The sequence below is a fragment of the Melanerpes formicivorus genome, unplaced genomic scaffold (genome assembly GCF_026170545.1).
Source record: "Melanerpes formicivorus ecotype bairdi unplaced genomic scaffold, bMelFor1.0.p_v2 SCAF_32, whole genome shotgun sequence".
Lineage (NCBI taxonomy): Eukaryota > Metazoa > Chordata > Aves > Piciformes > Picidae > Melanerpes > Melanerpes formicivorus.
Window position 1 is genome coordinate 7448282 of NW_027142384.1, and position 72089 is coordinate 7520370.

Sequence of the window (72089 nt, forward strand, 5' to 3'; positions counted from 1 at the left end):
CTGATGCCCTTACCAATGTGGAGATTAGATCTCAAGAAAGAGGTGATCCCAGAGCAAGAGTGGGACAAGGAGACTTACCTCTGAGCAGGAAGGGAGAAGAATGTGTCCCTGTCCACTGAAGGCAGCTGGCACCAGAGGAAAAGACTGGATAAAATACCTCTCAGTGCTTTGAAAGAGAAAACCAATAGCTTGCAAGGGAGTGAGCGATTCAGTGAAGAAAGGTGAACAAAAGCATATGTATTTCAGGGGCTGTATACTTGTCCTAGACTAGGCAGAGTCATTGAGATCATCAGCTTGCCCCAGAAATCCTGCATGGTGGAAAACAGAGGCATGGCTGTGTCCCAGTCTGATCCAGTTAAATTATTTCAACACAACTAGGCTGAAATAAGAGGGAAAGTTCCCTGCAAAATACTCAGGACAGAAGCACCCAAAAGGGAATTTTTTGCCTGGGTCTGTATATTAGGTGTCTCCCCACCTACAACAAGAGGAAGTAATATAATCCTTAACCTTAGGAAGTAGACTTTCAGTGTGGGTGCTGCTGCTACCAATGCATTTTTGCAGGCATGCAAGCTACAACAAAGCTTTTGTCCTCTGTCGGTGCTTTCCCTCAGTTTCTCCTTGTGAAGAGATAAAAAGTTGGTGGGTGTGTTGGTCTTTTGCTGGAATGACTTTTCTCAGTCCTCTCAAATACTTATTTCCTTGTCCAAGCTGACCAGAAAAACTGCAGGTTCTCTCCTTTCCTCTGTGATCTTAAAATACTGTTGGACTATTTTCCCTGTCATCCTCTCAGCAGTATCAGTGGTGCATTCCCCTCTTCAGAACTCAATCTTTATGTTTTATCTCCTTTTATTAGTTAAGGTAGATGAAGTGTTTGGGATTTATTTCTAAGGTTCAAAAGCTTTTAGGTAAAACATCTGTTTTCCTAGAGTAGCACACACTGCCCTTAGTGTTTGGGAATGAAGGGAATATTGGGCTACAGAAAACTCTATAAAGGGGAAGCAGTCATTCCTCTGAGGTCACAGTTCAGAGAGTCTGGACTTTGTTCCTTCTCTCCCACCTGCAAAGAAGAAATCAGGAAACATAAACACCTACAAGATAAAAGTGAAACCTAACCCTAGAGAAACAAGCAGCCTTGATCTAACTGTGGATTAGATCCATGCAACTCAAACTGGGGTCTACCAGCAGCTACTGCTGTTCATGCTACCATGGATGAAGGTACCTATGGTGTTAGGAACTGCCTTTGGAGCAGAAAGCCTAAAAACCAGGCACGAAAGCAGACACAAGTAAGGATACAGAACAACAAAACTGTTATTTTACTGTGAGAAGAACAGGAATCTTTATTTGAGGGGGTTTACTGAAGAATATCAGGCATGTACATAAAATGAAAGGTTGTTGCAACAAACCTAGAATATTTTGCTAATCTTTGCTGAGAAATCAGCATGAAAAATTCACCATTCGAAAGTCAGCTCGTCCATTGGAAAATCAGCTGGTCCTGTTGTGTCTGTTGCTCAATCTACTTGACCTAGTCCACAGTAAAAGGATGCCATTTTCTGACAGACTTACCCTTGAGAACTATTTGTCAGAGAGGGAAGGTCTGGGTGAGCATAGGGTTTGTGGAGGTCTGCAGTGAGGTGCAAAAAAGTAGCAGAGACATCTACATTTCACCCATCTGCAGGTTTCCCTCTGCCTTTGTTCTCTTCCTCACCCATTGCTTTGTAGGTCCAATTTGTTGGGGGTTTAGCCCCATTCACTCAAAGCTCTTGAGGGATTTGGCTCAGCATAAACCTGGTCATTGTAATTTTGGCTGCTCCAGCTTCTGAGAGCATCAATCTCACTGAGTCTAGATACTGAGTAGCTCTATAAACCTTAATTTTCTTTTCCATCTCTTTAGGTGTTTAAAGAAAAACCTCATCCAGACTGGAATAGGAGAGAAAAAATCTGGCAGAATGGAACTTAAAAACCAAAGAGGGACCAAGGGATGGGTTTTGAGCACTGAAGATGAGTCTTGAGTAATGATCACACTCTACCTGCTCTTCAGAATAGAGTTTGTGTGAGTCTATGACATCACACTGCAGCCTCTTCTGCTCCATGAGTCATCTGTCAGATCCTGGCTAGCCTGGGTCCAAGAAGGAAAGATGCTGTAGCATGAGTTGCAGCTGCATAACATTTTACTTCTCATGGGGACCAGTCCTCAAAGCCATGTTCCTCTGCTGCACCCAGTGCCAGGCTCCTCACCTAGACATATGCCAGATGTGCAGTCTACTTTGGGACTTAGACATGCTAGGACCAGGTAAGTTTGAGAAGTCAGAGTACAGAATAAGCATTAGGGACAATAGGTAAGATCCTTTCATAGACATCATTTGATGGAGAGGAGAATGATTTCTTCTGCTTTCAGACAAAGCAGCTGGAATCAAGCCCAGAAATTTCCTGCAGCTATCATAACTCAGCCACACTGCACAGAACCCTGAAGATGTAAAAATGACAGAGTATTAAAATTAACAAGTTGCCCATAGAGGTGGTGGTTCTCCTCCTGTGGAGACTTTCAAAACCCACCTGGATGTGCTCCTATGCAACCTGATCTCAGCAAACATGCTTCAGCAGGGTGGTTGGACCAGATGGTCTCTGGAGGCCCCTTCCAACTCTTATCATTCTGTGCTTCTGTGAAGGAAGTGCAGCAGTTTGAGTTAAAATTGCACAGGGATTTTTAATTTCACATTTCTTAGCTATGTTTATGCTTCAGCTCACAGCCACAATGTATTGACAGTGGCTTTCCACTGATAAGATTGTTAGAAAGGGTTCAGCAGATTGGTAATATAGACAAGGCCTCTCTCCAACAGTAAGATCTGTAGTCTGTCCTTGGAAAAGTATGTGCTTCCCACTGGATTTATGGAGAGCTTTTCTTTTGGATTCATAGTCAGCATGTAGCTCTCAGGCCTTCAGATGGTCATTCTAACAGTGATTTGTATTTTTTTATGTGATGCAGAATCACTGTATCTTAAGTCCTTATGTTGTCTGCTGTCTTAAGGAGATGCTGTCTGCCTTCTCCAAGCAGATGTATTTTAATGGCAAGAGAATAGATCCTAACACAAAGGCAAGGGAAACTCTACCATGCTATGCTTGTCTGTAACCAGCTGAACTCCTGCAAGGTTGGAATGGAAGGCTGCCACATCCTAGTGGTTGTCTTTCATGCCCTTATTATATTAATTATTACAGCAGTTACAAGGCAATGAAGCCATCAGACGTACATATACATATCAACTTAGAGTTGTGTGTCTAGTCCAACAACCAGTTTAACACTAGCTTGTGCATATGCATTTGATTAAGAGTTCAAACATATCCATTGAAAGGAAGAAGCATTTTCTGTTACAACTCACAGTGATTCTGTTCACTGCAGTGGTGCTAGGTAAATTTGCATAGAGACTAACTGACAGGGAGCTGTTGGCTAGCAGTGTAGTATGAAATAGTTATATTGATGTTATCTCTCCAACAATATTTTAGAGACAAAAGACAAAAGGGCAGAGAGTCTTTAAGGAGATGCTTAATCAGCATAGTATCAGACTATTGCAATCTTCAACAGGGGTACAAGAATATGCTTGGTAAGCAGGTTTTTTTGCCTTTTTAGGGTGGTCAAAGATCATTTGCTCCTTGCAGTAACTTACTCAAAGGAATCTAGAAGTGCAGAATACTAAATTATCAGTATAATACCAGGTTATGTATTATTTACAAGCACAGTGTGAGCTGTCAGGTCAGTTAAATCAATTATTCACCATTTGTTCAATTTAGCTTTGTATAAATCTTCATTTTCTCACTCAGCAAATTCCAAATTTACTACAAAGCCTTATGCCATTCTGTAATGAGAACAGACTGAAAAGTATAAAAAGGCAGACAGCTTGCTAAATTTATAAGCAATTGCTTGAAAAAAAAAAAAAGATCAATGTCTACAGTTTGCTTTATTATATCTCAAGTGCGATTTTTGCAAATAAATCATACATGATATATATATAAATTTACATTTTGAGATAGAAAGATTCAATTCCATCCTTTTCTTGACTGTAACATACAGTAAGAGATTAAGGCAGTCCTGTAAAGGCTGAGTGACTTAGTAGAGGAGGGATTGACAGACTTCTAAGGCTAGCAGAGAACATCACAAACTGTGACCTCTTGGATCAAATACATCTGCAATAAACCCATGTCTGCTGACTGGACTAGACCATATCAGAAGAAGCTTTTCTCCCTAATTTGGCCATAACTTGCTGCTTCAGATCAGTTGAAATACGTATATAGATCAAAAAAGAAAAGGAAAAAAAAAAAAAAAGAAAAGGAAAAAAAAATTAAATATTTGCTTACTTTTGTAGGCAAAAAATGAGAGACAGAATTAACTGCTCATCTGAGAGGTTTTCTTGGGCAAGGTTGAAGTGCATAAATGAGTTTCCATCCTTCCATCCTCCTTGAATGATAGAGTGAAAAGATAGGATAGAATAAACCAAGTTGGAAGAGACCTTCAAGATCATCATGTCCAACCTATCATCCAACACTATCTAATCAACTAAACCATGGCACCAAGAGCCCCATCAAGTCTCCTCCTATACACCACCGGGCATCCACCACCTCCCTGGGCAGTCCATTCCAATGGGCAATCACTCTCTCTACGAAGAATTTCTTCCTAACATCCAGTCTAAACTCCCCCTGGCACAGCTTGGGACTGTGTCCTCTTGTTCTGGTGCTGGTTGCCTGGGAGAAGAGACCAGCCCCTGCCTGTCTACAACCTCCCTTCAGGAAGTTTTAGGGAGCAATAAGGTCTCCCCTGAGCCTCCTCTTCTCCAGGCTAAGCAACCCCAGCTCCCTCAGCCTCTCCTCATAGGGCTTGTGCTCCAAACCCCTCACAACTTTGTTGCCCTTCTCTGGACATGTCCCAGCAACTCAACATCTTTCCTAAACTGAGGGGCCCAAAACTGGACACAGGACACAAGGTGTGGCCTAACCAGTGCTGAGTACAGGGGCACAATGACCTCCCTGCTCCTGCTGGCCACACTGTTCCTAATATTGACCAGGATGCCATTGGCCTTCTTGGCCACCTGGACACAGTGCTGGCTTATGTTCAGCCTACTATCAACCAGTACCCCCAGGCACCTTTCTGCCTGGCTGCTCGCCAGCCACTCTGACCCCAGCCTGTAGCACTGCATAGGGTTAAACACTACTGGGGTTATATACTACACTTAAATGTCTAATACAAATAACTTTTCATAGCAATGCATCCCAGTTTGCACATCACAAAACAGATCAGGCTTTGGATCTAGCCTGACTCTCTAGTGTACCAAATGAGAATTCCTCTCTATTTTCTTTGAACTCCTCTCCTGAACACATAATTCAGTCTTGAGAAAATATTAAATCATGCCTTCCTTTTTCCTATGTCCCAAATTGAAGCTGAACAGAATTCCTCAAAGAGCTAATCATAAAAGATCCAGATTCTGCATTCATTTACTGTGTTGAAGGATATTGTTCTACTTCCATCTTCTTCAGACAAAAAGTTTGTGATTCTGTGCACACTCAATTAGGTTTAAGTGGCTGAATTGTCTTTATTGGCACAGCTGTCCTCAGGAACTGTCACTGTTAATAATGTTTTGAAAGTGAGTTGTGTTGCTTTGAGTAGGAAATGGAAGCAAATCTACTATTGAGTAGAAGAATTATGATACATGGATGATGTCCCCAGAACATCAGGAAGAAAGATAGCTGAAAACTGCAGGGTGTGAATTTTTGTATTTCATTCATATTTCACTCTATTAAACCCAAGAGAGAGAGTAAGACAAGAAAGCTATGCAATCTCCTTGGTCATCTGGGTTTAAAGATGCAGTGTAGAGGTGTCATGGGCTAGGGCTGGGCCAGCCACTAGGCAAGTAACAGATGCTCTCTATTAACCCTTCTCCCTTCCTCAGGAATAGAGACTTATGGATTGGAAAACTAAAACAGCTTTAATGAAAACAGTAACACTAAACTTAAATATATACAAATATATAAAAAAGCAATATCAAACCCAAACACCCTGATGGCAAATATGCTGTGGGCAGGCACAGGGAAAGTCCCAGATCATACTAAAGTGTAGATGAAAACTGGATTCAGGAACACATGGATCAGGGTCAAAGGTAGAATAGACAGAGTCCTCCTCAGATGCTGGCCATTGAAGAACAGAGCTTGGCCTCTAGGGTCCCTCAGCTTTATACTGATTATGAGGTATATGGAATGTAATCCCTTCTTGGTCTGTTTAGGGTCACCAGTCCTGTCGTCCCCACAAGTGCAGCCTTTTACTTTTTGCACCCCAACATGGTACACAAGACTTAGAAGAAACCTTGGTCTCCATAGGAGCAAGTGCAAGCAAGAGCCTTTCTGCATACCAATCCTTGGTAGTAACTACAAGCATCAAGTGTTATCACTTCCAGAAACAGACATTGTCTTAAAAAATATGATGTTACCTTCAGGAAGTGCAGTCACTTAGAAGGGACTGAGCTGAAGAGTAACTCTTCACTTGTATGCTGATGTAACTTTGATAGTGTCGAAAAAATGGTCTTGGTCTGACCATTAGCCTCAAGAGAGGCTTTCCAAGCAAAAGTTTGACAAGCAGACATTTAAGACCTTCAGTCCTCACACTTTGAAAGATGGAATATCTCTGAGAGGGATGATTTTAAAAAAGAAATTAAAAATAAAACATTTTTTTTAAATATCAGAGCTATAGAACAATGAAAAAGATGAAAGCCCTCAACCCTGAAACATCAGGCAAAAAAACCCAAAACCCAACCAACTAACAAACCAACCAAACAAAAAGAATACCATAAACTCCCCCACCCCCCAAAAACTAAACAAAACAAAAACCCCCCAAATTACTTTTACTATGGGTGGTCACTGCTGAACATTTACAGCACAGTGTAGGAAACAGACCACTGTCTAACACACCACATCCTGTCCTGAGCTGTACATTTTGAACTCTCCTGGTTAGTTTTCTTGCTCTGAGCCCTCTGTGATCTCTGTTAAAGCAAACTCCTGTTCTGCAGGATGAGATATTTTTCCATGAGCCATCTCTCTCTTCTAAAGGATCCTCTCAGGGCATCTGTAACTCATCTTGCAAAGGCTGAATGTATAAGCTCTGATGTCAGAGTATATTCACAGCAGTGTTTAGCAACATAAAATTATCTGAAGATGCTATACAAGAATAATAAGTTGGTGATAATAGTTTCCAAATAAAACTGTTTAGGACAAAAAAAAATAGCTTTCTTTCTCCCTCTCTCTCTCTCTTTTTTTTTTAATAATGTCAAATTAAAGGATGAACATTGTATCAGCAGACTTTCACAACACATTAAAAATCCCAGAGAAACAATATATCATACATGAGGAGCTTCCTAGCAGATTCATGCTGCTAATGAAATTCTACACAACTTCTTCCAGGCAAATAGCTTGTGTACTCTGAAGCTATATCCAGGATTTTAACAAACTGTTCTGCATGATTCATTCAGAGCTTGGTAGATTTGAATTCACATTAATTCATGTTAAAAAAAAAATAGAATGAAACACAACAGCTGGGGCTACTTATCCTGTGAATAAAGGCTGAGAGAGTTTGGGGTTGTTCAGCCTGGAGAGAAAGAGGCTCCAGGGTGACCTTCTTGTGAACTTTCAGTCCTTTAAGACTCAGAACTCAGAATAGTCTTAGAATCAACAAGGTTGGAAAAGACTTCAGAGATCATCGAGTCCAACCTGTTACCTAATACCTCCTGACAACTAAACCATGGCTCCAAGTGAATAAAAAAGAATTAACCAGGTTGGAAAAGACCTTTGAGATCATTGAGTCCAACCTATCATCCAACACCATCGAATCAACTAAACCATGGCACCAAGAACCCCATCCAGTCTCTTCCTAAACACCTCCGGTGATGATGACTCCACCACCTCCCTGGGCAGCACATTCCAATGGCCAATGACTCTCTCTATGAAGAACTTCTTCCTAACATCTATCATAAACCTCCCCTGGCACAGCTTGAAACTGTGTCCTCTTGTTCTGGTGCTGCTTGCCTGGGAGAAGAGACCAGCCCCCACCTGTCTACAACCTCCCTTCAGGTAGTTATAGACAGCAAGAAGGTCTCCCCTGAGCCTTCTCTTCTCCAGGCTAAAAGTGTAAGCTATTTTTTTTTTTGTCCTACAGGCTAAAGCCTGTAAGAGAGATGGGGACAAACTTTGCAGCAGGACCTGTTGTGATAAGACAAGCAGCAATGGTTTTAAACTAAAAGAGGATAGATTTAAACTAGATATAAGGAAGATTTTTGACAGCAATGGTGGTAAAACATTGGTACAGGTTGAACAGAGAGATGGTAGATGCCCCATCACCAGAAACATTCATGGTTAGGTTGGACACGGCTCTGAGGAGCTACCTCATGTCGTAGAAGGTGCCCATGATCATGACAGCAGCGCTGGATTAGATGACCTTCAAAGTTCCCTTCCCACCCAAACTGTTCTATGATTCTGTGATCACTCAAGTACAGGACATCCACTGTCAAAGCCAAGAGACAGTCATGCTGCAATTACCAGACTGGGTCAATGGTGAAGTAGAAAGAGGGTACTATCATAACATCAACTCCTTGGATTATCTGTGACCAGAAAAATAATATCAGAGAAATCTGGGATGTATAGCAAGTAGCAATGGCTCAGGCCTGTGTAGAAGGTATTGCTACATCAAGGACCAGCATTTCATCCTGTAAAATACCACTACATGGAAAAGGGTAAATTGGACCAGCCTCACCCCACACAGTTAAATGAATGGCCCATGTTGCAAGTGCTACACATGGAGAAATCCAACAGAGATTAGGGAGCACAAGTTTCTCTGCTTTAAATTTCCTCTGGTTTGTCCTCGAATGGTGGTGCACAGCTCTGCACTTCCTCTGTGTTTCCCCAGGGCCAGGCAGAGGAACAGAAGCAGAGGAAATATAAAACCATGAGGTATATGATTATAGAAGGACTCTATGTCCTTCTATAGGAAGAGCAAGGGCTTGAGATATACATATGCCATATAATATTGACTTCACATTACAAGAAGGAGTGAGACTACAGCTCTGGCAGTTAAAGGCTCTTTTATTCATGTTAGCTCAGCCCCCATGGCAGAAGTCTCAAGTGCAGGCTAGAAACTGTAGCGTACATCAAGAGGAGTCAGGGGAATGTTGTGACTAGTGCAGCATCTGGCTTGTTTGAACTTTCTTACTCTGCAAGTCCAGTAACAGTTGGAGAGAAGAAGAAAGTGACCTTTGGCAGGAGTGCTGCAAGACAAACTCAGAGTTTCCATTTCACAGCAAGACACCTTCACTACTCAGCACCCCACCCCTGGCAAGTGCACACTCATTCTTTGTTTTGATAAGCAAATCAGTGCGTGCTTTAATGTATTATACCTGGGGGAATTTAACTCAGTATGCTGTTCTGAGGTTCCAAGAGGATGTAGTTATTTTTGACGCCAGTTATTTGGTTTTTGTTTCTTTTCCAAATAGGACAAAAAAACCCCAAAGCTGGATTTTTGCCTGGTTTCCATTCTAAATCACCATTTATACCCTTGCTCAGCTGACATCAGAACATCAGAAAATCTTCCTCTTTCAAACAATTACAAAAAAATACAGATACACATAAAACAACACCAACTGAAAAAGACACAGCAATCACTACTCAGCCTTTTTTCTCATCCTTGTCACTGCACTCTGCAGTGCTCAAACCTTTTCCATCAAGAATGGCAAATAGTCCTGCGTCACGACCACCAAAAGATGCACATGCCTGGATCCTACCTAGGAATCCAGCTTACAGGTTACAGTTCACACCCTCTGCTCAGCTATTATCATAGTATCATAGTATCAGTCAGGGTTGGAAGGGACCACAAGGATCATCTAGTTCCAACCCCCCTGCCATGGGCAGGGACACCCCACACTAGATCAGGCTGGCCAGAGCCTCATCCAGCCTGCTCTTAAACACCTCCAGGGATGGTGCCTCAACCACCTCCCTGCACAACCCATTCCAGGGCTTCACCATTCTCATGGTGAAGAACTTCCTCCTCATGTCCAGTTATCCACCTGGAAGCATCTAAAACTCTATCCATGCCTCAATTTTGACCTTGGAAGTCACCTAAAATCTGCCTTTGAGCATATAGAAATGCATTTTTCTTCCAAGTGGGGTGTTATAACCCAAACTTAAATGCTTCAGAAATAAGTTGATTCTCACTTAACTGAACACAGAGTTGTACTCAGAAATCTGGACTGTGCTTAGAATGAAGTAATGGCCACACATTCTTGTAAGACTCACTCCTGTGGGATGCTGAATTTTGGTGTTGGTGAATGTGAAGGGGAGATAAAAGAAGCTGGGTGACACTGTAAGCAGTTTAATATGCTCAAGCTGAAATAGTGTAATAGTGAAATAGTTCGAGTCAGTAGTTATCAGTCATATATAAACACCCAGACCCATTTTCCTCCATCTCAGACTCTTTCTTCCAATGCTTCTTAACTTACCTGCTGATACAGGCTCGAGGCAACTCCCAGCTCTGATTTCCAGTTATCCCCCTAAGAATACAATGCCAAAAATGGGAGACTTTAGCAGGCTGTTTCGCTCAAAGTTTTAAAAATTTTGACAAAAAAGAAAATTTGGTGGCACAGATGTCAAATAATTTCTGTTACACCATTCTTGGAGAGCTATTTTTAATGCTTGGAGAGCTATTTTTAATGCTTGGAGAGCTATTTTTAATGCAACCAACTTAATTGGCATGAGTAGGGCAGAGCTGAAGAAGGGAAAGGATCCATTTAGCGCTGAGCCTGTCACTTTATAAAGCCATGGCAGGTCACAAAAGAGGGAGAGGAAGCCCCCACAAATAGTAAATGTCTCACAGCTTAGAAATCGTGACAAGTCGTTCATTTGAAACGACTGCAAGGAGGGTGCGGAGAGGACTGAAACTTTGAATATCCCTTGTTCAGCAAGCTTCCTTGTTGGGCTAGGAACATGTTGGAGCTTGCAGTCTTGACGTCTAACATGCTCCCTCTGTTCATCTGTTCACTGTTCATGATTTTATAGCTGGTTTACATAACGAGCTTGCAGGCACCTTACTACAGTGCCGAGTGTGTGCCATAGTAAGATTCTAGCTGCCACTCCACACTGCAGCTGGTGTTTTTTAAAAAGCTGCAACATTTTCCTTTCAGTTTTCACTATCCCTTGAGGCTACTTCTGGCATTTCAGGGACAAAATAAACTGCAGAGCACCCAGATGAAGCACATTTGAGTGCTCTCACATTTTTACAGGAGAAGAGTGCTTGAACTGCACCCAGTAAGATTTTCACTAGTGCCAAGCACTGTCCTCAGCTATGTCGTATTTAGGCAGCATACAACTCCTCTTCAAGATCTGCCAAGATTCGTGTGCCACGTGTGAGACTGACACAGCCAAATCCTCCTCCTCCAGATGCTGCTACCTCCTGGCATCTCTGCGCCTACTGTGTTTACAGCACGGCCCCTCTCTTCTTCCACTCCCTCTCTGCTGCTTCTGGGCATGATTAGTCCAGTTTGTGGAGTACTTGCTCTGCTTCATCTCGTTGATAGGCCCCACTCTTCAAGTGCATCTGCTGCAGTGATTTATTTCTTTTTTCCCACTGAGTAGTCACTGACTCATCATTGAGCCATTCCCTGTGATGTGACAACAGATAGCACTGCCTTGTGCGTCAAAGGTGGTGTCTGCATTTGGTTGCTGAAGATAGCATGATGGCAGAAGATGGCTTTTTGCATGTGTGCTGTTACTAAACTCATTTCATTCAGGTCAGTATTTGGCCAATTTATTCAACCTCAGCTCTCCTAGTATGAGACACAGGCCTTACGGGTGAAGCTAAGGTGTACAAGGGTCTCAGAATTCCTTTGAGTCTCATATCTTAAACCACTGTGCAGATTTAAGGCCAGAGGGATCGCTCTGGCTATCAGATCTGATGAATCAGAATGATGCAAGACATAATAGAAATTCATGTGGGCATTTCCTCATTCAGCACTGTCACGAGTCATCTGCCTGTGCAAGAAGTAAAAAGGGAACCCTATATATCAGATGATTTGACCATGAAGAGGTATCAACACAGCAAACGGAGTACTCCGATCCACTGCTTCCAAACCTCCAGCTTTTTCCCTCTTGAGACTGCAGCTAATTAGGTTTAATGTCCTTCAGTCTAAGCAGCTGCTCTAAGACACATCCCCCCAGCCCCGGGAGTTCAGAGGGGAATTAGGGATGGCTCCTGTGTGATCCTGGTTTTGGCATCCAGTTCTGTTACTCTGGAGGGCAGCAGCAGATGAGGAAGCAAGGGGCAGGCTGGACTACTGCCCAGGGGCAAAGAAGTGCATTCCTTCATGTTGTTATAAGTACAAATGATAATTACAGGATAATTTCAACTGGCTTTCAAACTGCACTAAAGTCCCTTTCTACAGCTTTGGCAACATGAGATGACCTGACTGAAGGGATAGAAAACAGTTTGAAAGAAGGTGGCTGTGGCAAGGACATGGGCTAAAAAGAATACACTGACCCTTTCAATGCTTGTCTGAAGGGCAGGGTCAGGACAAATATATCCAGGTCCTGCTGGCTGCTGCTACCTCCGTGCAGCAAAACAGGTTTGCTGTGTGCTTTGGGGTGACAGGTTGAGTTGTGGTCACTGACAAGTGAAAAATGATGGTGGCAGGTAGAAGGGAATAAGGGGAGCAAATGTGTGCCAGTACAGGTCCTGCCTATCGTGGTGCTTCTAACCTCTTTTGCAGAGTGCAGCGTGACCCCAGACAGAGTTGATGTTGGGCAGTTTTGCTCCTAGCCACAGTTTGGCTGGGAAAGCCTGGAGGCAGGCTGGGGGTGGAGGAAGCTGCAGCTGCTTCTCAGAGGGCTCTGGCTAATCTCTTCACAAAGCTGCTGTAAGATCTGGACAGCCCCAGGCTGCCTAAGAGCAAGGAGAAGAGGAAAGGTTATAGAAAGGCCTGTATGTCCTTTTCCTTCTTCCTTGCCCTAAGAATAGAAAAGCAGATTCAGGCCTGCTGAGCTCCCACAAGCAAGGCGTAGGTTTTTTAGGAGAAACCCTGTCTTTCAGCTTCATAGCCCACATCTTAGGAGAAAATCCATCCTTTTTCACATCTGCTTGCTCACAGCAGAGGGGTCTTTGTGTCAGGATCCCCTCACCCAACACAAGGTCAGGGGCTTTGAGGGATAGGCACATAACCACAGGAGACCTAAACTGCTGCTTTGAAGGAGACAGTGTCCAAACTTCTTGTACATGTGCCCTTCTCTTTGTTTCCTGACATTTAACACTGAATGCTTAAAAAAAAATATATATATATATAAATAAATCTAGAACAATTATATTTTAACTCTGCTGTTAAGGAGGACTTTGGCAGAAGAAAGCAGTAACTTTTGCCTTTTTGATTGTTTCCCTCTCCTTCCCGCTTGTCTGGCTGCTGGTAGGAAGGAGGGCGGATGTCCCGGCGGGTCCCTCGGCGGGGACATGCTGCCATCCAGCGGCAGTGGCGGCAGCCTCAGGGAAAAGGATGGGAACAGGGATGGAGACAGGGGTATGCCACTGCCCCCGAAGCTCCGCGCTCTGCTTGGGCAGCCTTCCGGGGACGGAGGCTTCTCGGGAGGAAGAAAGAGGAGCAAATCTGCCGGCGGAGGCTGCGGAGAAGTGTCTGCCGCCTGCCCCGCAGCAGCGACCCGAAACGGGGGCACTGGGGTACATGGTCCCCCATTGGCTTAACCGGCACCTCTGCCGCACAGGTCTGCAGCCCTTGACGCTGTGCTCAGCTCCCTCATGCCAAATTAACCTCCCAGCCAGCTTCAGTACAGCAAAGGGGTTCACAGAGGGAAAGGGGAGCATCCTTTTCCTGCTTACACCTCTTTTCTGTTCCTTCCCCCCACCCCACTCTGCCCCAGCTTGACAAAGCTGGACAAAGACATGATTTTTCAATATTTTCAAGATTTCTTGAAGATCTTTAAGTAATGTCACCTGAGGGACCCAACTTCATCCCTCCTTTTCAAAGCTGCTGATCCCCCAGAATCAATGAGGCTTTAGCAGTTGTGGAGGTCACACCCAAGGCAAGCTCCTGCATTTAAATAAAATACATGAAAAATCACAGCCTTGAACTTTATGTCTCTTATACACAATGAAGGTCACTATGCAGGACAAGCCTGGCAGTACCTGACACCATGATATCATATCCATCTCAACACAGGAGCTAGTGATACTGACTCAGGTATTCCTGCCCTATCCTGCCCTCTACTACTATATCCAGCTTTTTCTGCTTTCCTGCCTTCAGCTTGACCCTTGGGTGTGTCAATCTGTTTTATTTTCAAACAGGTTTCTTCCTGAATTCAAGTCACCAGGTAACTGCACTGCAAGCAATACCAACTGGACTGAAGAGACCAATAGATGTATCAGGGAAGAAACCAAACCATACCCTGAGACACATGGTGTCAGGGAGGTATGTGGTACGTGGGAGCTTATTGTGAGGTATAGGGTGGTGTCCTACAACAGGGCTCTTCAGTACAAGGACCTTCAAAGTTGCAGACATCTAGCAGCAGCTCACTACCTTAAGCTATCTCACATAATGTCAGCTCAACCTGTACTGTAACTGCAACTGCAACTGTACACACACAAGAAAACATTAATTCCTGATTGGCCAAGATCTCAAACAAAGTTCAGGCAGTTGAAGTCAGGGGTTTTCTATGACTAATTAAGAAAGCAAAGTTTGTTTGTTTGTTTTACTTCATCTGTGAACTCTGAGAAATTTTCTGAGCAAGAATGCACCTGGAGAGAATGACAAACCATAACAGCAAACTTCATCTGATATGATGGCAGATACCAACCTGCAAATCTCTGTGTGTGTGTGTGTACGTCAGGAAGAAAAACAGAGTGCGCCTAACTCAGACCAGCCAATCCTCCAACTAATAAACCCAATGCAACACAAAGGGAAGGAAGCCTCCACTGAGGGAAGTAAGAGTGAATGAAAGAAGGGCATTTGGGGCCACTGGTTGTGCTGTGGGGCCCACTAGTATTTCATGGAGTGAAATTTGCCAGAGGCAAGCTGTACTCATTTTGAATTCCAGATGTGTATTGTGTAGCCCTACACAGGAGGAATTCTCCCCACTGCAGGAAATTGTTCCTTATTTTTCAAACTCTTCATCAGGAAGGAGCCTTGACTGCCTCCTCTGAAGGACTCCATTGTCCAAACATTGGGTTTCTCTGCATTAAAAGACTCATTGAGCTGCAGTCTGAGAGCCTTTATGGTCTGCGTTTTCTTTTGCTTGTCAGTGTGTGGTCATGAGTGGCTTTGAGGTCTAAGGCTGAGGACTTGCAGGCACTTCAAAATGCAGTACAAATTTTTACCTTTTCTTTTGTGTGTGAGACAGAGAGAGAACCCTCAAAACTACTTCCCTTGCTCCGCACTGTCTCTGCAAATACAGTGTGGTCTGTTATCATTTAGGACCCTCAGCTGAGTGGAGAAGATTGAGGCCTCGGGAAGACCGTGTTCACAGTAACTAAATTAGACTCATTCTCCTACAGCAATTGTCCTGTGTGCATTGTCCTCCCACTTTGGGCAGAGCAGGACTTTCAGGGAGAAGAGGTCCTTTCCAACCTAAGTTATACTGTGATACTGTGATACTGTGAAAGTAGGGAATGCCTTGAAGCAAGCAGGGATCTGATGGGATCATATCTCTCCACAGACTGTGTTGATAGAAATGAAGGAACCAAGGATCTCAATGTCTCCTCACCATCTAATCCAATCTGATCCCTGGAGACAATCACACAGGAATGTTTGGAAACCTCTAATCCTATTGAATTCAAGAGCAAGAGTTGAGGGCTGTGGGATTTCAGTAGCTTACAGACGTGTGACTGTCTTTTAGTTTTTTCTCATACCCAAATGCATCTATATAAAAATCTGCGGATCCCAGTTCTACCAATTTTCTCTCTGAAGAATAACACTTGCATTTGGGAACAGGAGACTTCAAAAGGGGAATGGAGAGGGCTGTTTCACCACCATTTTTTTCTCCTCCATCCAGTTTAACTAGGGTGCTGATGGGCCTGGTGATCAAACAAGAAGTTAATTCTCTGGATTTATGTCAGAAATCACCTCCCCCTACTGCATCCCTCCTTCTGCCTCTTCCCACCCCTTCTTTGGCTCTGAATCCATTTGCAAGCCCTTTCCACCCCACTTAATCCCCCCTCCTCTTCTCACGGTAAAATCAACCCTCCACACGAGGTTTCAGCTGTTTTTCAGAGCTTGTCTGTTCACATCACTGAGCAAGGGATGAAGTAATGAAAATGACAAGCTGTGGAAATTTGATCTCTCTATTCTGTAATTACTGCTCTCTGAAATCTGAGAATATATATTTACTTTAATATTCTTGCAGAGGAGGGGAAGTATCCCCAAGGCATAAAGCAAAGAGACAGAGAGCTAGGAAGAAGAAATAGCATGAATCCATTTGTACTTGATTAAATGTTGTATACATTGGTGAGTGGATCTTGCCTTTAAGGTTGACACAAAATCACAGCATTCAACTTGTCTTGGTGTTTAGAAGCAGTTAACACTTCATCTTTGCAATGTACATTTATATATAGCAATTTGAAGGTGGAGTCCTCATCATCTTCTGCTTTCCCAACACATAATTGCCAGTGTTTACCATTTCATGATGATATATTGCATTTTGCTTAATAACATAGATTCTGAAGTCTTGGGAACAGAGGAGAAATAGTAAGAATTGTAGCTGTCATTGCTGAAGTAAAGTGAACGAAACTCAATTTATTGCTCTTGAAATTATCACAAAAAGCTGGAAAACATGAATGGAAATAAACCCTAAAGGGTCAAAATCTGAAATAAACTAAAACATCTGCTAAAGTTTGTCTTAAACTTGCTTAGAACTTCTAAAAATGCCATGATTTGGGGAAGGCAAGTTGGTACATGGTATATTAGTATTACTATTGATGCTACAGTAGTTTCTAAAAAGGTCCATACCTGGCTGATCTCGTAGACGTTCCCCACAGCAAACTGCTGGCCAAGCTGTCAGGTCATGGCTTGGACAGCAGCACTCTGTGCTGGGTTAGGAACTGGCTGGAGGGCTGAGCCCAGAGAGTGGTGTTGAACAATGCCACATCCAGCTTGCGGCCAGTCACTAGTGGTGTCCCCCAGGGATCAGTTCTGGGTCCCATCCTCTTTAATATCTTCATTGATAATCTGGATGAGGGGATTGAGTCAGTCATCACCAAATTTGCAGATGACACGAATTTGGGAGCAGATGTTGATCTATAAGAGGGTGGAAGGGCTCTGCAGAGGGACCTCAACTGACTGGACAGATGGGCAGAGTCCAACAAGATGACATTTAACAAATCCAAGTGTCGGGTGCTGCACTTTGGCCACAGCAACCCCATGCAGAGCTACAGGCTGGGGTTGGAGTGGCTGGAGAGCTGCCAAACAGAAAGGGACCTGGGGGTGTTGATTGACAGCTGCCTGAACATGAGCCAGCAGTGTGCCCAAGTGGCCAAGAATGTCAACAGCATTCTGGCATGCATCAAGAATAGTGTGGCCAACAGAAGCAGAGAAGTCATTGTGCCCCTGTACTCTTTGTGCTATGAAAGAGAGGGATCTGAACAGATTCTGTTTCATAGAATCATAGAATCATAGAATCAATAAGGTTGGAGGAGACCTCAAAGATCATCAAGTCCAACCTGTCACCACAGACCTCATGACTACTAGACCATGGCACCAAATGCCACATCCAATCCCCTCTTGAATACCTCCAGGGGTGGTGACTCCACCACCTCCCTGGGCAGCACATTCCAATGGCTAACCGCTCTCTCTGTGAAGAACTTTCTCCTCACCTCAAGCCTAAACTTCTCCTGGCATAGCTTGAGACTGTGTCCTCTTGTTCTGGTACTAGTTGCCTGGGAGAAGAGACCAACCCCTTCCTGGCTACAACCTCCCTTCAGGTAGTTGTAGAGAGCAGTAAGATCTCCCCTGAGCCTCCTCTTCTCCTACGTGTCCTAGTTTGTCCTACGTCACACCCTCATTATTTTCCTAAGTGCTGGGAAGATTTCATGAAGAAGTCTTTATGAAGAAAATATCTCTGATTTTTTTCCCCCCACAGATAATTAATAACATAAAAGAAGAAACAGTTATCTATTTCCCACCATCCTTTTGCCATTGTACTCAGCTCATTGGTGGACCCAGTAAAGTAATTAATACATGCAGTTGATTTAATTTTGTATTTGTTTGCTGCCTGAAACAAATTTACCCCTGTAGGCAATGGGCCATCCCTAGAGGATACATCTTTTGCTCTTTTAAACTTTTGTTACTGTTGAGAAGAAAGAATTTCTAAGCTTTTAAGTAAAGTTTTACAGACCAAAAACTAAGTCTAAGCAATCTTTGAAGCATTCTGCCTCACTTATGTTGTGTCCCCCAAACTGATGCAGGGAATTTGAACTACTCAGCCTAAACTATCAACAGAAGTAAACTTTGGAAACTTTTTGTTATCTAGACAAGGAAGCTGTAAGAAATTCACAATTTTCCAATATTCTGCCTTGCTTATGCTTGAAAGTTATATATTTTTATATTCTTATGCTTAAATATTTTTCTTGTGCCTCATCCCACCTTCTTCCACCCCAGAATGGGAAGCAAATTATTTTAAATGCAGTATGCTTCTATCCAGGTGTGGGAGCATCTCTTCACTTTGAGTTACTGAAATCTATCATTCACTTTTTAATGAAGACTAAAAGTCAAGTGTCTAATCTATCTCTGTCATCAGTGCAGAGAAAACAAACACCCCCAGAGAGTGGTTCTTGTCACCAGCTATAGCTACATATGCCAGAGGGTCTGCAGAAAGTCTAAATGATGAATAAATTAGATCTTTAGCATGTAGATGTCTTAAATCAGGCGAGATAAGTCGTATCACAAGAGCTTCCAAGAGTCTTTATGGCTCACGGTTAACAGTTCAAATAACTGGTCCTGTTAGGATTGATACAAAAACCTGTTCATAACTATATGCAGCTAACATTTTTCTTCAGCTCTGGATGGTGGAAACAAAACAATTTGTGCCATTTCATAGAGCTTTCTGGAGTTTTGCAGGTGTGCACAACATCAGTAAATTAATGAAATGCAGAGCACCCCAAAGGCCCTAAGAATTCTGCTTTCACAGATTGTTCCATGGTTAGACTAAAGCAATACAGTGAAGATTGCATATGTTATAAATGGCTTACTACATCCTCCTGCCATTCCAGTGACAACCCATATCCGAGATGAATGTGAGAGATGGAAGGACAAAATAGCCACAGGTCACTTCTTCACCTCCTAGCTTCAGTCTTGTTTCATACTGGTTAGGTGACAATGCAAGTTAAAGGCAATGCCACTTCAAGTTCCTTCCCTGCTTTAGGGAACCAGATATGCTTCTCTTGCAGCTGCTCTGGTCCATCAGAGCAGGGCAGAACAATTAGAGTCTGTATCTGATGTATGGATCCCTGTGTAAGGAAAGTCACTGTTAATAGAATCCTTTTTTGCACATAAGACTCAATAGTTTCTTCTGACCTTATTTATCTTGGTCCAACAACTGTTACTGTTTGTATCTTCAGTGCATCTACAATTGCTTTTAATCCATACTTGTGATATCATAAAGGATCTCATAGTCATTTAAATTGGACACAAAAACACAAAGTAAATCACTTTCCTGATTAACCAGAATTACACTTTACTATATATTCTAGTGCTCAGTCTGAATGCCTCTCCTCCATGAAGACCTAGTGTATATTAAAAATTCAAGAGAAGTCATTACAATCAATTGGATCAGTGACACACCAACTATTAAGTAGATTCCAAATACAATAAACTATGGCAAGTAGGAAAGGAGTTGTTTGATTTTATTGATACTTTGATTTGTGAACTACACTTTCCCTAGTTATCTTCTGTAATAGATTCTAACAGCTATTTTAGAGACTTTGCAAAGCTCTTGTGGGTCAGTGATCTAAATAAGCATCTCTAAGCTGTAACCTTGAAAGAATATCCTTTAGTCACACAGCCACAGCAAAAAAAGGTGTACTTAGTGGACTACCTTCAGTTGCAGTTGTTACTTTTCCTGGGTTTACAGGTGCTTCAGCTGAATAGGCTACTGCCTTTTCTTCATATTGAATATTATTCAAAAACCTTCAATATTTTTTAATCATCCTTCTTCATGAGATCTAATACCTTAAAGCTGGATATCTCATCAAAGTTAATTGTCAACTTCAGGCTGTGAGTCATTGTCCTGTTACTGCCTTCAAGTGCATATTACGGTGTTATCTAATCTTTAGAGATGCCTTCTAGCTTGGTATGCTGTCCTTCTTTCTCCTTTGCAGTAAATGCAATGAACACAATACTTCATACTCAGAAAACCAGATTCCATAACATTTGCTGAGTCACATAGTATATACATTATATAACCACAGATCTATTTCCTTAGCTAGCAACTCCATGCATCTAACAAGGGATCTATCTCATCTGCATGGTCAGAATGGATTTTGCAAGATGGCTTACACACTTCCATGGATGATACACCACAGCTGCTTGAAATGCACACAATTCTGCTTGGGTGTTAAAGTCAAAAGAGTGAAAGTGGAAGACCTATATTTTGTCACAGTTTCACAGGCAAGTGAGAGAAAGGCTGAGCAGGGAATTCTGGAATTATATTTGTCTTTCTTCTCCTCTGGCTTTTCCAACAAACACCAGGCCTATCTCTTGCTTGCAGCTGATGGCACATTCCCATAGGTGGATAATACATGGACATGTTAAAGCAATAACATGGTGTGCATTCAGGAACAGACCTACATTTATTAGTTAGTTGGCACCACAGCAATGAGAAGGAGATGACATAGTTAAATGCAAGAGGAATGCTCACCCATTGCTTGTGCTGACATGTGTTGCAGGAAATAAGCAACCAGGCCTTTTAGAAGTCCACCTTATGGGAACTGATGACCTTTAAAAAAATTATTTGTTGCTTATATCACACCATGATGATTTTCATAGCAGTTGTTTTTCATCCTGAATTGTATAGGGCATTCAGAAGGAAGGTATCAAAGACCAACAGGAAGGGAAACTTGCATGGTTGGGAACACCACAAAGGTTTTCTACAGTTTACACTTTGTGACTCTATGATGATAAATCCTCATTTTATATAAAACATGGACGATGATAATATCCTCAGATGAATATCCAGCCATAGAATATTCCATTGCCTTTGCCAAAAAGGAACAAAACTTTTCTAGTCACTTGGCTATTTTGCCAATCCCCTGAGAAAAAGCATGTGCTTTCTGATAAAGGACCCTGCAACACAACTCAGATCTAAATATCCAGTAACTGCCAGCATCCTACTACTTCCCAGATAGTGTGTCCCTCTCTGAAGGAAATGATACATAAGATTAGAAAGAGAGTTAAATAAAGTAAGCCGGAGAAAAAGAGGCGTATCCCTAGACACATGATTCAAGACTGAACTTCCCCTCATCTGTGATAACTGAAAATCAAAAAATATAGACAAACTACAGCAAACCACTACAAACTGTAATAAATTCACTTCACTGAAGTTATTTTAGACTTACTTTTGTACATACAAGACCCAGAGTATCCCTGCAGACTTCACAAGATTAAGAGGGTCTTAGTGTAAGCCTTATCCTCATTCCTTCTCCTCTGCTCACCAGTTGGAGGACAGTATTATATATGCATAGGTATACAACTCTCTCTGAAGAATGATTGAGGCAGGAAGGGGGTTAATCTGGTGGCAGAGGGACATTTTATCAGGTGTATCAAGAAAACTTGTCCAAACAGTTAGTATTTAGCTTCTGCGCCTCAAATTCAGGTTAGAAATAGAAATGCAGCAACTGATAATATCCACAGGGAGAAAAAAAATTAGGTAGCTGAACAACTCATACTCATGTAGCTACTACTATTAAATATATCTAATTCAGAGAGGCTATTATTACCTAATTGGTGTTATTATATTACAGGAGTGCCCATGTAATTCCTTTGAGATTTGTATATAGCTGGGTTAGATGCTGTGTAAATAGGATAAAGTTGTCCCTGCTGAAGCCAACAGAAGGATGTTTCAATAGAATTTAGATCAAGACAAAGATGTCCTGATATTTCCAAGGAGTAGCTATTCATAGCTCCTTTCTGTCTCTCTCTTTGAATTTATATGGTGGAACTGAACTAGCAAACAAAAATACAAGATTTAATGTGATGCAAAAGATCTGTTAGAAAAGATGGTGGAAGAAGAGGACAACGGCAGGTGTATCGTGCAAAGAATGAGATTAAGCCAGATGCTGCTCATCAGTTTTAATGTATTTAACAGCCTGTGGTGCATCCACTTAGCAAGCAAGGTCACAACATCTTTGAACTCATGTCAGCTTAGACTTGGAAGAATTGCTTAGTTAAAACTCCATATTCTCTTGTACTAATAGTGTAAATATTCTCCACCTTCATAGCAGCCCCACAATGTTTGTCTTTATCATCTTCACATAAATGTCAAACACTATTTGCTTACATTTGCATAGAGTCTCTCTGCTTGTCACTGTGATTAAAGATCTGGTATCACAGCTACACAATGCAACCTGAGGGCAAAGAAGGAAGAGTCTGTCTTTTCCTTGCAGGCCGAAAATATTGTGGAATTGTTGGTAGATGTACTTGTTCTGGAGAAAGAAGGGAAAATGTGCTCATCAAAATGTGTAACAAAAACAAAGTTAAATGATGAATTACACTTGATACCCAAGGGTAGAAATCCACACATTCTTTTCTTTTCTCTGCCATGGAGTGATTTTGTAATCAGGTAAGTCACTTCATCCTCTTCCCCAGTGTTTCCCCTTCCACAATTTATTTTAACCTGTTTAGATCTTGATCGCTTCCAAGAAAGTTTTGCTTCATGTTCTATTTTTATAGTGCACTTAGCACAGAGTGACAACAGTCATTGTTTCAGCATCTATTTGCTGTAATAAGAAATGATCTAGAAGGTTATTAAGAAAAGGAAGTTAAGGTATTTGTGGTCAGTAATTAGGAAGGATATGGATACTTTGTATAAAGAATAGAATGGATGTTACAGGATCCCTTTGAATTGCTGGGTAAGGTCACTGAGGATCAAAGGGAAGCTTATCCTCAAGTCAGTTATCACAGTATCACAGTATCACAGTATCACCCAGGTTGGAAAGGACCTCGAGGATCATCGAGTCCAACCTGACACCGCAGACCCCATGACTAGACCATGGCACCAAGTGCCACGTCCAATCTCCCCTTGAACGCCTCCAGGGTCGATGACTCAACCACCTCCCTGGGTAACCCATTCCAATGCCGAATGACTCGCTCGGTGAAGAACTTCCTCCTCACCTCGAGTCTGAACCTCCCCTGGCGCAGCTTGAGACTGTGTCCCCTTGTTCTGGTGCTGGTTGCCTGGGAGAAGAGGCCAACTCCCTCCTGGCTACAACCACCCTTCAGGTAGTTGTAGAGGGCAATAAGGTCACCCCTGAGCCTCCTCTTCTCCAGGCTAAACAATCCCAGCTCCCTCAGCCTCTCCTCATAGGGCTTGTGTTCAAGGCCTCTCACCAGCCTTGTTGCCCTTCTCTGGACACGCTCAAGTGTCTCAATGTCCTTCTTAAACTGAGGAGCCCAGAACTGGACACAGTACTCAAGGTGCGGCCTAACCAGAGCAGAGTACAGGGGCACTATGACCTCCCTGCTCCTGCTGGCCACACTATTCCTAATGCAGGCCAGGATGCTATTGGCCCTCCTGGCCACCTGAGCACACTGCTGGCTCATATTCAGGTGGCTGTCGATCAGCACACCCAGGTCCCTCTCTGTCTGGGAGCTCTCCAGCCACTCCGACCCCAGCCTATAGCTCTGCATGGGATTGCCATAGCCAAAGTGCAGCACTCGGCACTTGGACTTGTTGAAAGCCATCCCATTGGACTCTGCCCATCTTTCCAGTCGGTCGAGGTCCCTCTGCAGAGCCTTTCTACCCTCTAATTGACTAACATCTGCCCCTAACTTTGTGTCATCTGCAAACTTGCTGATGACTGACTCTACCCCTTCATCCAGATCATCAACGAATATGTTGAAGAGGGCAGGGCCCAGCACTGATCCCTGGGGGACACCACTGGTGACTGGCCTCCAGCTGGATGTGGCACCGTTCACGACCACTCTCTGGGCCTGGCCCTCCAGCCAGTTCCTAACCCAGCACAGAGTGTAGTGGTCCAATCCACAGGCTGACAGCTTAGTCAGCAGTTTGCTGTGGGGGACGGTGTCAAAGGCCTTGCTGAAGTCTAGGTAGACCACATCCACAGGCCTCCCCACATCCACCAGGCGGGTCACCTGATCATAGAAAGAGATCAGGTTGGAGAGGCAGGATCTGCCCTTCCTGAATCCATGTTGGCTGGACCTGAGCCCTTGGCCATCCTTCAGGTGCGCAGTTATTGCTGCCAGGATAATCTGCTCCATCACTTTCCCTGGCACTGAGGTCAGGCTGACTGGCCTGTAGTTTCCAGGTTCCTCCATCCGACCCTTCTTGTGGATGGGGACCACGTTGGCCAGTTTCCAGTCATCTGGGACCTCACCAGTGAGCCAGGACTGGAGGAAAATGATGGAGAGTGGCCTAGCTAGCACATCCGCCAGCTCTCTCAGCACCCTAGGATGGATCCCATCTGGTCCCATGGACTTGTGGATATCCAAGTGGCTCAGCAGGTCCCGAACTAACTCCTCATGGATTTCCAGGGTATTACTCTGCTCCCCGACCCCAACGCCCAGCTCCGGAGACCACTCGTCCTGAACTCCTGCCTTGCTGTTAAACATTGAGGTAAAGAAGGTGTTCAGGACCTCAGCTTTATCCTCATCCTCAGTAACTGTGTTCCCCTCCAGGTCCACTAGGGAGTTCAGGTTCTTCCTGCCCTTCTTCTTATTGTTAATATATTTATAAAAATGCTTTTTATTATCTTTGACTGAGGTGGCCAGCTTCAGTTCCAGCTGGGCCTTAGCCTCCCTAATTTTATTCCTACATAATCTAACAGCTTCCTTGAACATACCTCGAGAAGCCTTCCCCTCCTTCCAAAGGTGATACAGCCTCCTCTTCCCCCTTAAATCCTCCAGGAGCTGCTTGCTCATCCAGGCTGGTCGCCTTCCCCGCCGGCTTGCCTTCCGGCACATGGGAACCGCCAATTCCTGTGCCTTCAAGAGCTCCTGTTTGAAGTAGGTCCAACCCTCCTGAACCCCTTGGTTCATGAGGGCTGGTACCCAGGGGACTTTGCAGACAAGTTTTTTAAATAGGCTGAAGTTCGCCCTTCGGAAGTCCAAGGTGGAGGTTCTGTTGGTGCTCCTCCCAATCTCCCTGCATATTGAAAACTTCACTATCTCGTGGTCACTGCACCCTAGGCAGCCTCCCACGATCACATCTCCCACCAGCCCTTCCCTATTGCAGAACAGCAGGTCAAGCAGAGCCTGTCCCCTGGTAGGCTCGCTTAACAGCTGTGTCAGGAAGCAGTCCTCCATTCGCTCCAGGAATCTTCTGGACTGCCTCCTCCCTGCTGAATTAAGTTCCCAGCAGATATCTGGGAGGTTGAAGTCACCAACAAGGACAAGATCAGATGATCTTGAGACAGCCTCCAGTTGCTTGTAGAACAACTCATCAGCCGCCTCATCCTGGTTGGGTGGTCTGTAACAGATTCCAATCAGGATGTCAGACTTGTTAGGTTGTCCTCTGATTTTGACCCACAGGCTCTCAACTACCTCATCTTCCACCACAAGTTGTGTGGCAGAGATTGACTCTCTAATATACAGAGCCACCCCTCCTCCTCTTCTCCCTCGCCTGTCCCTCCTAAAGAGCCTGTAACCCCCCATTGTAGCACTCCAATCGTGGGTGCTGTCCCACCAAGTTTCTGAGATGGCGACTACATCATAGTCGCCCTGATGGATTAGGACCTCCAACTCCTCTTGCTTGTTGCCCAGGCTGCGTGCATTGGTGTACATGCATCGCAGCTGGGTTCCTGACTTCTCAACTGACCCTACCTTGCGCCCTACTCTTACCTCTGCAGAGGGACCGATTGCCTCACCCACCCCCTTCAGACCTAGTTTAAAGCCTAGTTTAAAGTTATGTTGCACTTGTTTCTGGAAACAGTCAGAGAGACAGAATAGAATAGAATAGAATATAGGATACAGAATTAACCAGGTTGGAAAAGACCTTCAAGATCATTGAGTCCAACCTATCACCCAACACCAGCTAATAACTAAGCCATGGCACAAGGTGCCTCATCCAGTCTCTCTTTAAACGCTTCCAGTGATGGTGACTCCACCACCTCCCTGGGTAGCACATTCCAATGACCAATCACTCTTTCTGAGAAGAATTTCTTCCTAACATCCAGCCTAAACCTCCCCTGGCACAGCTTGAGACTGTGTCCTCTCATTCTGTCACAGGTTGTCTGGGAGAAGAGACCAGCCCCCACCTGGTTGTCTACAACCTCCCTTCAGGTAGTTGTAGGGAGCAATAAGGTCTCCTCTGAGCCTCCTCTTCTCCAGGCTAAGCAACCCCAGCTCCCTCAACCTCTCCTCATAGGGCTTGTGCTCCAAACCCCTCACCAGCTTTGTTGCCCTTCTCTGGACACATCCCAGCAACTCAACATCTTTCTTAAACTGAGGGGCCCAGAACTGGACACAGGACTCAAGGTGTGGCCTAACCAGTGCAGAGTACAGGGGCAGAATGACTTCCCTGCTCCTGCTGGCCACACTGTTCCTGATGCAGGCCAGGATGCCATTTGCCTTCTTGGCCACCTGGGCACAGTGCTGGCTCATGTTCAGCCTACTATCAACCAGTACCCCCATGTCCCTTTCTGCCTGGCCGCTGTCCATCCACTTCGACCCCAGCCTGTAGTGCAGCATGGGGTTGTTGTGGCCAATGTGCAGTGCTTGCACAGCTCAATAACTGCTGATATAGGCCTGCATAGCACCATGTTTTGACAGTCTCCCTCTTTTTCTAATACCTTGCATTGTTATCAGTAAACTTCAAGTGCTTCCCATTCTCTGCTTTATACCTGAATTTTCTGAGGCTCAGACAGCTAGTGTGTGACTTGGGGTGATTGCACATGCCTAGCAAGGCAGACAGGCAGTGCTGGTGATGGCATACTGAGTAAGAGGTAATAAGCTAGTAGAAAACAATGAACAGAGCACAGTGAAGACAGGTTGTGCTATAGGCACCAGGGAATATGATTGCACATGTAGTCCATTCTTTCCCTAAATAAATTCCTCTTTAACCCAGAACATGCTAGTTTGATATCTCAATGACATCTCTTTTCTTCTGTAGCAGAATTGCCAATGATCTCCCATCAAACTATTTCTAGACCAGTATTTTAAATGTGGATATTACAAACTCTGATTAACACAACTGCCTGAGCATGGATTCAGGTGCATAATTTCAAGCATACAGAATTAAGAACAAAACAACAAAAAAAGGCTATTTCTGTATGTGCTTCAATTTTGGTAGAATTAGTGATGCCACATGATGCTTTGGCATTCAGTATACCTTATGAAAATGTTTTCTTTCTCAGATGCAAACTCAATCATTACAGGCCACTCAAAGTCCATATACTGTTGATTAATAAGTGGCAAGAGGGAGCACCCTTTTTCACTTTATTCCATATGCTTTTTGCATATACGTTATTGTGACATCCTTCTTTATACATGGGTTCACAAGTATTCCTCCAAAGTTATTAGAGAGATGCTGGATGACATCCTTTGTGGACTTGTCCCTCCATTCCCCTGTTTGGATTATTTTCTGTGTCTCTGATCATTTCTGAAACTGACCTCTGCTACTCCCCATCCCCATCTTTGCCATGTCTTGCTGCTGCTGGATGTAGACTTCCAGGTGAGAAAGTAATATTTCTGCTCTCTACCATTGCTGTTGCTTTCCACTGGCTTGACTTTCAGCTACCAGTCCAGGGAAGGAAGGTGATACCAGCAAGCCAAGGGTGCTTTCTTCAAGTTAATAGTCTCTGGGCATGTGCCTGCAGTGTCATAAAAGTGTCTCTGTCTACCGGTTTATTCATGGGACTTTAAAGAAATGGGATTCAGTCATAATGCCCTTTCAAAGCAATTTTGCCACCAAACAGTTTGAAAGCAATTGGGATTTTTAACTTCCTGGAAGCTCAAGTAACTTCACAGAGAATCTATGTGTAAATATTCTGACTTTCACCACTCTGTGTTAGTGTTAGCCTTGACTTGTATAATGTTATTCCAGTTTCTCCATTAGCTCTTTCTTCTGGCTGCCCAGCTCTGACTACTCTCTGATAGATACTTGAGATTTGTTCACTGCTAAAGGTTACTGCACTAAGGTGTTTCCTTGCACTCTAATGGCCAAGTGTCTCTGCTAGTGAAGACCATGCAAATATCTTGCCTCTGGGGAACTCCTTTAGAGAAAATTAAAGTGTTCCATGTCAGGCTATCAGTTCTTGCCAGAGTTTCAATCTGTGATTGAACACATAGCTGACAGCACTGTGGCTGCTGTGGGACTGTGGCTGCTGCCCATAAATCATCTCATGATACCAAATCAGCCTCCATGATAATCAAAAGGAGCTTCTCTCATTTGATTTTACCCACCTCAAACTTAGCTGTCTGTTCTCAGCTGATCCATTAGGTTCTTTTGACAGGCAATAGAAAGTTTTCAGTGGTTAAGCCAGCCTGTTTATCTTCAGCATAAAAATTAGATGTACATATAATTAAATATTCCAGGATTTCTATATTGTTGAGGCCAACTGTCACTTAAGAGGCCTTGTACCAACTCTCACAAGCTCCAGAACAGAGTAGCTGCATCTAAACCATATCCTGGACCACTGTGGAGACACCCAGCATCTGTATACATGACTTGGCTTTCCTTTGTGGACTAGTGTCATTGGAGTTCTAGAGTCTAGAAAGACCTGGGGTGTGTTGGAACTGTGCAGTCTGGCCTCTGCTTCAAGACTGAGTCCCATCAGGTAAGAAGGGTTCCTCATCCTATTTTTTATGGCTTTTTCTTTCTTATATTTTTTTAAATTTTTTTTCCTTTTTCTTTTCTGGTTTGTTTTTCCTTTTCTTTTTCTTTTCTTTTTTTTTTCTGAGGGCCAGAGATCCCTATAGAGTTCAGGCGAGCAGTTATTTTAGATCTGACATGTTAATCATCTTCTGTTGAAGCTGTTCCACTTCATGGAAGAGAATTCAAGGCTCTTGGGTGAGGTAAAGGAAGCAGAACTAAGCCTGACTTCACACCTTGTGTGATCACTTACCAGTCTGCTCTTTTAAGGATTATTCATGGAGTATTCAGTGTAAGATGCAAATACAAATCCATGGAGAAAGCTCTGTAGTCCAGAAGTCATTACCTTGGCATATGCAGTAATCACTTTGCCAAGCATCACAATCCCTAAGTCCCCTCTAGGGTACATCTTCCACTCCATATTATATAAGGAGACTTTTAATTAGTGTATAAACAGAACAGTCACAAAAGAAAATGGTCCAACAGAAGGATCCACCTTACAGGATCCTGGGCAACTTCCTATGCCCACCATCACAGCACTCAGACCTTGCATGTCTCTTGTTGCTATAATAAAAGGCACAGGAGCTCTCCTGTGAAGGATTTCTCTCTTGACAAATAAACAGGAGATGGCCCCCAGCACAATTAGCCTGACCACTGGAACTGTCAGTCCAGCAAAAATCTACTCCAATAAGGTCATTGCATCCTGTTAGAAAAGAATTTCTGGCTTCTTCTCATGGTTTGTGAATACTAATCTTTTGCTAATTTTCTGTCTCTTTGATGGAACACCAGACTCTGCCAAGAGGTATTGCTCTAAGCACAGCTTTCTACTTAATATGAGAACTCAAGGCCAAAACTGCTCCTGATAGATTCCCCGAGGAAATTCATTTTTAATGAGATTGTGTTGGTTTTGAATCAGGAAATATTTTGGCCTGAAAGTCCTGATTGTATTGATTCATAAACTAATAACTATGAAGGATCATTATGTCATTCTAGGCATTAACAATTACTCAGGAAAGAAGACAAACTTCCTAAAAGGGATGATGTTGATCTGAATAGGTTTTGGAATGATGTGCCAGTTAAAGAGAAATAGATTGGCACATGGTGCTTCTTGAAATGGTGCACCTAAGAGGCTCTGGGAAAAAAAAAAAAAGACCATCTTGCTTACCCACAGCAGCAGAGCTGTGGCAAACTGGTACGTAGCAACAGCATCTAGCACCCAGCTTAGAGGTGAAGAGAATTGGCTTGCCTTGAGTAAGCAGCATAACTCATCAGTTCAGGCTTACCTACACTGAAAACAGACAGAGTCTACAAGTTGTCAACGTAATAAACTGCCTTTGCCTCACCATGCCATACCTGTGCCTCAGCATCTCCACTCCCAGTTACTTCCATTTGCCATACATTGTTCCTTGTCTAAAATGCATCTCCTTTTCCCAGTTTTTCTTTTAAAACCAGAGGCAGGAGTTGCAAGATCATCTGTACATATGGATTCACTTTTCTAGTCTCTTATGGAATGGCTGAACGCTAGTAACTTCCCTTTCCACATCTTAATTTAGGTGAGAACCTCTTTGCTAGAAACAGTGACCTTTACTTCTCTGAAAATGCTATTCACATTTATGCCACTGTCTGTGGTTATACTGAGGTGAACTAGACACCTCATAAATAATTCCACTAAATTCCATTACTGCTGGGAAAAAAAAAAATAGAGAGAAACTTATTTACAAGAGAGATTTTCAATTTGAGACACTGTCTCATTTATTCTCCTTTCATCTGCACCCCAGTAGAAGGAGAAATACCGCACGGGGTGGGGGGTGGGGGGGAAGTAAGTGAGCTTTCCAAAACTATGATAGCTTCATCTTCACCCTAAACATTCAGGAATATGGATTTGGAGCATTTTGACAAATTAAGTAGTGCAAAAATAGATTGATCTGGGACAAGTGCATTTCATGCATTTTATCAGCTATACACCACAAACTCAGAAGAAGTTGCCTGTTAGGGAAAATAATGTGCCCAATGATACTCTGAAAACCTCTGAATTGGTATTAATGAAGACAAACGAAACTCAAGGACGACAAATGTGCTTCTAAGCAAATGAAATGCTACTTATGCAAGTTTTTTTACTGGACTTAAAAGAAAAGAAAAAAACACACTTTAAAAGCACTGGAATATATGATTTTACTTTGAAACACGAGTCATTAAAAGCAAGTGCAGTAGCTAAGGAAATGAGTGGTCTTTGAAGTTACAAAAAAAGACTTAACACTAAAGTTGTAAACTTATCTGCAGTTATAGGACTTAATTTACTTATTGCTTACCACCATTTTTCAGTAGCCTAATTTCAACAGTTCCTTCACAAGACATAGTATAGAATTAGTTCAGTTCCCTTTCAAATGTTTCAGAGAGTGAATAATTTCCAGGACTGTAGAGATCATTGTGAGTCTGTGTGTGTGACAGTAGTAGTTAGCAACAACTGGGGCTTATTATTGTTGTTGTGATATTGTTAAGATAAGCACACCTGCATTCAGAAAATATAACTAAGTGCCAATCAATTTGCTTAATGACTAATGGCTGACTGCAACCTGAAGACTTCATGCACAGTTACAACAGCTGCTTTGTACATGACTTTTTCTTTAGTTACATCTTCCCTTTGGAGATCAACTCTGAATTTTCAGGATCAGAATCTCTGTCATTTCAGAATGCAGTCGATATCTACTTGAGGCTATGGATTTACACAGTCACTGAATTATACAGTCACTGATTTATGCAGTCACCTACAACTATGGATACAATTCTGCTGGGTTGGGGAAAATAGACGGAGTATCTCTCTCCACAGGAAAAGATTTTTCACATGAGATGCCATTATGAACAGAACCCAGGAGCTTTTGGATGAATCAAGACAGTCAAAAGCAGGACTGCTTGACATGTGAGGGGAGACTTGTTCAACCTGACACAAAAGGAGGCACTGGGAGGATCTTATAGCAGCTGTCTAATGCTTAAAGGGAAGTTGCCAATAAGAGAGGTAGATTCTTTACAGTGGTTCATGGTGGAAACACAAAAGACAACAGGGATAAATTGAAACAAAAGAAGTTCAGACAAGGAATAATAATAAACCAAACCAAAACAAAAAACAAACCCAAACACTTTTCCATGGTAACAATAAAGCAGGGGAGCCGACAGCCTAGCAAGTCTGTGCAGCTTCCTCCTGGAGATTTTCAAGAACAGGTGGAATAAAACCATGAGCAACTCAACTGGGCCTTGTAGCTGACCCTGCTGTAAGCAGATTAGTTGACTTGTAGAGGGCTCATCCAACCTGAGTTTTCTTACAATTCTTATGACCCCATGAAATGGGGTTCCTGGGTACCTTCTATTTGGGAAGGCTATTTGGGAAGGCTCAGATTGTAGCTTGGCTTAGCATCACACTCATGCATCCTTCTCCCTTCTTCATCCCAAGTATCCCTGTTCTAGGGAAGCAGTTCAAGGACAGAAGCGTACCTGGTTATGAACTTCAGGACTGGATGATTTATGCATCTCTGCTCAACAGAGATGTCTATATCTACATTTAAGAAGGAACTACATCTCCACTGTAATTTTTCAGTCATCCTGAAGAACACTGATGAGCTGTGAAACGACCTATAGGAATGTACATGAAGACATTAGGACACATGAAAATATACTTTCAATATGTGCCTAGGTCCTGCTCCTCTGTGCTTGGCATAGTTGCCTTTACGTATCCTACCAGCCCTTGTGGAGAGGCCATCTGACAGCAGACTGTAAAGTCCAGGATCCTTCCTACAAGAGCCCTTATATCAATTGTAGGCTGTGGAGGCTGAATTCAGGAATGATAAAATCTGCTCTTGTTACATAGTTGTATTCATTTTGATTCTTATCCTTATCTGTCTTGTTTAGAAGAATGGAAAATTGAGGGAAGTGTGAGAGTTCAGAAACCATTTGAATGTGGAAAAAAAAAATGTCAGGGAACTTTGGAAGACCATCACATCAGCTTTGTCATTCAAATAAGTCCCTGGGCACCCATAGATCTCCATCACCTTTCTGGGATCTGGATCTATCTCCAGATTCAGCAGTTTCAATCAGCAACCTTCAGAACTAGATCTAGAGCTGGAGAAAACTCTGTGGAATGAAATAAAAATCTAAAATCAATCATTTTGGAATCATTTCTGTCCTGGGTTCAGCTAGAACAGGGTTAATCTTTTTACAAAAAGTTGAGAAGGGCTACAGCCAAAGCAAACAGCTGACCCAGCCTATGGTGTATTCCATACCATACTGATCTGTAAAGGGAAAGCCTCTGTGGCAAGCGTAGGAGCTCTGAGTGGGGCAGAATTAGGCAGCCAGGCCCAGATGGGCCAGGCCAGGCCTTTGGGGGCCAGTGCTGCTTTTTGTATCACTTGCTGTAGATGCTATTTCATTAGTATTTTTGTTATTCCTGTTGTTTCTTCACTCTTTATGCTGTTCTGTTAAACTCTCCTTTTCTCAGCCACAGGGTTTTTCCTTTACCTCCTGATTTTCTTTCCCATCCCACTGGGGAGTGTAGGGAGTAGGAGGAGTGCAATGTGTGAGTGGCTGCATGAGGCTCAGCTGCCAGTTGGGTCTAAACCATGACAGCTTCAGACTTGGATTTGTCCCAGCCTAATTATTTTCCTGAAAGGCTGCTTCTGGATCAGGAGACCTAAAGGCTGTTGAGGTTTTTGAGCGAAGATTTTTACCATTGAAGCTGATGATCATCTGGGACTTCATTACACTGCTAAACATAGTCTTTGGAAAGGCAGTGCATCTTCACATGCCCATTTCTGCTACAGTCCACTGATAAACAACAAACCATTACTGATGCATTGTGCAGGATACATAGCTGAGTTATTTTGATTCTGTTCAATACAGAAGAATGTTTTCCGTCTACACAAGTCAATTTATGATGTAGGCACAGTGGTGACTACTTGGTGTTGAATTAGAGAACAGCATTATGCAATCCTAAAGTTACAAAATGATGTCTGTTTTTCATATATGCAGACTGATTATAACAATAGTTAGCAAATTTCGTTTTCTGTATGTCATCGAGAAAAAAAAAGGCAACAAAAAGTAGTCAGGAGGATAAAATTGCATCTGGAGATAGAGGTAAGCATTATGTTACCTTTCTAGGGGAGCCCCAGCACTTACTTTCTTAAATAGTGGTTAAAGTGTCTCTCTCAAACAATTTCCTTATAAATGCACATACTTCAAAGGTCAAGCCAGAGCCATTGTGAAATAGTCTTTAAGAGAAGCATAAAACTCCCACCTGACACAGAGTCGGTAGCAATTGAAAAAGCAAAGATTGGGAGGGTTAAAGGCTAATTTACTAGAAGAAATCTGCCCTGTTGGCCTGAGGTCTTTTAAGTGGGAGCACAGCCAAATGGGAGTTGTGGGATTAATTGGGTGAAAGACATTGTCACCTTGACATTCATGAAAGTACTTGGGAAGTACACTATTTGCTCATATACTGCAGACAGTTCATTTGAATCATGGAGGTATGATATCTCTTTTCCACAAAGACTTGCCTTTGCTTTTTAAATGGTGTCAAATAAGAAAATTAAAGTCTCCAGTTTGAGAAGCCCTTGCACATATTTTATGATGTTTGTAAATGTCTATTCCTGTTCCCACTACAATAATGAAAAGTAAATGTAAAGTAAATGTATATCTCAAGGACAACATTTTTGAGCCTTTGGCTTAACAAAATGAAGTGAGTAAAAATTTCTTGCTGTAGGTCCCTTTGGAGCTCTTTGTGCTAGCAGGAACATAAAGGCTTTTGGGGAACTTCTTTGTGCTTCTTATAAATAACTCCAACATCCATGGATCAGCAGCATGACCTCAAGCAATTCAGCTCTTTATTTCACTTTACCCAATAATTTTATTATCATGTTACAGATATCTTATGGTCAAGGATGACGGTGGTTTGTCTGCAGGGGAATCAGGTAGAGTTCTATGTATAGTAAATACTGATTGCTGCAAAATTTCACTGCAGTCATATTACGCAAAAAAAATGTCTTTTCTTTCTGGTCCATCATTTAGTCAGCATAATTCTTCTTCCCTGAGGATATCCATGAATGTTCACTCCTTATAAAGGACAGTCAGTACAGTGTAGGTCTATCTCATTGGTCAGCTTGTAATTTTTTTTCACCAGAACATCACACAGTAGTAGAAAATAAAAGTGATTCTGTTCACAAATCTGACTCCTGCTCAGCATGCAAGTCTCTCTCCAGTGCAGCAGCAGCAAGATAAGCATGAAAGCCTGGTAAATCTCAGCCAAGAGAGCACAGATTCTCTCTGGTTCAGCACACTTTATATAGCTGCCATAGACTTCACCAGGTTTCTGTGAGATATCATAACCCAGCAAAATCACACCAAACACCTCCAATGTGACAAAAACTGCACAACTGGAAATTTAATTTGGACAAGCATTATGGAAGGACTAGTTGACACAGTGTCCTCAAAATTGTCCATGGGAGTTTCTTGACTCCAAAGTGGAAGAAATGATGCGACATTCAGTCTAGCTGCTAAAGATCTAGAGATAAAAAGTGCTTTAGAAGAGATGATCATCCTCCAAATCCTTAACTGAGTTATGATTCTAGTGAAAGGAACTGGTCTTTTTTTATGAGAGATATAATTACATTGCAGAGTTCACATCTGTTAAATGTGCAGTATGAAATACTCCTTCTGTTGAAGCTAATCAGTGTTCCACTGCTAATGGATGAGAGTGGGACCGGAATTTCAGGCACAGAATATCAATGGCAAGTTATGTGGCTGGATAAGTGAGACACATCCAAAGACTCCTTACTTTCTCTTGAATTCATAAGGGAATACACAGCCAATATTGCTTTCCATTAAAAATAAGTGCCTAAGTGAGCATTTCAAACAAGATAAATTTCACCTTAATAGAAGAGAGAAGAAGCAAACAGCAACTGAGTAAGAATCTTTCTGTCAATTCAGAATCTTCAAGAAGTGAAACATGTCCTACTATTTCCCACATAGAGGAAACCATCAGATTTAAAACAGGAATGAATTCTCAGGTTGTCAATTTAAACTGAAATTTGATGTTGCAGTTCAAATTTAAAGAAATACTTTCTTGGGCCAGAGATTCATCCCCATGAAAAGTCCTGCTCACTCCCAGCCTGCAGATGGAACTTTCTATAGCAGCTCTGTTTAAAGTGGCTTGTGATAGTGTAGCAGGCAAAAGCAAGAGTGATCTTTGAGGCAAAACACTCATGGATGCACAAAAGTCAGCATCAAAAATCAGATATGGACAAAATTTAGTTAAACTAATGCAAATTGTGCCCAGATAGGTTTAGTTAGAAAGCAGAAGCAAGTTTCTGCTATCAAAGAAATGTTTGTTCAACAGCTTCCTAAGTAAGAAAAATGGGAATAAACAAGATAGAGCATGATCAAGGGTTGGGGCAGCTTCAGATACACACAGAGTATGCAGCTGCCAGTCTGCATATTAGAGTGATCAGAGTAGTTGTTGTTGTTATTATTATCATTATTATTATTAGCATCATTATTATTATTGATTCCCTAGACATCACTATTTCAGAATGGATTAAAGAATTAAGCATATGCAAATCTTCCATCCTTGCTAAAAACAGCCTCTTTCCATCCACTTGGTGCATGGGCTGCCCCTGCTTCCAGGGTGGGAGCAGCTGTGCCCATGCTGCTTCAGCATGAAGGAAGCACAGTTGGACCACTGGATGAAGGCATTCCTACAGCCATGGGGCTTGGTCTTAAATGTGATGTTGAGCATACATGGTACCAGCTAGCGATGCTAGGAGGTCATGTTTAGGGAAAGACAGGGTATGTGCCATCTGTTTCTTAAGTGCTCAGGAATGGTATTGTTACAAAGCAACCACCACAGTAGAAGCTGCTTACACTAATGCAAAATGGGAACTGCCTATGGTGGTCTCCAGTTTTCAGTCTGTATTCCTGACTCCACTCCTCATCAAGTCAGTTCCAATCCAGCCTCTTGCATTATGAAAACTGATTTACATATACAAGCAAATGGCCCTCAAAGGGGAAATTCAAGCTGACAAATCATAACTCATGCTCATCCTTTTTAGAACTACCTTTGCATTAAAGGAAAGATTAACAAACAAAACTGAAGAGATAAAGAAGAAATGTCATGGAACCACTGGGATTTTTGAGAAACTAGTCAACCATCCCTGTACATTTGTGAAGATGTGGTTGGGAGGAGGGAAATTTCCCAGTTGACACGTTTCTCCACTTGTGAACATGTTGAAAGATCACTCATATGTTTTCAATGAAGTCACTGACAGTCAAGAATGCTGGAGGCAACAGCTGTTGGAGATTGATTTACCTCAAGGCTATTTAATCTCTCAGCTTCTCATAAGGATGCTTGCTAGGGGGAAGGTAAAGAAGCACAACTAAAAACTGTATTGCTTTCAGCAGCTGTTGTTATTCCTGAAAGCCAAGAATGGGTCAAAAAATGTGATGAAAGTCTTGGATTGTTATCAGCTATAGGGGTGGCCAAAGCTTACTGCTTCCTCTGGGGGTAGAGTTTCCTTTGTGGAATGAAATACAGTAAAATTACTAACTCCAAGAGGGCTTAGTTGCCTGGGAGTTACCGTGAAGTGTATATGCGCCTTGGAATTTCCAGAATTATAAGTATATTATGTCAGTCTGGAGTGATACAGATTGTGAAAGGCAGCCCTTGTGTTCAGTAACAGGAGCTGGGACAATTGGGCAGCAAGAAAAGATAACATAAAACATTCATTAAAATAGTGGAAAAAAATGACTGAAAAGCAGAGTGCAGCTGCTGTGCATGTCAGTTACAATTTCAGAATGGTCTCCCTCTGTGACACTCTGGATTTTTATTAAATCACGTTATCCAACCATGCATTAGATCCCCAAGCTGTAGGGAAGGCATCTCCCAGCACAGTGTCTTTGTGTAACCACACATTTTCCACAATTTGATGGCAGAACTTTTGAGAGAGGAAAATTAGCATGGACTGCATTTTTAGTGGAGAAGGAAATAGATTAACATCTTGGGTTCACCAGGCACTTGCTTGCTGTGAATATGCAGGATGCCTTGTGGCTTCTCAGAGTGCATCCCTGGGTATAAAAGCTACGTCTACTCCCTGCAGCAAGGCAAGCTGTTTGAGATAGTGCTCTGTCCTGGGCATTAGCTGTCTACAGCATGACACCTCATTCATTCCTTCTAAATCCTTCCAGTGGATCACTCAGGATGTATCTACACCAGGGCTTTAGTTTGGGTGAAAAATACACTACACTTTTGAAGCAAATCTCTCATTGTCTCCACTTACTGTGCTTTGTTTCCCACAATGAATCTGTCTTGGAGACCATAAGCCAGATCACTGTTAGAAGAAACTGAAGTAGAAAGTATGCTTTAGGAGTGTACCTCATTGTACTGCATCGTGATGGGCTCTGCAAAACCAAACTAAAGCTAGTTCAGTGTAGAATAACCCTGAAATGTGAATATTATGGACATTAGGTCCTTAGTACTAGCTGTTTAATTATGCACATTCACTCCTACCAGTCGACAAACACAGCTGATGCCCACATAGGCATATAAATATACCAGTTAATTAAAAGACACTTAATAAAGCAGGGGGGGAAGGAAAAAGAAAGATGATAAAGAAAAGAAAAAACAATGAAAAGCATCATGTAGTAGGAAAATGAATCTATGTATCTGAAAGTCACAGTTATCCTGAAAATTACTATGATTAGAGGAGGGTGGGTATTTCTCATGCTGTTGCTGTCCCTTAACATAAGGAGAATTCTCAGGAACAACACATAAGGTAGCAAAGACAGAAGTAATCACTGATATCAATATTTAGTTAGTATGGACCTCAAATTGCCTAAAATATTCTTCAGAAACTGAAAAAACAAATGGCAAAGCCATAGAAAATGTTATAATGCTGAAAACCAGGTAGTGTGCTCTTGAAGAGTATCTACATATGATTTGCTCCTGTGACATGAGTTCATTGTACAGTCTATGTAGCCACTCTAGCAGAGGACTGTGTAGGAACTGCTCATCACAGGGCCTTGGGATTATTACTTAGTCCTGTGAGCGTGGTGCATAAATGGATTTTATCTAACATATACAAAACTTTTGGCTCTAAGAACACTAATTAAGGCCATTTCTGGTGAATCATTTAGGACTGAAGGGAAGAAATATTCAAAGTACTGACAATTCCTGTCCCACCAGTACTTAAAAGAACAGGTAAGCAATTTTTCTTGTGTCTTTTTAGAAGTTGTCTCTCTGGAACAAAGTGAAAATTGGAAAAAGAAATGCAGAAATTAGGAAAAAGTAATTATGGACTGTGGCTAACAGAATCCAATAGCAGGTTTTCTCCTGATTACACTGAAATTTTGTTACAGTATTCTTCAGAACATTTGAAAGTTTCACTGGCTATATGGACATCCAATTCTCTTTTTTTTTTTTTGTCTACTTACCACCAAGCTGACAAGGATTTTACACTAGTGATGGAATATCCCAGAAATGCCCTGCAACACTGACTATTCATACACTTTGCTTGAGGAAAGCTTTTGTGTTGACAGATAATGAAGTACCAGCACTGAAGGTATAAAGATGCTGCCATCTAAGGTTGCTCCATAGTACAATCTGAGTTCATATTCACTTCACATACATGCTGTTTCAAAAGAAGCCTGCTCAAGTAGAGTAACCACAGGGGAGAAGCAGAAGCTCTCATATTCCCTCAGCCTGGAGCCAGCTGTGATGTTGCACCCTGGGCACATCCTGGCTGCATAACGGCTGAGTCCTTCATTCCTGCATCTCATCAGCCTTTACAAGCAGCTTCTCATGTTCAATACAGGGCAGAGAAGTGGACTGAGATCCTCCTTACAGAGGCTTAGTGTAAAGGGAGCTGCAGGCCGCAAAGCCACGGACCGCATGCAGCTCAGGCCAAAGATTGCAGTTGAAATCATAGTGAGCAAAGGATAGACCTGGAAAGGGATCTCCTTGGATTTTGAAAAATATAGTCTGCTCTCTGGTAAGTTATAGTAGTAGCTGATGCCAGCATAATCATGAGTTCAAGATGTTACAAATCAGATAAAGAATATACCTCTCAGCCTTACCTGTTTCTTTACTTAGATGTATTTCACGAAGTTTGGTGCTATGATACAACTGCCTTAATGAGTGCTAGAGCATGTAGAAAAATGTAGTCAAACTCATACAGAGCAGCGGGTTGGTCTCTGATCCCTTTATAAAGTCTTCCATATGCAATGACCCTCCTACTGTAGATGGAAATCTCAAGGACAATAAACAGTTGCTTCTGTCTTGTTCCTAGGTGTGAAAATCAGTGGGAAGAATGTGAAAGGCTTAGAACACACCATCCCAGAGCACTAAGTCTCAACTTGTAAATGAGACTCTAGTTAAGCAATGACAAATTCCTTCCTCTCATTAGAGGCAAGTTCCTCAGCATCAGGAGCCTTCCCTGGAATGTGTCTTTGAGCTCCAAGGTCATTCTAACGACAGCAAAAAGAGATCTTGATGGTCTAAGCCTGTAAGGCATCTTTCTCAGACCCCACAAGCCATGTGTGAAGGAATGAGCAGCAGCCTACTAAAAACCTTGAGAAGTTATGAGCTGCATTCTTACAGTGCATAGGAAGGTCAGCTCCTTAGGCAGAGCTCAGAGAGGCAGATAAGAAATCACTCACATCAGCTGCTGTTTCAAAATTGGTATCATTGCAAAATCGTGTTTTCCACAAAAAAGGCCAAAAAGAAATGAGAAACTTCTGTGGCCCTTTCCACCAGTAAGGATGCATTGGGTAATGGCAGAAAGTGAGGAGGTAGATGCAGTTCCCAGGTTCTGTGGGACAGCACCTTCCTGAAGTCTCTAAGGTAAAGCAAGTTACATATAATACATGAAGAAAAATACAGAAAGGGTAAAAACAAGCATTTTTATTCTTCCAGCCTTATTACTCATAAATGAGAGGAACATGGAAACACAAAGAATAACACTACAGAATGGCTTTCATCAGTCTGTCTGTTCCTCCACACCCAGAGACAACTGGCAACTCACAGCCATCAGGTACAACTGTGGCAAAAAGCAAGAGAAGAGATAGGAGAAAATTACTCTTGAAGTAGAAGGTCATTCCTGCAGAAAAATATAAAAATAATCAAGATTCACAGGAAACATTGTTGAAGAGACTCTTGGAAACTTACTTAGTTTTTTTTTCTTATGGCCGATGAATGTGATTGAGTTGAATTTAGGAAAATTATCTTTATTTATTTGCATGTAAGTGTCTAATCAACTACCTATTACAAAAGTTTTACACTTGCTTCTCACACAAAAGGTTTTGCTTTCAGTTGTCAATGGCTGAACATCAGACTAGACAACCTGAACATTTCAGGGAAAATCTTAATTCTGAAATATTCCCCTCATCTCCTGGGATGTCTTGGTCCAAAGGGAAAAATCCTAAATCTCCCAACTTCCCTATTAGCAGATCACTTTTTTTTTTTTTTTTTTTTTTACTGAGTGAAGCATTTTGTTGCTGAAAACAAAAAGCCACATCAAATGTACACATAAACCGAATGCAAAAACTTAAACAGGGGCATGTTTGTTTATATAGTGTTACCTTCTCACAGTCAGCACTGGTCCCAAGCTGACAGCACAGAATCACAGAATCACCCAGAATCACCAAGGTTGGAAGAGACCTCAAAGATCATCAAGTCCAACCTGTCACCACAGACCTCATGACTAGACCATGGCACCAAGTGCCACGTCCAATCTCCTCTTGAACACCTCCAGGGACGGTGACTCCACCACCTCCCTGGGCAGCACATTCCGCTGGCAAACGACTCTCTCAGTGAAGACGAGTGAAGAACAGCGAAGAACAGCAATGCCCCTTAAAATCAATAGATCAGACTGTTGTGTGAAGTGCAGAAGTTTTCCTCCAAAATACCTCTTCATAAAAATGTCTTGAAGGAGAGATGAGTTACAAAAGTGTGTGTTTGTGCACATGTGCTTTCAGACTGAAGGAAGGGGCTATGCTCTGTTGCTCTCTCACATGGGGGAATTTCTATGTTCCAGATTATTGCGAAGCAGGCAAAAAATGATAAAAATGATTATGATGCCTGGTCTTATTTCTCAGTTCCTTACAGAGCCTAGAGGCATAAACTATTTCAGCAGCTGGGCTGGGAAAGAAAATTCCCCCTCCATGAAACATTACAGCACAGTTGAACACATTTACGGTTGCACAAAACTTTTCATGGCATCAGCTATTTTCTTTTGGGAAAGACAAAATACTTGAAAGCACAGCCCTGTTCTGCTGCTGCAATTTTCTAAAGAAATTTTCTCTTTTGCCTGAAAGAATAGCCAGTCATGAATATGCATGCATATGCAGGCACTGGGCAAGCCACAAGAACAGAATGCCTTTCCTAGGGAGCTTGCCTGCAGTATCTTCTGGATGGGTTGACCATAGAATCATAGAGTCTGGGTTGGAAGGGGCCTCTGAAAGATCATCTAGTTCAACCCCCTCTGCAGTCAGCAGGGGCATCCTCAACTAGATCAGGCTGCCCAGAGCCCTCTCAAGCCTCACTTTGAATATTCCCAGGGATGGGGCCCCAACCACCTCCCTGGGCAACCTGTTCCAGTGCTCCACCACCCTCATAGTAAAGAACCTGTTCCTAACATTCAACCTAAATCTACTCTTCTCTAGTTTGAAGCCATTGGCCCTCACTCTGTCACTACAGACCTTTGTAAACATTCTCTCTCCACTTCTCGTGCCCATCAGTTTAGCCTAGGTCTCAGCACAAACTGATGACCTGTTGGAGATGAATTGAACAAAGGTACCCAAGCACAGTGCAAGAATGCATTGCCCTAAAGAAATAACTTGAATATTTTAAAATTTCTGCTTATCCTTTGTCAAGAAAATCACAATGAAACAGCTGGATAAAAAGATAAATAACGAAGGAAGCTTTTTGTGGTTTAATATCTGGAGACCAGAAGCAGGGCTGTTTTGTTTGATTGCTGTCATTTTTTATCACTTCTGAAATTACATTGTCTATGTGGGATGTGGTGAAGAATATATTTAATTGTCTTTCATCTTTCCTTATCTGAGGCTCAGCATGATTCCAGAGTTTCAGGATAACTAGAAGGCAGTCCTCTGTTAGGCCTGTAAGGACTCTGTAAGCAGCAGACAGTAAATGCTTGTTCCTTGCATGTTCTCCAAAGAATCAAAAGCATAATCAAGTACATTATATAGATAATGAGTCAGGAAAGAGGCTGGTCAGAAGAGGAAGATGTACCTTTCAAAAAAATGGTATTTGCCCTAGGACCTGCCAAGATCTTAGGAAGTGTACCTGAGAACTGAGATTGTCATGCTCTTCCCCATCTTACTGGGGCTGGAGTTGTAAGTTACTAGTTTATAGAATGCCTTTCTACCATAGAATCATCTCATCTCAAAACCACTGATTTTTGAAGGCACAACATGCCATCCTGAAGCAGGCAGTGGTATACAAGTTGTAAAATGATGAGAAGATTTTCAATATTTTTTTTTACATAGTGCCTGTTTTTAGTTAAACAATACATTGCTTTCTAAATGTCAGTAAAAGGAGCAGGTGCTCAGGATTTATAGAAAATAGATCCCAATATGCCACACTGTATTCTTTTGAATTTTAGAAGCTGATTTTGAGCCTATATTTTTTAGAACAGCTCCTTGAACTGACCTTCATTTCCCACCATCTACATCTTAACCCCTGTTCTATCTTATCATCAAAGTCATTTGTGTAGAAGTAAACTCCAGAGGCCAAGATCTGAGATTTCTAGTCCTAAAGTGAGCCAATCCATTGACGTCAGCTAGTCAAAGGAAATTTTATCTACATCTGCATGTGAACCTGACAACAGATACCTCTTCATGATGTGGGATTCCAAGACTGTATAGTTCTGCATTTTTATATGCAGCACATTTTTTTTCTCAAATGGTAATCAACATAATTAGGAAAAGTGCAACCATCATAGTCTCAGGAATAAGTAAACCCAAGACACCAGGAAAAGTGCTCATTATCTCAGAAGGTATGTGTCAGGATGCTGTCCAATTGGTATCATCTTCCTGTCTGAAACCAACTGCCATGTCCATTACCAGCATCTGTGTGGGCTGAGAAAAGTATTGGAAAAGTCAGAAGGTTAGAAAAGCAGCAAAACATAGAACTTAGCCTGCTTGACAAGTTGAGCAAGTGACTGCTTAGAGAGCTTTGTCTACCCTTGAGAAAAGACAAGCTCTGTCTCGAAATTAACCTTTTATGTGAGCTCAAGGATCATGCAGACAGGTTGGATTTCCATCTTCCAATGATGTTAGGAGATAACAAGCATCTTGGGGCTTTTTCAATAGGTATAACCTTGTAATTCAGTGGACTAAGAGTCTGAAGTCACAGTGCTTGACTCCTCGTGTTGTGTGACTTTCAATACACTAACTCTTCAGTTCTCATTTTTTAGTCTTGAAAGGTATTTGATACAGTACACAGAAAGAGTTAAATGGATACTCAGGACTTTGGAATGTATTTAGGCAGCTGAATTAACCTGGCTTTCAGCAGTGCAGATTCACTGAAAACATAATTTTTAGTTAATGTGTAGGGAAGAGATTGAAGATGTCAGACTCAAAGCCAGGATCTACAAATTAAAAGTCTTTGTTAAAGAAGTTTGTTTGCTTGGTTGGTTGCTTTTCAGTTATAAAACATTATAGCAATAGCTACTACTCAGTTCTCAGAGCTTACCAGACTGTAGTGGGACCCTCTCTTTGACAGCCTGTCATTGATCTGAATGCTCACCAAGCACCTGAACTTAGACTGCATTTTTGAAGCTTCTAACATTCAGCCACAGTATTCTTCATAATTATCTTCCTCATCACTGTTTCTGGCACTATTATTTACACTTTGTTGTAAAGCTGGTGTCTAAGAAATACAGAAAACTTCTAGCATTGATGGTTTGGTATTTCTTCCAAATAAGCAGATGATCAGAGATGTTAAAAGTAGGCTTCATGAGACTAGATGTGAGTGTTTACAGTGTAAGCATCTGCATTTATGTTCATTGCCCAAGCAGCTTTTAGGCAGTGAGGTAGTTGATGTAATTTAGGGTATGCTCTCATACTAAAATACACTCTTACACCTGGTCCAGTGAATCACATCCTGAGTGTAATTGACTATATTGACTAGATCTCCACTGAATTTCAGAGGAGCTTAGACACCTCATCCACAGACATAATGCATAGTAGACACCTAAAATTAGCAGATATAAATCCCACCTTAGGATCTCACTTCCATCAAAACACTAAAGAAAGGACATTTTCCAGATTAATCTTTTGTCATACTCAAGGGTAAAGCTTGTTATTTAGATTCTTGTTATTAAAAGCTACATTTCAAGCTTCTATTATTCCTTGCACTCAGGTATACTTACATCGTCACTGACGCCAAATACTCTTCTCTTACCTCACCTACACATTCTGGGTTGCAGGTTTAAGAGGAGAACTGGTTCTTCCCCAAAGAGATACTTTTCAGTGCTACAAATTCAGCTGGGATTAGCCTAAGTTCTTCAAAGTTCCTCAGAGATGCTCATACAAGTGAGTTCTCTTTCTTCTTTTCCCTTTTAAAAGAACTTGGCACTGCCTTATCTCACACACCCAAAAGAAAAGCAAGGGGAAAAGCTCCCCAAAATTGTGATGAGTCCCCTCCTTCAAAGAATACTAATGTCAACATTACACTTTGATCCACATAGTCAGCCAGAAATGTTTCAGAACTATCTCTTTATTCAAATATTAAGAATTTATAGAGAAGATCCACAGCAGGTGACATAACTTAGAGATTCTACAGCTCAGTTACATATTAAAACATACTGCTCTCCTTATGCTTAGCTGTGCCAGATTTTGCTCTCAGAGCAGAGTCAGAGGACCTTTCACCCTGCTATAGATCTGGGATAACCCTGCCAAGCTCAACAGAATTAAAAGGCTGTGAAATGGAGTAAATCACAGCCACAGCAACTTATTTAATTTTAGCAGAACTACTCCAGGTTCCCAGCAGTCTAACTAATTGCTTGGCCTTGTTCCACTTTCCCTAAAGACTGAAGCTTGCTTTTTTTTTTTTCCTATTTTTTCCCCCCTATCAAATATTAACAGGAGCCAATATATCACTTGTCAGAAGATACTTAACAAGCACCTTTCAGAAGCTCCTCTGCAACCAGCCTGAACTATAGCCCTAGGTTTTGGCTCTGTCCTAACCCTAATCCTAACTCAAGATTTTGGCTGAATCTTAGCCCAAGATGCTCAGCCATGTCCCAAATGAAAAAGTTTTCACGGGAGACTTCTCTGCACAGCCTACCACTCCCTTTGCAGCCCCTCCACAGGATCACTCCAGCGGAAGCTGATTTTTATTCAGGGAGAAACTAAAAGCCATAAGGTGAGCACAATAGAGAGAAATGCACACAAGAGTAAGGTGACCAAATTAAGACACAAACAAATAGTAGCAAACATGAGTAGTAGCTGAGAAGAGTAACTCTAGAGGTAACAGCAGTAAGGCAGTGTCCTAGCAGATGTCCTCCATCCGCTCCCATGCCCTCCAAATCCCACAAGTTTATTGCTGTTTCCACAGTGTAGCTTCCATCCCTAAATGCTGTATGCCTGACAGGGGAAGAAATTTATGGGAATAAGATTTACCCTGTGTTTCCCCTGGCAGGCAGGCAGCTGCTTGATTCTGAAATCTGACAGCTATGAAAACTTGCCAGCTACACTGGTGGGATTTGGGGCCAGAACAGTAGCAAACTAAAGGAGGACACTGAGACGCAATAAGTATGACTGCAGAAACATTTGAGCTTTGGATAGAGAGTTCAGGGCTCAGCTTCTGCTTACCTTGGGTACAAATGTTCAGTTCACAGGAGTCGAGGCAGATTTTAAAGTGATTTGGTGCCCTCTAATGGCAAGGATGCTTCTTACCAACATGTTCTGGTGAACAGGCTTTAAACTCCAAACGGTCAGACCCTTGCTAACAAGTTTTGTTGAACTGGCAGAGTCCTGGTTTCAAGCGTCAGTTTAATTGTATTGTTCGATTAGATGGGACCTCTCTCTCACCGGTTCATTGCTGTTTCCATTTAATTTAGGTTTTGTAGAGGCTGAAGCATTTAATGAATTAAAATAACTGAAGTTCCACTAAGCTTTGTGTGCACTGTGAGGACATGGCTACCCTGTCATGTCAGGAATGGTGCCTATTTGTCCTGTCTGAGCTATATCCTATGTTGCCAAAAGGTCTGCTGGTGCCATGGTAGGTGCATACATTTAATCTGTGGTGACCAAAATAAGAACTGGGCAATGTAGAACTTCTGTATACCTCTGTATGCCCTTACAAGCCCTATGAGGAGAGGCTGAAGGAGCTGGGGTTGCTTAGCCTGGAGAAGAGGATGCTCAGAGGAGGCCTTATTGCTGTCTACAGCTACCTGAAGGGAGGTTGTAGCCAGGTGGGGGTTGGCCTCCCGGGCAGCCAGTACCAGAAGAAGAGGACACAGTCTCAAGCTGCACCAGGGGAGGTTTAGGATGGATGTTAGGAAGAAGTTCTTCATAGAAAAAGTGATTGCCCGTTGGAATGGGCTGTCCAGGGAGGTGGTGGAGTCACCATCACTGGAAGTGTTTAGGAGGAGACTGGATGGAGCACTTGGTGCCATGGTTTAGTTGATTAGATGGTGTTGGGTGATAGGTTGGACTCAACTATGTCAAAGGTCTTTTCCAATCTGGTTATTTCTTTTCTATTCTATGGTTATTTCTTTTCTTTTCTATTCTATTCTATTCTATTCTATTCTATTCTATTCTATTCTATTCTATTCTATTCTATTCTATTCCATCCTGGAGATTAATTTGGTGGACTAAAGTATATGTTTCTTAAAGATTCAGATTTTAGTGGGCTACAGTGAGCAGTTCAGAGTTTCCTGCAGTCACTCAACTATTCACTTTCTGGAGTCAGATTATGAGTGTTAACCTCAGAGGTGCATAAACTGCCTACTGATTAGGCAGATTTTCTGGAGAAAGTGGAGAAGTAGAGAGTAATAGAAATATTTATGTAAATGTAGACTTCTGCTGCTGCTGTTCTCCAACATCAATCTGGTGATGTAATTTCCAACAGCTGTCTAACCATCAGGGTGTATGGAGAGCTTTTAAAATGTATATTCACATAGAGCAATGCAGGTAACTGCAAGTTTCTGTACACCTTCTGTGCCCTGATTGGACCAAAGCTAGCTGCAAACAGGATGCTTTTGTTCACATGGCATTGTGTTAAAATTAATAAAATAGAAAGAGCTGTGGAAGAATCATAAAATGGTAAGTGGATGAGTTATAACACAACAGATGTAATGCAGCTTAGATAAATCCAAAGCAATGAGTGCAAATAAAGCCAAACACCACTCTGTCTAGATCACCCTTGAGCCTCCTCTTCTCCAGGCTAATGTAGTGATATCCTCTAAATTAGATTTTACACTAAGAAAAGTGATCTTGTAGTGATTGCTCATGAAGTGACTTTGGAAAAGGCAAACTGAATCACGAGAAGAAAGAGCAGGTTAAACAAAACATCATTATGACATGATGTTCAAACTCTTTCATGTGTCTAACGCTGTTTGTGTCTCTGGTAGTCACAGCTCAACAGCAGACAGCAGAACCAGAAAGTGTTCAGAGAAGCACAACAGAGATCATCTTCAACACAGAATACTTTCCACACTAAAAGCAATGAAATAGATGCACATAATCGTGGAAGATGTGAAGAGAATAGCTGAGAGAGGCTATCTGCGGAGTCTGGCTCCTCTGCAGTTACTAATCATGAGAAAGAACTGGCAGAAGTGACTGCTGCAGAAAATTACAGTAAAGACTGCTTCCCTTCTGCAAGGCCCTACAGATCAAAGCAGGGATGAAATCAGCACAACCAGAATATGGAAGGATCTCCCTTCTGTTATGCAAACAAAAAGAAACAGAGTGCTCAGTCTTCTGCACAGTCACTCCAATGCTGTTTCAGAAAAGGCTATTTTTAAGTGCTGCTTCAAACCTGTTCCTAATAAAAGGGCAATGTCCCTGAACTCTCTTCAATCCCCCAATAGAGCCTCCCTCCCACAAAAACACTCCTCAAAATGAATTAGAAACTCCAGAGAAAAGCCAACAGTGTCATCCTTGGCTATACTCTGCAGTACGTTCCTCTAAAGCAAGCACTAAGGAATGCTTTGCAAAGAACATAATTTTCACCTTGAGAAAAATATTCCATGCTATTCTTAGCAGCAAGGACAACCTCTTTACACCAGTGTATGTGCCATGTCTCAGGCACATCCAGACAGGTTAAAATGCTGAAGTACTGCTTTGTCTGATGGTGCATGAATGCTTCCTTCTGTGCCTGGCTTTACCTCAGACCCAAGTGCTATAAGATCTGTTAAAACAGCTCTGCATCTCCCAGTTTTGAAACAGCAGCTCAAGTTCCTCCCAACTATGCAACGGTAGTTTATTTTTCTGGTAATGACCACATGGTGGTGATATATCACCAGGAGTTCAATTTTCAGGGCTGACTCCCAGGAGCCGAATACTTGGTTAAGAGAGCTGGAAATTTATACACAAACACAAGGATGTTTGTAGAGTGAGCCCTCTAAGCCCACTTTACCTCAGAATTTATACTCCCTGCTTAACTGCTTTGTTTATCAGGTTCTGTGGCCTTCCAGTTAAAAACATCATAGAGTTTGTCTATAACAGATGTATCTCTCAGCAGGTACATCCAAATGCAGCAGTATTAGGAGTTACACACAGAGAATATAATTTATCTGTCCATCTGATTCATCTCCCAGCCTGTTGGATTTCTCAAAATAATCCTTTGAGACTCTACACACTTCCCAGAATAAAAGCACTTCTGAGAACTCCTTTAGAGTCAGGCAACATTGAATTCTCATTCTTCTGAACAGTCTTCCTCCATAAAGCTTTTCAGCCACCCTTCACCAAAGGTAGGCACTAAAAGGAATGTGCACTGCATTGTCATTGCCCTTTTCAGCCCAGTCACAATATAGGCTTTAGATTAGGTACTCTGTGTCCTCGACTGAATGTAGACAGTGACAGCTTGATCTAATATTCAGTGAAGTCAATGGGACCCTTTCAGTTTTTCTCTCATTTGGCCCTGAATCAAGTTCAAAGTTGTCTGGTTCAGGAATCAGATCTTCTGTGTTTGTTCAGTTTATTGTTCTCCAGTATGGAGGTAGGTTACCAAAAAAAATGAATAAAAAAAATCCATTATGTCTTTCTGTACAAAAGGAGTTATATGTAACAAAGACAGAATGTCTCAAACTAACAGAGAGATTAGCTCCAGTTTAATTGCTTTGAAACAAGGGCAGATCATCAACAGGGACAGGAGGACTGGTTTGGATTTAATGAGCAACGCATCATTTCCTACTCACAAACTTTCACTGCAAACTCACCCTGAACTTCTAAAGTCGAAACTGTTTTAATGCCTTTCCTTTCATTGTCACAGGCCTTTCTACCTTTGTGTTTTGTCAAGGATCACAGAATACACATCGCCACAGAGAGAGGGCTCTTTTTGCAAGGAGAGTGACTAAATACAGAAAGTATAAGAAATGTCCTGAAACAATGTATTTGTGGATATTTTCTAGACCAAATGCACACAGGCTTTGGCAGTTTAGACAGGCCATTTCAATAATGTTTTACCTTAAGACTGGAAAACTCTTCAGTGCTTTGGAAGTCTAGTGTGTTTGGTATCACAACCATCTTTTGGCGTAGGCAAGTCTAAACGTGCCTTCCTAAAATCTTTGAAAGTGGAGAGTATTCACAGATTTCAAATACTTGAAATCTCCATGCAGCTGCTGCTCACATAGGAGGAAATGAAATTCCCCAGACATCTGCTTGGGTTTGCTGGTGAACATTTGTGGATGCCCCCCAGTCCTCACAATAGAAAGGAGATAGATGCCTATCTTCCTCTAAGTGTCCAGATTTTAGGGCCTGCTCCATTAGAGTTTTCAGAAAAAAACCTTACTGAATCAAGCCTTTCTGGAAGGCTGGCATGCAGGACTTTCTGCACTGCAGCTGGAACTCAATGAGCTCTAGCACTTAGGGAGATCTGGGATCTTCTTCATTTGCTTTGGATCAGACATTTAATCAAAATCTTAGAATCATAGAATTGTTTGGGTAAGAAGTGACCTTAAAAGGGCATCTAGTGTAACCCACCTGCAGTAAGCAAGAACATCTTCAGTGAGATCAGGTTGCTTAGAGCCCTGTCCAAAGTGACCTTGAATATTTACAGTGGTGAGGCACCTACCACTTCTCTGAGAAACTTGTACCAATGTTTCCCCACCATCATTGTAAAAAGTATAATTCTTTGTATCTAGCCTAAATCTCCCCTCTTTTGGTTTAAAACCATTACTGCTTGTCCTACTGCTTTACTAAAATGTTTGTCCCCATCTTTCTTATAAGCCCCCTTTAAGTACTGAATGTTTGCAGTAAAGTCTTTCTGGCGCCTTTTCTTCTCTAGTCTGAAAACCCAAACTCTCAGCCTTTCTTCACAGGAGAGGTGTTCCAGCCCTCTGATAATTTTTGTGGTCCTCCTCTGGACCCACTTCAGCAGGTCCATGTCTGTCTTTTGCTGAAGACTCCAGAGCTGCATACATACTCCAGGTAGGATCTCACCAAAGCAGAGTAGAGGGGCAGAATCACCTCCCCTGACCTGCTGGCCATGCTTCCTTTGATGAAGCCCAAGATGAGTTTGGCTTTCTGGGCTGCAGGCATACATCACTACCTCATGCACAGCTTTTCATCTACCTGTGTTCCCATGTCCTTCTCTTCAGGGCTGCCCTCAAACCCTCATCTCCAAGCTTGTACTGATACCAGTGGTTACCCTGGTGCAGGACCTTGCACTTGGTCTTATTGAACCAGGTGATGTTCACACAGCCCACTTCTCAAGCTTGTCCATGCCATTCTGGGTGACATCCCATTGCACAGTATGTCAGCCACACCACTCAGCTTGGTGTCATTGGCAAACCTGCTAAGGGTGCTTTCAATTCCATTGTCTATGCCATTGACGGAGATTTTAAACAGCACGGGTCTCAGTACAGACCACTAGGGAACACCACTTGTCACTAGTCTCCATTGGGCTTTTGACCACTACTGTCTGGATGTGACCATCCAACCCATCCATCAATTCCATATATCTCTAATTTAGAGAGAAGGCTGTTGTGGGAGAGTATGTCAAATGCCTTATAAAATTACAAATAAGTATTCTACTGCCCAGAGCAGACACTCAGTTGGGCCAATACAGCACTTTGAGGAAGGCATTCCTGTTGAAAATGCATAAATTATCTAAATATCCAGGAAAAAAAAAGTCAGAAATATCTCTAGAGCCTATGGTTAATGTTCTCATCTCAGAATGTAAAGAAGAAAGCTTAGGCCTGTTTTACCACAAAATCCACAGCAACTGAAGCAAGAGGGTCATTTGTATTGCTCTTTTATGACTTTGGAAAGAGCAACAGGTATCTGATTCAGATCTAATGAGGCTCCTAGAAGATGGATGCTGCAAAATAGCTCAATTGTCTCACAGTCCCTCAGCTTAGATAGAAAATGTAGCTTGTAAAGTTGAATACAGCAGAGAAGAGACCAGTCATATCTGCATCTAAATTTTGTCTTCCTAATTTTCTGAAAATGGCTGGCACTTCTAGAGCTTTGACACAAGCACTAGTTGTACTTAAAAGGTATGAGCTGTATGATCCTCTTCCTGGAGATACTCCCTCCTTTTAGTGTTCCACACTTGACCTTTCTCTGGGCATAATGTGGCCATTGAAATGTTCAGAACACAAAGTTCTTCCAATGCTTGTGCCGCACAGTCTAATAAAATAAATAGAGGTACTACTGCAACAAATCTTCACCTGACAGTCTCATAATGCCAAACCGACAATGATTACTTCTGAGACACAGAGATACTCTATTAGCCTTTCTGCAAATGACAGAAGAACAATACCTAACCTAGAAATATACAATGAGACAAGTTAAGCTAGGATGAAATACTCCTCTCCTTAGTATCCTTCATAAATACAAGTTGATACAGTGTTAAGCAAAGCAAAGAGCTCAGTGTTTCTTACCTGCATAGCACCAACTGGCATGTCCTTGTCTTCTCCACCTTCCCCTGGCACCACATAAAAAGACCTATCCTCCAGTAGCATGCCCATCCAGGAAGCACACATTGCAAGTACTGCTTCTCCTTGCTCTTCAGCTTTGGTAGACAGAAGTACCCTCTACCTCCAATCTTTTCTTAGCCCATAATTGATCCACTGGTATTTGCCCAAAGGAAATCTCTCAGGGTGTATTTTGCTGTTTTCAGTTATCACTGCCTATTGCCCTTATCAGGGGCTGGATACTGAAGGTTCAGTGATCCCTCAACAGTGTGGGTGGAGAAAAGAAGTGGAACACGGTGAAATCTGTACCTTGATCCTGAATAAGCCAAGGACAATTCACTTAAATAACTTGACCCTTTGTGCTGGAGGCAACCCAGCTGGGAAATTGAATGAAAAGAACAATTTCACCACAGATCAAACGCAACATCTGAGCTGAGCTCTCCTGGGCCAGTGAGTTGCAGTGGCTAAAAACAGCTCAAATGAGCACAGAATCTGATCAAAACCTGAGTAAGGTGGTAGAATTAACAAAATTATTTCTCCATACCTCAGATAGAAATGACCAGTCGACCCCAGTGTGCTTTATGCTGTCATGTGACACTAAGCATTTTCCTCAAAACTTCAGCATTTCCTTTAAGAAGTAGTGGTAAGCTACTCGTTCTGATTAGGAGAAATTTTGAGTTGCATCCATATCAGCCTTCTCTGATTACATTTTAGATCTTGGATGAAACAATTTGAAACCTTCTTGCACCCTCAATATATTCCTCAGCACTGATAATAATAGGTCTTTGCACCACTTACCTTCCACCACAAAGACACACAGAGAAGGGCTCCTCTGACCAAACAGAGGTGTTTCCAGTGTGTTCACTTCAATTAAAATTAGAGTCAAAGAGACTCTTAACATACCCCCAGCTGAGCATCATGTGCTGCTCTGCAGTCTCTGATTGCTCCTTAGGTGCTACTGAGTACAAGGGCTGAGCTGAGCAGTCAGTGCTTTCCTTTTAATATCCTGCTGGAAGAACTCCTGCACATCAAGCCATTAGACCGTCTAATAGGAGCAATAAAGCTGATATCAGGTACATTTATTTTAACTATACAATAAGGCACAACATTAAAACTGCAAAGTGCCAGCCTGGTTTTCCGCAGTACATAATACGTCTTGCAGTTTTTACAGTAACCAGCAAAGCATAAACATGTCAGAGAAACTACCCAGGATGCAGAAATATTCCTTGCAGAGCCACATAAGGGAAGGCAGACACCATTCTTTAAAACCAAGCATGCACAATTAACAAGAAAAATATTGCCAATAAAAGGGGGAAAGATGGCCAGTGAGTATAATTAGATGGGATAGTGCAGGGTGTGGGTTTGGCAGGAAAATGACAGCTAGAGGTAACAAAAGCACTTTCAAGAGAACCAGTGTTGGTAGCTGTGGCTTCACAGAACTGTATTATGGGCAAATGGAACTTTATAGAAACCTCTTGGCTGAACCTCAAGGGGAGTGCATGTCAGAGAAGAGTTGAGTGGGATTCCAGAATGGTCACAAACATAGTTTTCTAAGGGAAAGAATCTCTTATTATTTAACTCCAGTGCATTGTCAGACCACAAGGTGTTCAGGTGCCAAGGTTTGAAAATCTGGACCTAAAATTTAGCTTGTCGAAGCTGCCTCCAATTCATTGCTTAAATGTTTCTGAGGACTTGGACCTAACTAATTTGAAGAAGGATATATGCACGCAGTATGGAAAGACTGTCAATGCAACATATATCACAGTGTCCATTTTTCTGCAGCACTTGTTTCTTGTGCACTGATCAGCTAACACAGCTACTTACAGTCCTCACCTGATCCCTAGGTCACCAGAGCTCCCTGGTCCTGACATGCCCATCCCCATGAAACCCCTCTGAGGCAGGAAAGCATGAACTGCCACACTGGCAATTAAGATGCAAATTCACATGGCTATATGAACGTGCTGTGGAAAAACAAGCATTGGATTATGCCCCATGCCTTTGTTTCAAATCCTTTATCACCAAACTGTTCACCATTTTATTTAAGAATATAGATCATCTCTACTCTCTACATTGCCTTGTTAACTAGCAACTCAAACTCAGAAGGTTCAGCCTCCAAAAGGCATCCATATGGGAAAATCAATGAAATCCAAAGATTGTGTTGCAGACAGCTGGCAAATATACAGAACTGCAGGCAAGGCTGCAAGCAATATGGCAGTGAGCACCACAAAGTCAGTATGGATTGTATCTTTTATAATGTAAAAGTTCTCAGTGCATTGCAGCAAGAAACTATAAATGTTTTATAACATTTTAATTGAAAGCACATAAGCCTGAAATGATTTGAAAGGAAGAATTCATGAGTGTATAGTCACAGCTGAAGAGATATAGAAACAGATTTGTGTCAGATTCTATTAAAAAAATATACATTGAATGGCTTGATCTGGAAAATCCTTGAATTGCACAAAATAGGCCTGGAAGCAACCTCAGACTGATGTAGCCTAGTGCTCATGTCCCAGAGAGGTATTAAAAAAACTCACAAGATTGTCTTAACCATTGTTTAAAGCCTCCAGTGAGAGTGTTTGGGGTTCTTCTTAGGCAGAAAAAACAACTCTTCTTCCACGGAGAAGCTCAAAAGATCAAGGTCAATCTACAATACACCAAAAGGAAACTTAAAATATGTGAGGTACCTCCACCAAACATTTTCCATCTCCATTCCTGACTTTTGTTGTCTCTACACTGGGTTCAGAGAAGCCTTACTGCGTATTCATCAGCTGATGATTTATCTTCATTGGTAGGCATACTTGGCCATAAAGCTTGCAGATGTTTTCAGCTGAGAGAATCATAACAAAGAATGGGCTTTCTATCTAGAGAGCAATGTGTCTTGGCTGTAAAGCTCAAAAAGCACAGTAACATTCAAAGCCAATTTTCACCCCTGGTGGAAGCCTGTGGTTTTCCCTGGGGCAGTGCAGGTCAGTCACAAGGGAGTACATCTGCCCTCACAAGCAGAGGGGCTTCGTTGTGATAGATCTCAGCTATCTGATACCTGTCACAACCTATCCTAGGGAAAACAAAAAAAAAAAACAAAAAAAAAAAAAAAAAAAAAAAAAAAAAAAAAAAAAACAAAGACACAAAAAATGGGGGTGTGGTGGTAAAAAAGGTGCGCGGTGGTTTTGACTGGGATAGATTTAATTTTGTGCTGGAAACAATGTTGTTAACACTGGGATGTTTTATTTACTACTGAGCACTGCTTACACAGAGTCAAAGCCTTTTCTGCCCTTCACATCACCCCATGAGCAAGTAGGCTGTGGGTGCACAAGAAGACAAGAGCACAACTGGGACAGATAACCTCAACTGACCAAAGAGGCATCCCATACCATAGGATGTCATGCTCAGCATACAAAGCTGGGGAAGGAAGAAGGAAGGGAGGTGGGGCATTTGGAGTGATGGTGTTTGCCTCCTCAAGTAACTGTTATGTGTGGTAGAGCTCTGCTTTTCTGGAGATGGCTGAATACCTGCCTGCTGATGGGAAGTGGTCAATGAATGAATTCCTTGTTTTGCTCTTCTTGCATGTACAGCTTTGCTTTACCTATTACGCTGTCTGCATCTCAACCCATCAGTTTTTTCACTTTTGCCCTGCTGACTCTGCCCCACCAGGGAGGGGGGAAAGAATGAGCAGCTGTTTGGGGCTTAGTTGCTGGCTGGGGTTAAAATCATGACACACACTTGTGTACTCTTTTCCTAAAACCTCCTAGTATTAGATTTTATTTTCCAAGTGTGTTGAGCACTGAGACAACTTTTACAAAGATACTATCTATTAGACCCTGAGGTCTTGTTCCTGAGTGGTAAAGTTGTATCAGCTCATCATTTACGCTGAATCTCAACTGCCATTTTATTGCCAGGCCAATCCCATTTATAATTCTTCAAAGTCAAAGTTTGTCTCCATTATCTTAATTTTGTTTGTCCTTCTTTCCCAGATCACTGATAAATATGTTGAGCAGAATGAGCCACAGCACTTCTTGTAGATCTCCACTGGCTATGTCCCTCTATTATGACAAATGACTGCTTATTCTTGCTTTCTGTTTCCTATCTTTTATCTAATCTTTTGTCAAAGAGTTTATGCTGCAATTTTCATGTCTATATGAACATTTTTACAGGTTATGTCAGCCAGAAGAGTTGATTTTTATCACTAATTTCTACCTGTTATTGATTTTAAATAAAAAGCATACCCAGCACTAGCTTTCAAAGGTTACTATCTGAATATCATACAGTCTGGCAGATAGCAAGTAAGCATTACCCCAAGATAAAAATCATCCCTCTTTCAACACCATTCTCCCCTCCACCTCCTTCCTGTCTTTGGAAGAATCACATTGTCACAGAATGACTTAGTGTGGAAAGGGCCTCAGGAAACCATACACCCTGCTCCAGGCAGGGCTATCTTTGATGTTTGATCAGGTTACTCAGGGCCTTGTCCAGCCAAGTTTTACATATCTTTAAGGCTAGTGAGAACATATATACTGAACTGTATTACATGGAAAGAGAAAACATATATACTGAACTGTATTACATGGAAAGAGAAAACTGGTTTCAGATTAACTGGTTTATGTATATTTGTGTTTCCTCCAAGGCATTTTAACATTCTCCTTTGGTCTTCAAGTCTAATGTATCTCTCCCATTTCACATTTGCTATTGTATTGGTGCTAGCAATGTTGGTGGGATTTGGTAGCCTAAATACTTGCCATCTGAGACACTCTAGGGTATTTCTTTCACCTTCCAGCTCACGCTTCTGAAAAATACAGGTGTCCTGTATGTTTTGTATTATAATGGTCAGTCCCAGAAGGATGTCTGAGGCACTAAATGGACATCTCAAATAGCACAGTTTAATCAACTAAGCCATCTTAGTGTACCACAATATTTTCCCCTCTCCACTTTCTCTCCACTCTAGAGAAAATCCATTTGGGTTTGGCACTTCATCTGAAGTGGAAAGACAACTCAGTCACACCTCTCTCCTCTCAACATCACTATTTTCCATAGATACAGGACAAATACAAACTTCTTTCTTCTCTGATGGAAGAGCATAGGTTTTCCACTACAGTGTATCCATGGATGTCAGTCTCTATTGTACCATAAAGCAATGCTTGAAGTGATGGGAGTAAGCAGAAACATGGCTCCTAGGGAGTGGAAGTCCAGTCCCTGGCTCAGTGAGAGCTAAGATCCTGCTTCTATTTTCCCCATGCAGAGGCCATCTCAAGGCCAAGTCTGAGATATATATAATATTATAATAAGGGCTCCTTGGGTTACCTTACAAGCTACAAACTCAAAGGCAAATGGGAAACTCAAGGACCTCAAAGCAAACAATATAAAATGAGCTGGTGGATGCAAAATATTTCTTTTGGTCTTCCTCAGGAGTTAAATTTTTCAGTGACATCTTCTGCATACACTGTAAACACAGCAGAATTGTTGCTTCTTTTTGTACTCAAAACCTACTGTTCTGCTTTACAGAAATCAAATCTTGCTGTAAATGATATGTTACATGAAGCTTGTTTACTGTGAAAAGGGTCTTATGGCCTATGAACAAAAGGGAAACAATTTTGCATCAAATGGAAGTTTTTGTTTACTAATGTGAATTGATCTGTAAAACAGTGAATGAAGTGAGTGTGATTTTTTGCTTCATTCCATTTGGGTGATGCTAACAGAAATGTATACATTTCAGTCCTTTTAACTAACTTAACTGGCTAGACAGGGCATACCTTCCCATTTCTTACAGATCAGGCAATCGCTTTCAGACAGTCATTGAATTGCCCCTTAAAATAATGTTTCTGTCCTCTCCCCATAGGAAGAGAACACTTCTATTTCCCCACATTAGTTTATTCACAATCAGCCTCCACCCATTGTTTTTGTGATATTGTTGTACTCAAGCTCAAGTAGTACCTATCTTTTCCCTGATGCATGCCTTCATGGTCCATTTATGGACAGAAATCATGCCCCATCAGCCTACACGGTGCCTGGAGAGCCCACTGAGCTCTGCATTTTATTTCCACAGCCCTCTTCTGTCCCTTTCCAGATCACATTTGTTGGATTCTTTTCTGATCATGGGTGACTGGCTTTTCTACCAGAGTGTGCAAATCCCTTAGAATAAAGAGTGATCTTATGTGATTCATGAATACTTAAATCAATGGGAAAAGGGCAAGGGAGAGACAGACATTATGATTATCATGTTATAAAATGTCCTCTCTGGCAGTGTGTGTTGCCTGTCTCTTGTGATGACATGTTGGTCCATTTCTGTCCTTAGTTTTACCCCCACTGTAATGCACTGGCATCATGGACAAGGTTGTTTTCTGCAACTCAACTGGCATAGCAATAATTTTCAGTTCAGAGCCAGACTGGAATTTCCCCTTGCTCGCTGTGCTGAAGAAATGCTTTCACATTTCTAAGAGACTGCGTTGCAAGAGAAGCAATCCACCTGCATCATGATGGATAGTCAAGATCTATCTGCAACAGCTAATCCTGTTCTTCAACTCAGCAGGAGTCTAAAGTTTGGGGGAAAAGCAACCAGTATAAACCTATAAAATTACTGACAAAGCAGAGGCACTAATGTGGAGAAGTCTGACACTGAGATTTGTTAGACTCTGGAATCGTTTCCTAAGGTTAATGATAAAAACACCATCCATCACTTAGATCTTCCAAAACTAGTCAAAACACTAGGAAAAAAAAAAAAAAAAAAAGAAGCCACTTTAGGAAAACAATGCTCTATTATCAGGGAGATGGGCTGGATGGCCTGATAATCTTCTCCATCTCTCATCATTTGTTCTGCCTAGAGCTCTGGGATATGCTTTTTCCAGACTTGGCTGTCTGGGAGAAGGAATTTTATTCTGGGCAATTCTATTTTTATAACTGGTCCCTTATAGAGAAGGTTTTTTTTAGCATCATTTACTGAGATATTAACTTTCTTTATTGTAAATATTTTAAATTGTCTCTGAAATTGACAACATGTTCTGCTAGCCCCTCATTGGAAGACCAGCAGTTTTGTTGACAGATGACAAGATTTAGTTCTCTAAAGTATCTGTGTGTGTATCCTTATCAGTGCAGGGAATAATGGACAGAGACTCCTATCTGCTAGGGAATCAGCACAGAGATGACATCATGGCATTCCAGTCACTTCCTGGTTTTAAACTGGTGTACTAAAGCCATTCAGTGCCACAGATTTAATCCTTATTTGTACCTATAAAACAGACAAAGCAGGACCTTACTGTGATAATCATCCCATCAGACAGCTCTGCAAACTGTCCCAAGTGCCAATAACAGACCTGGCATAGTACAAGATAAGTTTCTAGCAGAGGCTTTTAGGTGATTAACTACTAAAGGCAGCAGGCAGGGGGGAAAAATGGCTTCAAAAGGGGAAATATAAAATGCTAGGTCCTTCTCTTGCCATGAACCTTTACTTTAAGAATAATCCTTAGAATGGTTTGGAATAATTCACTCTAAGACACCATTACAGTAACGTGATGGAACCTATCAGCCTAGTCTGTAATATCTATCAGAAAATCATCCCCCTGCTCTGTATATGTAGGGATGGTTCAAAAGCCCGGGGGGAAAAAAAGGATAATGTTTTCCATTTAGTACTTTAATTTTTTCAAGTAATTTTGATAGATCTCCATTATATTGGTCTCTTATTTTCAAAGTGAATTGTTCTAGAATTCTACATGGCTATTTTCAAAGCCATAGCAATCCTTAACATAAAAGGCATCAAGAACCAGACAGAGCTGAGGTACAGCTGTGCATATTGTGGATTTTTTTCATCTAGAGCAAAAGACCTCCCCATGTTTAGAATAAAACCATTTATTTAGAATAAACCAAACCAGGGTGGAAGAGACCTTCAAGATCATCGCATCCAACCCATCAACCAATCCAACCCACCTAAACAACTAACCCATGGCACCAAGCACCCCATCAAGTCTCGTCCTGAGAACCTCCAATGACGGTGACTCCACCACCTCCCCAGGCAGCCCATTCCAATGGGCAATCACTCTTTCTGTATAGAACTTCTTCCTAACATCCAACCTAAACCTCCCCTGCCACAGCCTAAGACTGTGTCCTCTTGTTCTGGTACTGGCTGCCTGGGAGAAGAGACCAACATCCACCTGTCTACAACCTCCCTTCAGGTAGTTGTAGAGAGTGATGAGGTCACCCCTGAGTCTCCTCCTCTCCAGGCTAAGCAGCCCCAGCTCCCTCAGTCTTTCCTCATAGGGCTTGTGTTCCAAACCCCTCACCAACTTTGTTGCCCTTCTCTGGACTCGTTCCAGCAAGTCAACATCCTTCCTAAACTGAGGGGCTGTGTTCACTGCTTTACTTCTATAAAAAAAGTAAACCAAACTAACAGTGAGACATCATCTTTGCCTTATTGGCAGAGCTAAATCCAGACTTACACCACTGGCATCCTTTAACACAGCAAACCACCCACACTAACATTCCCCAGCCTACTTGTCAGATGTCTCTTCCCTGAGAATCCTTCTTTTTTCTTTTACTCCTCATTGTAAATATTTACCTGATAATAAATGCCACAAACCCAAGGGTTCCTCCTCAACCACATGAGGGAAGGAGAAATTTCTTTAGAGTAATTTCATTGTCTGACTATAATTTGCCATAAATGGGTCCTCACAGGTTTATTTACTGGCTTTGCAACCTTCCTGCAGCCTGCCACAAACCTGTGTAGGGAATGACTGATGCTCTGGATCTGCAGAAAAGAAAATTCTCCACCCAGATTCATTGATGACAGAGGGATTCTAGATCCTCTTCCTCACTTTTAAAAAGCTAAGCATAACTACATAGCAGCACATCTGCCAGGCTGCGCCCACCTGAACATACCACATCATAGATATTCATTCACTATGGAGTTAAGGCTTTGAAACTAAGTGCACATAATCAGACAGGTATGATCAGCAAATGCTTTCCCCAACTCCCACAGAAGGCAGCAAAGGGCCTGTGATGCCATCTCTAATACCCTTGCAGGAAATATCTGAGCTGCATGCTGTTGCATGGTCCTCAGATTAACTACACACTAGCTGTCTCAACCTGAGACAGCAATTCTACGATAAGAAGGAGTATTCAGCAGCACTGCTGGCTCAGTGAGTTCCCAGTCAGTTCCACTTTGGGAAAAACTAGTCAGTTCAATAAGCCAGTTACAGCACAACCTTCCAGTCAAGCACAAGAGAGAGTCAAAGGCAGGATTTCCTGATGCTGGCATTCATCAACAAGACCAATAACCTGAGATGCTTCTATTATCTGTTGTTCCTAAGGCCTGAACCTGAGAATCTCTAGAAAAGAGATTCACTCATCTTCTGCTTGAGTCTATGGGTTAACAGGGAGTTAACAGAGAGTGAGTCACGGGGCAGCATTTCCATGAATCTGACCTGGTGACAGGACAGACTGAGATACAGTGCAAAGGAATTTTTCCTTGTGTTGCCCCAAGTACCGGCTCTGTTCCCACCTTCTGGAAGGGTTCTGACACCACCAAGCACACACCGGAGCCATCTCTCACACTGAGCCGCAATCACATCCATTACAGAAAAGAAGGAGTGAGCAGGAACTAATGGAGAATCTAAACTGCAATAAATCACAAGAATCAGATGATTTATTTATCTGAGGATAAGAGATGAATGAAAGCCTGGAGTACCAATGCTGCAACACTCCAATACACAGTGGATCATTATCAGCAGCTACTACACCTTGAAACTGCAGCGTCCAGCCCAGTGCCAAGCTCGTCAATACAACTCTGACAGTATCAGGAGAAATAGCTGTTAACATCTCCAAAGGCAGAGCTCTAAAGCACTGAGATGTGTTTAATGTGACAGGGACATACTACCATAGCACTCATAAGGGTAAATCATGCCTCCTTCACCTCTTAGGGTGTTTTTGAGAAGGCTTGGGAGGCAGTGTATGAAGAACAAGGGGCTCATCACCATCAGTCTTGTAATGGACACTTTAAAGGGCTGTCATGAAGCCAGTCCTGGGCACTGGTGGCAGTTGTAGCCCTGTGGTGAAGGATGATAATCACGACTGACCCCGAAGGCTGCATCTGAAGCTTAGGGTAATGCTGCGGAATCGAGTCCAGTGCTCACCAATGCGTAATGAAGACTAAGAGGAAAGAGTGGCACAAACACTCATTTCTTGTCCGTGGGCTGGGTTCCCTCTTCTGAGGGAATTTTGGCCAGGAGAATGTGGTGGCAGCATCCCCTGCCAGGGATGAGGCCAGAGCTGAAGCAGAAGCATCTGTGTTTTGTACAGATGGCCCCGGCCTCCCTGTAGATCAAGTGAAATTTGCAAATGAGCCCCGTGGCAAATATTTCAACAACAGGGGTTTTTCCAGCTGCTTTCCTCTAGCAAAGCCCTGACAACACCAGCAAAGCGAAATATCTCCACACTCCCACACAAATCTTTGCCTGCCTCCTTTAGCAAAATCGGCAGAAACAGTGGTATCAGGATTCCTTTTGTTTTTAACATAAGATTTGTCCCCACAACATTGGGGATGCATATTTATGTGTCTGGTTTAGCTCCAGAGTTTACTTATTAGCACCAAAACCTACCAATTCTTTTCCATTTCTATGCACTGTGCTACACAGCTGACATATTGCTAACCCTGTGCCAAAGCACAAGCTGTAATAATGCTATCAGACCAGCATTTCAGAGAGTTTTTTCTCACTAACCTATGCCTGACCTTTAATTGATAAACAGCAAAGTGAATCTGGTAGTGGGGTGATGCAGAGGCCTTATATCTCTCTATAACTTCAATTGATTGCCCCTAAAATTGAGATAAAGTGATACAAGACTGCAGTATCTGATATAAGAAAACACATTACTTAGCACATGAACAGAATGCTGAGGCAGAGCATGGAAAGGTTAGCTAAGTAAAAGAAACAGGAGGGCATGTGGAACAAAAATCTTGGTGTTGAGGATCTCAGCCAGTCTATCTGAATTAGTCATGCAGTTGTGCATACATTAAAAACATTTTGTTTGATTAGTCTCACAGTTTACTAGGGAATTTAGCCACACAACTCATTAATTTCAATGAGCATGTGAGTGATTAACTACATTTGTTGACTCTGAAAAATGTGGAGTCCTGATATTACATTTTTCCTTCCAGGAGTTTCTTGTGGACTGAGAGCAGCGAGAATGAAGAAAAGTGCTACTACATGTATGAGTTTATCCAAAGGGATGATCTTTTTTCAGCTGTAACTGCTGTTATTAAGAACAAGATGAATTTAGAAATATTGCTATAAATAGAAGGCCATGCTCACGACCATGTGTTGTGAGTCATCACTGTTAATTATTCAGATGTCTTTTCAAAGATACCTGGGGATTGCAAAGATGAATGGTTCTGTAATTAGAAGTTGTTTAGCATTGCAACTAACACGTATGCATGTACATAGATAGGTATCCATTTGGTTTTCTCCTGTTTATAGCTTCTCTGTGTCAATAAAGAGACAGAATTATATCACATGTTAGAAGCGGCTAGTTATATGATACAGTGAATAACGAACCCTGTAAGAGACCAGCTGACAAATCCCCCATGCTAAGCTTTATTGTATGCAAACTATTTGTCAGGTGCCTGTGACTAACACTGATATTTCTAGAAATCATGGCCAATTACTGGACAGCTGACTGGTCCAAAAGGAGATGATATTTATAATGTTTATTCTTAGGAATAAATTGCTTTCAAAGCTTTATTACTACCGTGATCAAACAGGGGGGTGTCTTGTCTCTGTGCCAATTTTAGTTTGGGGTCTGGGTTTCTTGTGGGTTGTTTTAAGAGCAGTAGCAACAATGTATAGATAGCAAGAACAAGACTGTACAGGAAGAGGGGTACGCTTTGAGACCGGTTATATTGAGGAATCATGACTTTCTTTGAAAAAAATAAAACAATATAGGGAATATGCTTAGGCAGGAATGGAGTTGTCTGTACTGCTAAATGATTACAGTAGCTCCTGGTCTGATATAGATCTGAGACAACTAACACCTTCCCAAGCTATTCCCAGGTACAGCTCAGCAGTTAGAACTAGACAGTAACCGTTCCTGAAAGGTTGTATTCATGGAGCCACACAGTTTCAGAGACCTAGGGGCTATCAGCAGCATCCATGTGAAACAATCCACAGCAGATGTTCTCACTGCCCAACAATACAACACAATGAATCTACTAAGCTTGATGTAGCTTTTGTGCCCAGGAAATTTTTGCCCTGTGCAATAATTCTTCTTCCTAGACAGGTGGGACGCTTTCTTGCTATCCTCATCCCAGGCCCCTGGAATGGTCACCATCATGGACTTGATGATCTTTGAGGTCTTCTCCAACCTTATTGATTCTACAATTCCATGGTGGCTTTATCTGCACCCTTATCTGTCGGTGCCTTCTTGCTCCCTGTGGGGAGGAAGTCAGGTAGGCCTCTTGCTAGGTCAGCATTCAGCCCCATAGCTCAGCACCTGCAGATGTTGCAAGGGGAGCTCCACAGAGCAGATCATCTCGCTCTTAGTAAAATGTTTACTAACTTCCCCTTCCAAAACTTTGTGTCTTCCCATTTATATCTCCTTGTTTCATAACACTAATATACAGTATGGTTTCACACAGCAATCTACCAGCACCTTATCTCAGTTCTAAAGTGCCACCTCTGAATGCTCTGAATCATGAACTCACCTTCCCTCAGCTCATTAGCTCCAGCAGTTACGGACCACCTCTGGCTCATTATTTCCCCTTGCTACCATCCCCACAGCAAATGCCATCTTTCTTCCTTCAGAGTACAGCCTAGATGAGCTTTATGTCAGGTGCTCTGATGTCAGTAATAAAGGATAAAAATCACAAACAAGCTGTATTGCCTGCTATCAACCACTGTGGTATCTGATAAGTTCTGTGGACCATATACGCAATCATGGCACTGTTTGGCAGCACAGATTTTCTCTGCGATCACAGGACAGTCAATGCTCTCGAACATATAACTTGATAAGGAATTTGCTGAAATCTAAGACCAGTTGCACTACAATCCTCAACTTCCTCAGTGTTAAAAAAAAAAACCAACAAACCATTTACCATGTACCTCCAGAGGGCTAGAACTGCCTTTGCTGCACAGCATCAGTGGAGATCAAGGTGAAGGATGCTGTGTAAATGCCAGATCTCTGACCCACATGCTCCCTTCTCAGCTTCACTTCAATATGTAACAATAATACAGATATAATACAGATAATTTTTTCCCTTTACATTTTCTTTTCCTTTTTCTTCCTTTTACTTCTTTCCTTTTTTTTTTTTCCTTTTTTTTTTTTTTTTTTTTTCAATCTGTGAGCACTTGGAATCTTCTAGTAATTTTTGCATCAGAACAATTTAAAGGAACCAAATCAGTCTGCAAGTCGCTACAGATTGTTGCTATGAATTATCCCAAAGCCTTTGTGCCAGCATATTGATTGCTTTAAAGTCAAGCGAAAATAGATGCATGGCTTAGAAGAGCCATAAAAAAAAAGCCTCTACAAGAGCAAAGAGATTATTCATATATATCATTGAAAAATGTAGCTTGTAGGTACATGGGTATGATTAGTGGATAAGTGCAGCTCTGACAGGTTCAAAATTGTGACACATATCCACAGCCAGCTGTGTGCCAATACCCTAAATTAACTGATTGTCTAGCAGGAAGCCTTTCTGATTAGCAACAGAATACTCAGGTAAGGATTCTTTTTATTTTATTTTTTTTTTTTTTAAGGTATAAGGAGTGGAGTTGTAGTCAGCTTTTATAACACTAGCATTGTTTCAAATAGTTATTAGAATTGTTGCTGTGGCTGCATTCTTATTCCATAGTGAGCCGGGTTATAATTTATGATTTGTAATTGTATAGATTCTCAATGTGCTGTACCCAGACTCTGTTCCTCTCTCCACCTGCCAACTCAGTTGGCTGCTCTCTCTTCCATGGTAAATTAGCACTTATTAGTTCTGATAGATGCTATCCGTGCAAGTTGTCTCTAATTTGACTTTGTCTGGGTTAGGAGGAAAATGTTTATTGAAACCACGGTTGAGAGCAAGCCCTTAGATGCAGGTTTTTGACTCCTATGGCAATTATCATAGAATCATAGAATCAATGAGTTTGGAAGAGACCTCAAGGATCATCAAGTCCAACCTGTAACCCAAGACCTCATGACTACTAAACCATGGCACCAAGTGCCATGTCCAATCCCTTCTTGAACACCTCCAGGGATAGTGACTCCACCACCTCCCTGGGCAGCAGATTCCAATGGCTAACAACTCTCTCAGTGAAGAACTTTCTCCTCTCCTCAAGCCTAAACTTCCCCTGGTGCAGCTTGAGACTGTGTCCTCTTGTTCTGGTGCTGGTTGCCTGGGAGAAGAGACCAACATTTTTGTTAAGCTGCTCTGCTCACCAGTGCTGAGCCAATGATGAAATTACCACTGAGTAAGGTACTGTCTGCAGTTGCACAGAAAGAGCTATTTCTAAACAGCCTCTACAACTCAGCCTTGACAGCTGGTGAGTTACTTTTTGGGTAACATCTGAAAGCTCTTCAGCAGCCTCAGTGAAAAGAGGCCAGCCTTTGTGGTCTAATTTGTCTAGAAATGTCCTCTTAGTTACACCTAGCATGCCATGGTGAAGAGAAGAGGAAGGAAATCCTATCACTAACCTACACAGTCCTTCTCACCCAAGGATGCAAATAAATGGTTAGATATCCTCTACATGAATCAGGAGCTCCAATCTCTAATGAATGTGGAAATGCCCACCAGAATATATGGTAATCTGGAGTTGTTGCACACCTCAAATTTCCCTCTATTATCAGGAGAGACATAAGGGCACCAAAGGATGATTCATCAAAACCCGCGATCTGGGAAAAATTGAATGAGTCACTATCTGGAGATAGGTCTCTGTGTGTGTCGAGAGGACACCCAAAATGCCAGCTTCAACTGGATACCAGTTACTACAGGGATAAAATTAGATGAGGGTAATCCTATCCCTAAAGTCCACTTAATCAAATATCCTAGCAAAAGCTGCAGCCAGCACCATCAGGTTCATAGGGAAAGAGCAGAAGGTTTGCCCAGAAGGAAAGTTGCTGCCTGTCAATATTTGGGGGAAAATGTATGACTTGCATGAAGATTAGGTTTGAGCCCTTCTAAAGAAACTGTTTGCCATTAATACTGGATATTACTGTCCTCGGTATAAACAATCAGTTTATGAATTCCATGACACTCCTTTAAAGTTTGTATCTTACAGTAATGAGTTCCTCAGGCTAATTGTGCATTGTCTGAGGAAAAGGTCTCTTGGCATCATTTTTTTCTGAATTTATTTGTTATGCCAATTAAAGGACTTCACTTCCCACAAAGTTTTCTTTAATATCATTGCTAGCTTGAATTCTGCAGGTTGGACATGGATGTTGCATAGATAGGGGAGACGGATAGTCACAGGACTGGAAATTAGGAATGTATGAGTTCCTTACAGATTCTCTAATATCAAATGCCCAAGAAAGGCTCTTTATTGAGCATTCATTTGCCTCTCTTCTTTGCTCAGTTTGTACTAATTCTGCATGCGCTTACATGTATTTTTGGGTCAGCTCTGACTAAGGACAGGGCTGCTGGACACTGGTGAGTGCAGACTGCCTTTTCATCTGAAGCCCACTTACCAGATGGATTTACCAATGTAGGGAGTCTGTAATTTTGGGGAACTGTGGTTTTACTGTTAAGCTGACCACACTGACACCTCTGAAGTGCTGGGATATCCTCCCAAGAAAGGCCCAGTTTGATATGTCCAGAGACCAGTTCATCTGATTCACTGCCACTGATTAAACAGACCGGTATTTGTTTTGTGAATGTGTTTAGGGGGGTCAATATTATTCAGGAAGTAGATGTTTGAGCTAAAATACAGGATCTCTGTCGCATTGTGTTGGGAATTTTTGTGTTAGAGAAAGTTTTTTGGCTTTCAAGCCTGGCTGCCTCAGCTGTATAAGTGTATCAGGAGGGAAACCGTCAGAAAAAAATATTGGGCATTTGATAAGGACAATTTTCCAAGTAAGATACAGTAATTAATCTTTATTAGGTTTATGAAAGTTGCAAGAAGGGTAAGTATTCTATGTATTTTTTACAGGAGTTTACTTGCTGTGTGTTCTGGTCTGATTTTGCTTGGCTTCTCCCAGCTTTCTAAGCTTCGATTTATGTGATGCCAGCCTAACTCTTCTGCCTTAACCTTTATTTGTGTTGATCCACTCAAGAGCAGAGATAGTCAGACTGCAATAGATCATTATGCTTCCAGAAGCGCTGTTGTAAACCATACGATGCTACATTGTGTCCTCCCTTCAGCATCTTCCGGCATCACTCATAACAGGCTATCACTTTCCCTGGACTGTCAGAATTTCTATTGTATTTAACATTTAGGCAGATAATATTTGGGGCATGGTCATACACCTAGAGTTGCCAAAGGCACTGAGGAATGAGTCTGCTTCATGCTGAGCAGTGTAACCTGAATTGGAGCAATCTCTGAATTTAGATCGAGACCACAAGTACTGAATAAGCTTGAGGCAGCTGTAATACTGCCCAGCTCACAAAAAGACTGCACACCAAATCAGCTTCTAGTGCTTGAAGAAAGCACCTTTCAGTTCCTGCTGCACCCATATGCATTTGGATTGAAGAGAGAGAGATCTAAAGCTGACATCTCTAGTGTGGAGGTGTCTAGGAGAGACATTGCCATTAGCACTTCTAGCCAGATGTTTCTGTCCTATAAACCTGACTGCAGTGTGGCAAGAAAGGACACTTGTGGCTATTTGCCAAGCTGGTTATGAAAGCCGAGAGATAAGCAAGTATCTGAAGATTACTATGGCTTATGATTGTCACAGAACCTTGAAAACACAAGTTAGTTCTCATTTATCTGCCCCCTTGACTTTTGAAATCTCAGTGCATATCACCCATATGAAATAACAGACTGACCTAATTTTGTCTACTGTAGACAAAAGTAGTATCTACAGTGTGTTTCTCTGAGGGCCCAGGCTGTCTTCTAAAACTAACACTCTGGACTTAGACTGATACAAAGAAATCTCTGCGCAAGACCTTTGCTATTCCTTAAAGATAACAACCAGGAAAGAGTGAGCAATTGAGTTTGTTCTCTGGCCTCCAGCTAATAATCCTTCACTGTTTGATCGAGAAAGGGAGTGCAGGATAAGCAAAAAGACTGGAGGAGAGATTTTGGAGGAGCCTATGGGCTAGTTTCCTCCCCCCACATTCCTGTCCCTGTTATGGTTTCAGCAGCTTAGACAAGTGGTCAGACACACTTGAGTGCACAGCCCTGCAGTACAAAAGGGGATGCTGCCCTCAACATGACTCTGTGTTTAGGTATTTCCATGAGGAGAAGGAGCAGGAGATAAAAGAATGTGCAAACTGGTTTTTTTCTTTTGCATACTGAGTCATAGTTACAAAAGCTGTCAGCTGTGCATCATGTTATGCCAAACAGCTTTTCAAATCCACTTGCATGGACAGCAAGGTTCTGTTCCAAACACTGAGAAGATCATTATGGTCATCTTTCCTCAAAAAGTCATGATTTTCTTAAAACCACAGTGCAGGCATCAGTGCTGCAGCCAAAGTTTTGGCTTTGGTCATCTAAGAAATTTCATTAGGATTGTATGACTGCAAATGAAAGCAGGGTTTGGCCAGAAAGGAGCACTGCTAACTCCACATGACTGACTGGGGTCAGCCTTTGAGTATTGTGAGAAGACATTGCAACCCTTTTACAACCCTCTCGGTGCACTGTGAACCTGCAAGCAATTTGTGAGTGGTACACTTCAGAAGCCTCCAAAAACACGATGTGTGCAGTGAAGTTTGAGCATGCCCTTTGTGCTCAGCAGTGACTGGAAGCAGAGAGGGGATACAGGGCCGTTCTTCTTGATTTTTGTTTTCCTGGTGAAGTGAGTCAGGTGTCGAATGCAAACAAGGGTTATTTCCTTGTGCTTTTCCCTGTAGCAGCTGAGCACTGGGCAGACACTCGAGTGAAAGGACAAGCTTGGTCTGCCAGAGAACTAGTTGAAAACTAAAATTATTGAGTTGAAACAGGGATCAAAATCTGGCATTGTGCCCAGCTGTGGAGTCCCTTCCAAAAAGATTAAGGAAAAAATAGATGCCGACTGCAGACAAGGTCTGCAGCAGAAAGTGGAATTTGCAAGTGGAGCAAGCTTCTCATTTATAAAGCTGTTGAGCAACTCACTCTCAGATGTTTGCAGCATCTTTAAATAAACATTTAAAATGTAATGTGCTTATGCCTTAAATGAATGAGTGAGGAAATCAAAGCATGAGCTATTTTGATAGTAGCCAGGAGATAAAGATTGGCGATAGACCAAGCAGAAGAATAGTATCTATTGTTTCCAGCAAACTAGTTTTCATAAACCAACATGAACTTCCTGTGCTCAAAACACTTACATCAGCAATGCCCACAATGATATGTAGCAAAACTATTAATGAATCAAGTACATGGGGGAAAAATTCAATCCTAGACAAACTGTGGAGGATTAACTTAATCTGTGGTATAGCTGTATGTTTAAAAGGCCTCTGTACTGTGTATCTTTCTATCAAGCATTAAGTAGGTGCAAATATATGCTGGTGAAAGACATGGGGTTTTCATTTCAGAATAACCAGATTTTATGCATATTTATATACACACAGAAATGTAGACATTAATTAATGACCTTCTTAGGTCAGGAGGCCTCCAATCACTAAGGACCCCATTAGTGGGCATGACTGTGAGTAGTTCAAGGTTTAGTCTAACAGAGTGGGCTTGTAATATGCAGTAGGTAATACAATTAGTGACTAACAGAGGAATTCAGACTTACTCTGGCACTGTGTGAGTCACAGTTTTGTCAATGTGAAATGAAGTCATGCAGACACAAATCTCTGAGATTGTT

At 42.0% G+C, this 72089-nt stretch overlaps 1 long non-coding RNA gene across 1 annotated transcript; it reads right to left on the reverse strand.

The window, feature by feature from the left end:
* Positions 1-464: 464 nt before the first annotated feature.
* On the reverse strand, positions 465-53408 carry LOC137449742 (uncharacterized). Its single transcript, XR_010989478.1, has 3 exons — positions 53157-53408; positions 2554-2658; positions 465-1057 (listed from the first exon to the last, which is right to left on the reverse strand). It is a non-coding gene; the product is annotated as an uncharacterized lncRNA (long non-coding RNA).
* Between the last annotated feature and the right edge of the window lie 18681 nt (positions 53409-72089).